Source organism: Hemiscyllium ocellatum, chromosome 14 (genome assembly GCF_020745735.1).
Source record: "Hemiscyllium ocellatum isolate sHemOce1 chromosome 14, sHemOce1.pat.X.cur, whole genome shotgun sequence".
NCBI classification, from domain to species: Eukaryota; Metazoa; Chordata; class Chondrichthyes; order Orectolobiformes; family Hemiscylliidae; genus Hemiscyllium; species Hemiscyllium ocellatum.
Window position 1 is genome coordinate 44,292,254 of NC_083414.1, and position 72,089 is coordinate 44,364,342.

The following is a 72,089-nucleotide window of genomic DNA, read 5'->3' on the forward strand; positions in this document are numbered from 1 at the left end:
CAGCATCCACCCTTTCTAAGCCATGCATTATCTTGTAAGTTTCTATTAGATCTCCTCTCAACCTTCCAAACTCTAATGAATACAATCCCAGGATCCTCAGTTGTTTATTGTATTTTAAGCCTCCCAATCCAGAGATCATCCGTATGAATCTCTGCTGGACATGCTCCAATGCCAGTTTATCCTTCCTGAGGTGTGGAGCCCAGAACTGGACACAGTATTCTAAATGGGGCCTAACTAGAGCCTTACAAAGTCTCAGTAATCCTGAAGTATGAAGCTGTGTGTAAGAACAAAATACTTTCTGTATTAACCATGTATAATTAGCACTGAATCATGCTATTTCTACATTGCCGTAGGCCATATTACTATTAAGAATAAATTAGACCATGTTACATACGATTTAGCAGAATTAACACATTAAATACATAGAAATAAGTGGAGCAAATTCAACCACCACATTGTACGGTGACTCCTTTCACAGTGTTATGTTTCACTCATGCAACACATCGCTTTCACAAAATCATCATAAAAGTGAAGATTTAAAAAAAATGTAAGATTTCACAATTTGATCTGTCTTTTAGACTCAGCCTATTAGAATCATAGAATCTGCACAATGTGGACTTAAGTACCATTCACAATGATGGGGCTATGATGACTTAGGGTCTCTAGGGAGTGAGATCTAACATCTGGTCCTCCTCAAAGTCACTGTGACAATGTCTATCATATCAATGCAGACAGTAACTAGCTGCAATAAGCTGATTATTGTTGAATACAGGAGTGTCTTCTAGCTAAACTAGTAAGTGTTTTTCATCCAACATACTAGGCCAAGCAAGCAGCTTTGACATAGGGTCAATTAGACTCAAAATGTCAGCTCTTTGCTCTCCTTACAGCTGTTGCCAGACCTGCTGAGACTTTCCAGCATTTTCTCTTTTGGTTTCCGACTCCAGCATCCACAGTAATTTGCTTTTATTTAAGCAGTGTGGATGCTTACACTTAAAGAGAATGTTAACAGAAAATCTACCACATAATGAGGAGCAGACTTGATTGAGCTACACATACAACTGTTGCCCTCTATCAGAGGGAGCAAGAAGTAAATTCAGTTTTTTTATTGAATAGCCAATAACTTACACCATAACATATTTCCCAACTGCAGAAACTGCTAGTCTCCACATTTCAATCTCAGGAACTGTTCACTTTCATCTGCCTTCACTGATCCTGGCAACAGTTCCTCCTTTATAATTTTCACCACAGGTAACCCTGAAAGGTACAGCAAGAAGCTGAAATGCAGGTCTGCAGCCCACCTTACAGTATATTTCACCTATTTAAATATTTTGTATGTTGGCAGGTGGATTGGATGAGAGGCAAAAAGAGAATCTATGACAGTGATTTTATGGTGGAGAAGCAGCATAAGCTTCTAGACCATATTTCTGCCAATAAAGTTATAAGTTCATTTTGAGTAGTGGAAAATCTGGTGAAATTCATCCGTTGAGAATATAAGGTTTAAGTTTTTCTGAATATATTTCTTTGAAAAGACTGAGAAAAGAGTCACTGTAACCATGTTACAGGTCATATAAAATGAAGAGAAATAAAAAGTTTTGTAGTCTGTAATTAGGAGAAGTTGTGCTGGAGTCTTATTAATAATGGCAGCAACTTTGAATCATTTAATACATCCACAGTTCTTTATCATATTAATGGTCATGTCTCTGTTGATTCTAGCAAAAGCACCTAGGGAGTTGGGGGTGGGGTGGGCGTATGGAGTGTGGGGAGGGGAATACGAGACACTAAATTGTGACTGAAAACTTTACAATTCTCTAGAAAAACAGGGTAGATAAATGTCAGTCCTCGCCATCAGTCAGAGGATTGAATATACATTTTGTAAGAACAAGACCTTTGCTTTAAAAGACGACTTATTCAGCAAAGGTCATGCATATGGATAATACTCAGACTAAAATGAGTTAATAACATCTTTGAAACAAACTAGCTTATTTAATTACAGATTTGCTGCCACTTTACATGATTCAAATACAAACAATGCAATGGTGCATAACTGGAGCTCTCTTGAGACTGTCAATTCAAAATGTATGGCATGAGCCAATTTTTAAAATTAGCATATTAAACACATCCATCATAAGCCAGCTATATTATTAATTTAAATCTGATGTCCCACTGATGTCTACATATAACTAATTTGTCAGACTTTTGGGTCATGCAGTGAAATGTCTATTCATTTTCTTTGTAAGTGCTTAATTCACCTGTACTTGTATTAGTTTAAGACTATCGTCTCTGTAATTTAATGAATGTCACAAATGTTTCATTATTTTGTCAAAATTTCTTGTATTTGTATTTATTTTAACTGCGGTCATGAAACATTGGTTATTGTGAAGTATTCAGCTGAACACTTAGAGAAATTTTATTTTTACTGATCTTTAAGTAATGAAAGAAAGTCTGTTGCATTTTCATAGAGCCTTTCACAAACTCAGGATGTTCCAAATGTTTTATCCAATTAAGTACTTTTGAAGTAATCACTGTTGTACCTTGATTACAGAAATAGATTATTAGAATGTTAGAATTTCTAACTATTGGTCCATAAATTTGCTTGGATCTGTCTTATTGGGTGCACCCAAAATGTTCTTATATTACATCTCATTTAAATAAGATGAGTGAGTGTGGACAGCTATTGGACAATTTCAGGCAGTTACAGACAGGGAGACTAAGAATTTCAGGTTGCATGTTAAGTGATTCCCAGGGAAGAGAAAGAAAGGCGGGCAACTGGGAGGGAAGAAATTTGAAATGAAGGAAATCAGGAGGGAGAGGAGACAATGGAAGATCAGCAATGCTCTGGAAATCAACAGCAAAACTAGAAGAAACACTCCTGCAACTTTTACTCCTGTGGAGATATCTATTTTGAATAAATACACCTTTTAACAAGAGCTGTCCAATAGTTCCGTTAAGGAGCACTTGTTAGACCACACATAGCCTATGTTTCCTGAAAATCAAATGGCCCATTTTATTTGAAAGTAACCTCTTTGGATATGTTGTGACACACCTCCATGGTCATAACATCCTGACATAGGGTGAACCCAACCTTTCGGGGCAAAGGTATGGATACCTAATCTTTCACAGGGTGCTTCAAACCACTTCATTTTAGATGTAAAGAGTCTATTGCCCATTTCAGAATAAAAAGCTTGAATGTAATTTTGCCTATTTTCATAATAGTGTGCTTCCTACCTATTCTATTAGAGGTTTAGGTTTCACACTTGCATTTGGCCACCAGATGCTGTACCCAATTTTACATAGTTGACCAACAGAAATGACTTTGATGGTCATGCATTGGCAACTAGTTTGAAGGATAAATGTGCTAGTTTAGGTCAAGAGTTCCTTGTGTGGAGGCTAAACCAGGAAGGAATGTTGTGTTTATTAGGGAATTAGTTGTGTTTAGCAACAATTCAGCTATTTTCCTCATCAATTGCTGGTACTACTAGGGGCTTATGCTGTATTTAGTGCAGTCTCCAAAAATGTGAAGTATTTATTCACCACAAAATATGATGCAAATTAACATTGGGGCACTGACAGAGCAATCATGAAATAACAATGACATAGTTCAAAGTTAGGGTACTGTGCACAATGAATGGGGATTTCAAGGTGAAAATATTCCAATTACCTTACAATTCCTGGCCTTTTGCTTGTGGAGATCACAAGGAAAGTTGATAATTATGAAATAATTTTGATGAGTTGATACACTACGTTATTTGGAACAGAAATATTGCAGTCATAGTATGTTGTTGATGGGGAGAATGGATATTGAGTCCAGTGAAAGTGCTCAAGCGATCTGATCTGTCCTAGGTGATGTTAACTATTTTTATAATTATCATGGCAAATGATGATTAGTCCATCAAACTGTTGATGAAAGTTGAAGATTACGAAACAAAAATATTATGGATGCTAGAATATTCAGTGGGTCATGCTACTTCTGCTGAAAGAAAAACAGAGTTAACATTTTGGGTCTGTTGCCATATATCAGAACTGAAGATTGTGGAGCGGCTTTAATTACAGGGCATGAGCTATTCCACATATGATCCAAGTCTCTGCTTGCAGTTACAGAAGGTGGACTCCTACTTGGGTTTCTGTGACGTAGGCTATGGGTGAGATTTGTGACAAAATAATGATGATAGGATTGACCAGACCTATCTTAATGTCAGGAGTATCTTTTATGCATTTTCTGCATGTGAGGTGCTTCTCACTAGGAGACAATAGGGACTGCTGATGCTGGAGAAGTCAGAATTGATAAAGTGTGCCGTTGGAAAAGGTGCAGTAGGCCAGGCAAAATCCAAGAAGCAGGAGAATCGACATTTTGGGCAACCCTTCTTCAGGTCTGGGGAAAAGGAAGGGCATTGAGAGTTAAATCGGGGGAAGGGGAGGGACTAGGGGAAAACTGGGTGATTAGTAGACGAAATTGGGAAGTGATAAGGATAGGTCAGTGGGAAGAGTGGAGATGATAGGCAGGAAGGAAGATGGATAGGTAGGTCAGGTCAAGAAAGTGGATATGAGTTGAAGTGTTGGATCTGGGATGGGGTAGGGGGAGGAAAGATTTCAAAACTGATGATGTGTCATTGTAAGCTCCTGAGGTGGAAGATTGGGTGTTCCTCCTCCAGTTTGCATGTGGCCTTGTGTAGGCGAGAAGGCCCAGATGGACAGTTCCTTAGGGGAGTGGGAAGGAAGGTTGAAGTGGATGGCCATGGAATGTGGAGATGGTTGGTGCTTATGGACTAGAGGTATTCCCTGAACCATTCCATGAGTTTGAGCTTGGTGCCTCTGAAGTAGAGGAGACCACATCGAGAGCACTGCATACAATAGATGAGGTTGGAGGATGTACAAATAAATGTCTGCTGGATTCAAAAGGATCATTGGAGGCCTAGGGCAGAGGTGAGGGGGGGAAGTGTTGGCTTAGGTTTTGCACCTCTTATGGCAGCAAGGGAAGGTACCAGGAGTGGAGAGGAGGTTAGTGAGGCTTGTGGACCTAACAAGGAGTCACAGAGGTGGAAAGTTGCCAGTTAATGAGTTTGTAGCTTGTTAAATGCCATTTTAACATTGCAACTCACCTCATTAATATCCAGCTTACCAAATATGCTAAATAAGCTGGATGTTGAGAATTCTCGACATGCAAGTCAGAGCAACTTCAGCTCACTGCTGTCTTTGACCAGCTTCCATTTTGCTTAGCAACCAGCAGCATCTCGGGGCATGATCAGTGGGCACCACCTGCATGACCTCTTGTTCCATGGACATTGGCATCTAACATTTGCCAACCCCATATAACCATTGTGGCATCTCTTCAATCCACTTGCAGGCTGTTTAGGAAATATAGACTTGCATTGCAGGGCACCCTGGCATTGAAGGGCTGCTGCAAAGACACTTTGCACACAAGTGCTAGTACCCAACTCATGGATTGAATGAGCTTGCACCTCAGCACTGTTTGCTTATTCTCTTACTGCTTGCTCACTTCGCACTTACCTGCATGCTTACCTGGTCATATTCCACAATACCAGTTAGAGAGCTGGTGCTTCAGCTAGAGCCAAATGCTATCAATAATAATATACTGATGTGCTCTTTAGCTCAGATGCATCAGCAAGCTGCTGGTTATGCTCATCTGTAAGGATTTGTTGGGAGGGCGGAGTTACCATCGAGATGCAAATACACTGAATGTGTATTCAGCTGAAAGGCCATGTTGGTAACTGGGTGGAACTCATCCTGAGGCCAGTCAAGCAGTTTCTGCTTTCTATTGAGGGTCTCTGTATTGACAGTCATAGACACAGTCAGTACAGATTTTGTAAAGGGAAACCATGCTTGAGAAATCTACTGGAATCTTTCAAGGATGCAACCAGTACAGTTGTTGAGAGAAGAAGACTTTCAATAGGTTCAAAGTCTGTGAGAACACATAACCTCAACACCAAGGAGAGGGATGCACTAAAATCACTAAGAAACGATAAGAACATAATCATACTACCAGCCAGAAACTAAAGACATACTACTAAAGACAGAATGACGGTCATCCTGGACAAAGCGGACTACATCCAAAAAGCGCAACAGCTACTTGCAGATACCAATACCTACCAAAAGAGGGAGTTTGACCCCACCCCACAGCTCACCAATAGGATAACAACACACTAAGGAACCTACAAAAAAATGGACAGATAACCAGGTTTGACCTACAAAGAACAAAACCTGAAAGCAACAACACCCCCAGATTCTATGGACTACCTAAAGTGCACAAACCAGACATCCCACTCAGACCCATAGGATCACTACCAGGGACACCATCACGCAAACTGGCTAAAGAACTACAGCAGAAACTGAAACACCTGATCAGCAGATCCAGACACTCTATACAATCCACACAGGAATTCTTGGACATCATCAGAAATATACACATAGACAAGGAAGAAACCATGGTCTCATTCGATGTAACAGCACTGTTCACCTCTATCAACAAAACTCTATCCAGAGAAACAATAGCCAACCTGCTGGACATACAGAATAGACAACAGGATATTGAACCTATCAACAAAGATGGCATACTCAAACTACTGGACCTGTGCCTCACAACACACTTCACATTCAACAACCAAATATTTGAACAAATCAACGGCACACCCATGGGCTCACCCATCTCTGGACTCATAGCAGAAGCGGCAAAGCAAAGATTAGAACAAACAGTCTTACTGCAAATTCAACCCAAACTCTGGGTCAGATATGTGGATGACACCTTTGTAATCATTATAAACACAGAAATAGAGAACACACATCGGGTCATCAACGCCACACTCACAGGAATCCGATTCACTAGAGAGGAAGAAAAGGACAACCAACTCCCATTCCTAGACGTGATGGTACAGAGAACACCGAACGGAGAATTCACCACAAAGGTATACAGGAAAGCCACACGTACAGACCAAGTCCTAAACTACGAAAGCAACCACACACAAAAGAAGTTGCATCAAGACACTAAAGGGCCACAACACACTGCAGTATACCAGAACTGCAAAAAGAGGAAGAAGAACACCTTCTTCACCAAAAACGGATACCCGCATAATTTCATCAACAGATGCTTAAGGGAAAGACAACGGAATGAGGACATGCCGCAACCCAAATGACTATCCACATTACCATACATTAAGAGCATTTCTGAACTGACAGCCAGACTATTGCGACCACTAGGACTCATAACAGCACACAAACCAACAGCCACTCTCAGACAACAACTCACCAGAATGAAGGACCCAATACCCAGCATGAGCAAAACCAATGTAGTGTAAAAAGTCCCATGCAAGGACTGCACAAAACACTACATAGGACAAACAGGAAGACAGCTAATGATCTGCATCCATGAACACCAATTAGCCACGAAACGAGACGACCAGCTATCCTTAGTAGCCACACACGCAGATGACAAGCAACATGAATTCGACTGGGACAACACTACTATTATAGGACAAGCCAAACAGAGAACAGCCAGGGAATTCCTAGAGGCATGGCACTCATCCACAGATTCAATCAATAAGCACATTGACCTGGACCCAATATACTGGCCACTGCAGCGGACAGCTGGAACAGACAACCGGAAGCGGCAGATTCAAACCACTACAAATGCCGGAGGAAAGATCACAGAAGCGCTTCACAGGAGGCTCCCAAGCACTGAGGATGTCCCTAGACAGGGGACGAAACGTCTGCAACACAAATTCCCAGCTCGGCAAACAGAACCACAACAGCTTTCAAAAAGGTCTCACGTAAGAGATTAGCATGCAAAATTAAAGCACATAGGATTGGAGGTGGTGTACTGAAACGAATAGAGAATTGTTTGGCAGATTGGAAACAAAGAGTTGAAATAAAAAGGTCCTTTTCCAAGTGGCAGGTACTTACTCATGGGGTATCACAGAGATCAGTGCTTGCACCCAATTATTCATAATATGCATTAATGATTTAGATGAGAGAACTAAATATAATATATCTAAATGTGTAGATGACACAAAGCTGGTAGAGAAGGTGAACTGCAAGTAGGACGCAGGCATGATGAATGAAGGACTGATGTATGAAGAGAAACTGGTTCAGTTAGCATTATATTCACTGGAGTTTGGAAGAACAAGCAGATCTTCATAGAAGCTTATAGAATTCTAACAGGACTATACTGCATAAATGCAAGAAGACTACTCCTGATGTTCATCCCTCCAGGGAGTCCAGAAACAAGGGTCAAAGTTTAAGGATACAGGGTAGGCCACTTAGAACTGATATGAGGAGAAATTCAATCACTCAGAGATTGGTGAGCCTGTGGAATTCTTTGCCACAGAAAGCAATTGAGGCTAAAACATTGAATGTTTCCAAGAAGGAGTTACAAATTGTTCTTAGGGTTAAAAGGGTAAAAGGACATGGGGAAGATGCAGGAATAAAATACTGAATTAGACAATTAGCCCTGAATCATATAGAATGGCTGAGCAGTGTCAAAAGGCTGAATGGCCTACACCTGCTCCTTTTTGCTATGTTCCTAAGTTATTTCAAACTCAATCTAGGAGTTAGTCATGGTCATTCATCCACTTGAGCTGGACATTGTCAGAGAATATATCTGAATACTGACTGGGAGTGGACAACTGTGCTGTACGGTCAGCATTAGTTATCAAGGAATTGCAAAGCACCATGTGGTGGGTCTCTACATGTTGGCTGCCTGGGCACAGTGAAATAAAAAGGGGGATGCAGTTTCTGAGGTGGGAGGCAACAAAACAGAGCCCAGACTACAATGAGCTGTGTCTGTGTCACCTCATCCTCTTATTGCACAATCCTACTTTCTCAGGAGGCAGTCTGGTGAATCATCACTGCACACCCTCTACAGCGTGTGTATCCTTCTTTCGGGATTGAAGACCAAAAACGCACATCCAGTGTTCCAGCTGTCCTTACATCAACACTCTGTACAATTGGATTAGGACACCTTTAGTCTTGTATTTAGAGGAAAATACTGCAGACGCTATAAACCTGAAATAAAAACTGAAAATGCCAGTGAGACTCAACAGGTCAAAGAGAAAATTTAAATAAAAGTTAGTGTCGAGTCGTGTGCATTTCTTTTTCTGGCTTTATTCTTGTACTCAAGCCTTCATCCAAAGAGCTCCGGGCGAGTGAGACTATCTCAACTCCTCTTGCAGAGAGCTGGTGCTTAGATGGACACTCCATAGTCTGTCTCTATGTATGCTGTAACATTTCCAGGATCCCAAATGATGACAGTGGGATCTATAGATCCTTCCACACCTACATATCCTGCAGGAAAAGACAGCTGCGGTGGTGACCCGTCAGGTTTAAAATGCACCCTCAAGTCAGCTGAGGTGCTGGGGCGAGGGGAAGGAGAGAGTGCACTCACGGCTCCAGCTTATCTGACTGACAGCTGCGGGCGCGCGGTGCCGCACGGGCATGAGGCGTGCACACCCGCCGGTCCGCGGACGGGTGGGCGAGCACGTGCGCGCCCCCCGCGCCTGCACGCACCGCTCGCGCTGATTGGCGGTTGCCGTTGCCGGGCGCGCGGGTGCAGCAGGAAGGGGAGGGTGGGGAAGGCCGCTCGCCGTTATTCGCAGGCGGTGGTAGAATGGCTGCAGCAGCGGGTCAGTAAGTTGGGCCTCTCCGCCGGTTCGGTATTCGGAAGCGAGGTGTGTGGATGGGACTGAAGGAAGGGGGGAGGGGGTGGCGGACGGATAGCCAGCCAGCGTCAGTGGTTGGGATCGACCGAGAGCGACTTGTTAAATACCGGCCTGGGAACCTGAGGCTGTGGGAGCGAGTTGGGGGGTGGATGGGGAAACAATGGGCCGCCGGTTAGAGGCTGGGCTGGGCTAGCTCAGGGCTTCAGGGGCTTTGAGAAACTGGGTAGGCCCTGTCCCTGAGGAACCGGCTATTCGCACCTCCTTGGTAACTTCTGCCTTTTTAAAATATTCTCTCTCTCTCTTACTCTTACTCACACTCTCACACACTTTAAGAGAAGTATTTTCCATGTCGTTGCTTTGTTTGATCATTCCCCTTGAGATTTCTGTCAGGGGGAACCTTTCTTGTCAGGGTCGAAACAATTGTTCTACTTTCAAACTCATTCGTTTCATTTCAAGAGAAATTATTTTTCAGTAAAGCTCAATAGTGTTATACTTGTATTCTACTCTTTGCATCAGATAAGTATTAAAGTTTCAGTCGACTTGGTTAGGTGGTGATGGGTAAAGGCTTGAGTACTTCTGGTACGATACCCGGTGCTACTTTAGGAGATAAATTGAGTACTTTAACTGGAATAGTAGCAACGTCCTTGCCTTTCTTGGTTACTAGACTGTATCTCAATATCTTTTAGATGTGAATTTGTGTTTACGGTAGGAGTTACTGTATTTAAATGTAATTTCATACATATTGTGTATGAAATATTAAAGTGTTGTCATTTTCATTTGGAAGAAAGTTGAGGGGTGAGTTGTAGTTCTATAGTAGACCAGATAATCAGTTCACAGGATATCTAGCTGAAAATGTGTTGCTAGTCAAAGCACAGCAGGCCAGGCAGCATCTCAGGAATAGAGAATTCGACGACCTCATTTTTTACTCCCAGGATATCTACTTGATTTCTGGTAATTTGATGTGTGTGTGGAAACAGGCCCTTTGAGCCAACAAGTCCACACCGACCCTCCAAAGAGCAACCCACCCTGACCCATTCCCCTATATTTACCCTTTACTCTTTCACCTAACACTACGGGCAATTTAGCATGGCCAGTTCACCAAACCTGCACATTTTGGACTGTGGGAGGAAACCTGAGCACCCGAACCAGACACTGGGAGAATGTGCAAACTCCACGTGGACAGTTGCCTGAGATGGGAATTGAACCCAGGTCTCTGGTGCTGTGAGGCAGCAGTGCTAACCACTGTGCTGCCCAACCCTGGGGTTGAATTCTAAATGGGTATACTCTACTCAAAGATCAGAGATGGTGACTTATGAGACTAAGCAAGTAAATTTGGTTGCTTGTTTATCATATCTGCACAGTGGTATATTGTCAAGAGGAATTGTCGTGGAAATTTTCACATTGACTCTGGAACCCATGAAGTCACATGGCTTTAGATGAAACATGGGCAGGGAAACTTTCAGATTTCTTTACTTTCTGCACCTTTGATTGGATCTGTAATCCTTCATGTTGAGCATAAGTTGGGAGAAGCACTGAGGGTGGCAAGCAAACTGAATGTCAATTGGATGTAGAATTTTAATGTCCATCACCAAGAGTGACTTGAAAGCACCACCATTCACCTAGCTGACAGTCCTAATGGAGACTGCTGTGTGTGTGGCAAGTGTGAGGGAGTTAGCACGAAGGCAAACATAACCCCATCCATTCTTCTGCATTTGTGTTTGACAGTATTGGCAGGGGTAAGAATAATAATTCCTTGTGGTGACACATTGAGGATGCCTTCCATTGTACAATAAATCGGGTAATTTTCAACATCTAGCAATTCAAAACGAAGCATCCATGAGGCATAGTGGATCATGAGCAAGAGCATAATTGTTTTCAACCACAGTTTGTAACTATGTGCCCTTCATATTCTGCATTAAATTACCACCAAGCCAGTCAAATGATAACGCATCCACACATGACTGTTTGCATGTCAGACAGCAGAGGTAATATGTAACAGACATGGCTAAGAGCTCCTGCAACTAATGGATCAGATGTGAGCTCTGTGTTACTGCCACATCTCAGTGGACCATTAAACAATTGACCAGAAGAAGAGGCTCCACAAATATTCCCATCTGCAGTGATAGGCAAACCCAAAATATCATTACAAAAATCAAGGCAAAAGCATCTGTGTAATATTCAGCCAGAAGTACTGAGTGGATGATCCATCTTGGTCTTCTCAGTTTCCAAGCATTTACCCATTCCTAGCCTTTAGCCAATTTGACTTGCTCCTTGTGGTATCAAGAAATGTTTGAAAATACTGGACAGCAAAGCAATGGGCTCTTAAAATGTTCTGTCACTAGTACTGGGCACTTGTGTTAGAGAACCAGTATGACCCCTAAACCAGCAAATCCATTACAGCTGCAATGCTGGCACTTACCTGCCAATGTGATGTCCACATAAAGCTGGTCAAACCCAGCCTATTCAATTATAACTGTTACAGTCTACACTCGTTCATAAAGATATACAGCATTAGATACAGACTCTTCAGTTCAATCCATACTGACTAGATATCGTATATAAATCTAGTTCCGTTTTCCAGTATTTGGCCCATCAGCAAAGTGATGAGTTGCGGATGTCAACAATTCTATCTAGCAGCACTTGCTCAGCGATAGCCTTACTGCTGTTCAGATTAATTTCTACTGATGATACTCAGCTCCTGACCTCATTGCAACCTTCGTCTAAATACTTACAAAAGAGCTGAACTCCAGAGGTGAGTGTGACTACCCTTGGTGTCAATTTGGTTTTAAGGTGTGTTAACAAAACCAATGTTATTAGAAATTGGGAAATTCTCCACTGGTTGTGATGATTAGACATCAATCATGTTAGTTCCAGGACATTACTGCATGAATTCCTTAAGGTAGATATTTTCTCATCAATCTGTTCAGAGTTGTTATTTCATACTTCTGGATCAGATAGGACTTGAAACCAGCACCTCTGGCCCAGAAGTAGCAACAATACCACTGTCACAAGAGCAATCGTTATTCGCGGCAAAATTAATGCAACCACCAATAATGCTGTCATGTGGCAATTAATAATAACAACTCATCGATGTTCAATGCCTTCTGTAAGGATTACCCTGTTTCGTTACAGACCTGGCTCAAACACTGACTGAGACTACCTCTTGACAACCTGGCAGCCTTTGTACTGTTTCAAAAAAAAATGAGATCTTGGGAAAACTCCAGTGGCTCGAGTCATATTAACGTAAAAGATGGTAGTTGTGGTTGTTGAATCCAGCCATTATCCTAAGCCCAGTGGTCTTATGAGCTTTATCAATAACCTCTGTCAGGTCAGCAGTAGTGATGATTTTTATACTGATTTTATTTACAACTCTGCAATAAATTAAATGTTAAGTAAAAAGCAACAGTTGTGCCACAGAAGTGCAAGCTAATGACCATCTTCAACAAGAGAGTCTTAGGTACTTTCTCTGATATTACCATTCAATGATATTACCAATGATATTATGCCATCTTCAACCTCTTGGGTTTATTATTGACTAGAAACCTAACTGAACTAACCTCCATACTGTGGGTACCAGTAAAGGTTAAATATTGAGTATTCTGCAGTGTGATTCATCTGATTTTCAAAAGCCTTTTCACTGTAGATAAGTCTGGTAGAAAATGTTACACTCACCTGGTGGAGTGGTGCCCTCATGACACTTGAGCACAACACCATCCAGAATAAAGCAGCCCAATTGATTGGCATTTATCCACTAGGTTTAAGCATTTTTCCCCCTCTGATACAAGTGCACAATGGTAGCATTGTGTGCCAACTGCCATACTATATTACAATAATTCATTCTGGTTGCTTCCACAGTCCCTGTGGCCACTTCTACCCAGGCATGTAAGGACAATGGGCACATTGAAAACCATCAGCTGAAAATTGTCCTCCAAGTTGCATATCATTGCAACTTAGAATATATTCCCATTCCTTTACTGTTTGGGTGAAAACCAAGGAACTCCTATGTAGCAGCTAAGTGCATACACTATACAGATATTAGAGGTCCAAGAAAGCTGCTTAGCGTCAGCTTGTAGACAGTTAGAGATGAGCAGTGGCAAAGTTTATCCTTCAAGACGATAGACTCTCTTCTGCATTCCACGGTTTTTGTAAATATGCTAAAAATTTGTTTAGCGCTGTTTTGAAATGTTACATTTCATCTTCTGTCTTCATTCTGAAGCTTTCAACTATTGGATCCCTCTTCATCTATTCTGAGCTGTCCCTTCGAAACATTTGTTAATTCCTCCCTTACATTCTGTAGTAAACAGTCCAGTTTCTTTCAAGTTTTATAACTTGTATGTTTTTCCTACAATTCTGTCTTTGGGATCATCGAGCTTGCTCTGCAGAGTCGCATTCATTATCCGTAATTGTCTAACTATGGGATTCTAAATTTGAAGATCAACTGACTATTTTCTGAAAGATTACCAATTGTTAACTTTATATGCATACCTTGGATTTCTGTTTTACTGGCTTATGTGGCTATTCAAGGTTGTATGGTGAAAGGGGTCCTTCATCTTTCCCCACCTTAATTGACTGCAAATGTCTGAAGCATGTCAAGTGGACATTAGCTTGATAAATGTGGCAATAATAAAATTAATTAAAACTTAAGGATTGTAGTTCATGTGGTTTCAAGGTTGTGTAAGATGGTAGCTCCTGGATACCCTTGTGTTCTGGGTAAATATATCTGAAATAAGTGTTTGGAGTTTGAACTGCTCAGGACCGGAGAAGAGCTTACAGTGGCAGGGAGAAGATCCAGACATCAGGGTCCATGTAGGGTACCTGTGATGGAGTAAGCAGCATCTGGGCAGCTTTGCCCAGAGTTTGTCTACTCTGTTCGCTTTTTTAATTTTTTTTGTCTTTTTTAGTTTTGCTTAGTTTTTAGTTTAACTTCTGTGTTGCGGCAGAAGCTAAGTATCGAGAAAGATGATAGGAAGGCAGCTTCATTCACGTCTGGATTGGTTGCAGTAGCTGATGAGCCTCGAGCCGGACTCTGGTGAAAGGCAGCGAAGGGGCTGGTGAGCCCGCCATGGGACTCTGGCAGCAGCTCTGAGGAGGCAGCTGACAGAGGGTTGACCACGGGACCCAGTAATAGCTGCTACATTGGCAGAGGCATCATCAATGAGGTAGGCCCAACAGTGAAAACTCGTGCTTGAGGAATGGGAACTTTGTTGAGTCTGGCAATGTGGGCAGCAAAGTAGTGGTGGAAGAGTTATGAATTGTCTTTAAGCTTTTGTTTTTATTATTAATCTATTCCGAATGGTGAACTTGGAAGCTGTTCGCTATTTTACTGTATTTTTCTCAGTAAAATGCCCATGATAATAAAGTTATCTCGACCCAATGTCAATCCAACAGACCGATGGACTGACCAACAGAGGTGGAATTAGGAAAACCGCCGACTAGGCATTGATTTGCCAATAGAATCTCAATGGTAATAATCTTTGGACTATTACCTATGTTCTATGCAAATTGACATCATCTTAAAATCGCAAAAATGAATATGTCTCAAAGATTGGTGTGGGAGAAGTAGATTCTGTTTCAAACACCACTCTAGCAGAACCGCGGAAAGTAGTAACTGTACTGTGGGGATGGTCCATACGTGAACCTTGCTGGGACCAGTCTTCGTCCAAACCCCACAACAAAAGAAGTAGAGTGGGTTTTAAATTAAATAGTGGAAAGGGATCAAATATGGAAAGATGTGTTCTATGAAGGAGTAGAAGTATGTAGTAATGTGACCAGTGAAGGTCAGAGAATGGCAGGAAAGGGAATAAAAAAAGCGGAAGTAGACAAGATATCTAGACCAGATGTTGCAAACATAAAGGCTCTGTATTTGTCCATAACATTCATAGCAAAATAACCAAATTTGATATTTTTGAAGTACATCACATGATCTGATAGCTATTATGGAGACATGGCATTGTGTTGAAAGATCCTGGCTGTGGAGGGTACTTAACATTTGGAGAAAAATAAGAAGTTGGGTAAGGTGGAAGGGTGTTGAAAAATGTGATGCTGCAAAAACACAACAGGCCTTCTTCAGGAAGGGCTTATGCCCGAAACGTCGATTCTCCTGCTCCTCGGATGCTGCCTGGCCTGCTGTATTTTTCCAGCATCACGTTCTTCAACTCTGGTCTCCAGCATCTGCAGTCCTCACTTTCTGCTAAGGTGGAAGGGTTGCTCTGTTTATCAATGATGGCACTTTGTGTAGTCGTTGCAGGTGGCCTGCTTTTGTGAGATCAGGATTTGCTTTATGCTTGGGTGGAAATGTAGAATAAAGTCACCAATAGGATGGATTGATCGGCCACCCAACAGTAATTATAGTGTTGGACAAAATATATAAAAATATATATTATGTACTGGTGAATAACTGTTGCCTATAATCATGGGTGATTTAAATCTACAAAAAAACTGGAAAAAGCAGATTGCTGATAGTAGCTTGAATGAGGAGTTCATAGAATCCTTTCATTTGATTCCATGATGAGTAGAACTTTTCTGCCAGAGCTTGTCGGCACCATTAGTTTCATGTTTTTTTTTGTTTCTTTATTGTTTCTTTTCCTTCTCTTCTTGATGTCCTGAACTCGTGCCCTCAGTGCAGCATGACATAGAGTCATGGAGATGTACAGCATGGAAACAGACTCTTCGGTCCAACCCTCCATGCCAACCAGATATCCCAACCCAATCTAGTCCCACCTGCCAGCACCTGGCCCATATACCTCCAAACCCTTCCTATTCATATACCTGTCCAAATGCCTTTTAAATATTTCAACTGTACCAGCCTTCAACCACTTCCTCTGGCAGCTCATTCCATACACATACCATCCACTGTGTAAAAAGGTTGCCCCTTAGTGTCTTTTATATTTTCCCCTGTCACCCTAAACCTATGCTGTGGTTCTGGACTCCCCGCACCCAGGGAAAAGACTTTGTCGATTTACTCCAGGGAAAACAACCTTAGCCTGTTCAGCCTCTCCCTATAGCTCAAATCCTCCAATCCTTGTAAATCTTTTCTGAACCCTTTCAAGTTTCACAACATCTTTCCGATAGGAAGGAGACCAGAATTGCACGCAATATTTCAACAGTGGCCTAACCAATGTCCTGTACAGCCGCAACAGGACTTCCCCACTCCTTTACTCAATACTCTGACCAATGGAAGAAAGCATACCAAACGCTTTCTTCATTATCCTATCTACCTGCGACTCCACTTTCAAGGAGCTATGAACCTGTACTTCAAGGTCTCTTTATTCAGCAACACTCCCTAGGGCCTTACTGTTAAGTGTAAGTCCGACTAAGATTTGCTTTCCCAAAATGCAACATCTTGCATTTGTCTGAATTAATATTCCATCTGCCACTTCTCAGCCCATTGGCCCAGATCCTGTTGTAATCTGAGGTAACTTCCTTCGCTGTCCACTACACCTTCAATTTTGATGTCATCTGCAAACTTACTAACTGTACCTTTTGTGCTCGCATCCAAATCATTTATGTAAATGACAAAAGGTAGAGGACCACGCACCGATCCTTGCGGCACTCCACTGGTCACAGGCCTCCAGTCTGAAAAACAACCCTCTGTCTTCTATCTTTGAGCCAGTTCTGTATCCAAATGGTGAGTTCTCCCTTTATTCCATGAGATCTAACTTTGCTAACCAGTCTCCCATGGGAAACCTTGTCGAACACCTTACTGAAATCCATATACATCGCATCTACTGCTCTGCCCTCATCAATCCTCTTTGTTACTTGTTCAAAAAAACTCAATCAAGTTTGTGAGACATAATTTCCCACGCACAAGCCATGTTGACTATCCCTAATCAGTCCTTGCCTTTCCAAATACATGTATATCGTGTCCCTCAGGATTCCCTCCAACTAGCCCACCACCGATGTCAGGCTCACTGGCCTCTAGTTCCCTGGCTTGTCCTTACCACCCTTCTTAAACAGTGGCAACCTCCAGTCTTCCGGCACTTCACCTGTGACTCTCGGATACAAATATCTCAGCAAGAGGCCTAGCAATCACTTCTCTGGCATCCCACAGTTCTAGGATACACCCGATCAGGTCCTGAAGATTTATCCACCTTTATGTGTTTCAAGACACTCAGCACTTTCTTCTTTTGTAATATGGACATTTTGAAGGTATCACCAACTGTTTCACTACATTTTATATCTTCCATATCCTTTTTCACAGTAAATGCTGATGCAAAATACTCATTAAGTATCTCTCCCATTTACTGTGGCTCCACACACAGGTCACCTTGCTAATCTTTGAGGGGCCCTATTCTCTCCCTATTTACCTTTTTGTCCTTAATGTATTTGTAAAAACCCTTTGTATTCTCCTTAATTCTATTTGCCAAACCTATTTCATGTCCCCTTTTTGCCCTTCTGATTTCCCTCTTAAGTATACTTCTACAGCCTTTATACTGTTCTGAGGATTCACTCAACCTATCTTGTCTGTACCTGACATCTGCTTCCTTCCTTTTCTTTACCAAACCCTCAATTTCTTTAGTCACCCAGCATTCCCTATAGTTACCAGCCTTCCCTTTCACCCTTTCTCTGGATTCTTGTTACCTCATTTCTGAAGGCTTCCCATTTTCTAGCCATCCTTTCACCGGCGAACATCTGCCCATAATCAACTTTTGAAAGTTCATGCCTAATACCGTCCAAATTGGCCTTTCTCCAATTTAGAACTTCAACTTTTAGATCTGGTCTATCCTTTTCCATCACTATTTAAAATCTATTAGAATTATGGTCGCTGGCCCCAAAGTGCTCCCCCACTGACACCTCAGTCACCTGCCCTGTGCAATTTCCCAACAGTCGGTCAAATTTTTCACCTTCTCTAGTAGGTACATCCATCTACTGTATCAGAAAAATTTCTTGTATGCACTTAACAAATTCCTCCCCATCTAAACCCTTAACACTATAACTGTCCCAGTGTATGTTTGGAAATGATGGTCTCCCAGCATCCTGTGACAGTCTTTTGGGTCAGAAGGAGTATTATTCTGAATTTTTAAATTTTGTTATTTTCCTAACTTATTCCTTTGGTTTGTAATGGTGGACTTTTTATTTCTTTATTTTCCTAAGAACTTGTACTGAAGAATCTTTATCCGTAAGATTGCACCACAAGGGGCAAATTGTCAACTTTTCACTGCATTCACTTGAGTACATGTGGCAATAAAACCAATTCAATGCAATTTATGATGGTTTTGTTTATTTTGAGCAATGCATTCTCTTACCAAGAACACAGCAGATTTATCTAGACTAATTGTATTATGTGACAGGATTAATTAATGTCCTCGGAGTTAGAGCACAGAAAAAAGCCTTTTGGCCCATTATATCCACGCCAGTCAAAAATGACCACCTAATTATTCTAAACCCATTTCCCAACGAGGCCCATAGCCTTGTATGCCTTACCATGGCGAGTGAACATGTAAATATTTAAATGTTATGATAAGGCACCTCTAGGTAGCAGCAACCAGGATATGTTTCAGTTTTGCATCCAGTTTGAAAGGGAGAAGCTTGGGCTAGTCAAGAATTTTAAATATATTTAAGGGCATCAGTCTCAATTTGAAATCCGAACTAGCTGATGATAATTGGCGTACTAGACTTGGTGATGGACCAATGGCAATAGTGATGTACATTTAAAGGAATATTTCATAATGCTTAGAATAAGTATATTCTTTGAGATTCTGGAGAAAATTTATATGTTCCTACTATAAACAAAAATGCTAAAGAGAGGACCCAGCACTCATGGTTAACAAAAGTTAGGAAAAGCATCAAATTTAAGAACAAAGCATGATTGCACAAAGTTGAGTGCCTGTGTGAGATGATTGGTCGGAATATGTGGATGACTAAAAGGCAAACCCAAAATTAGAATTTGAGGGAAGCTAGCTAGGAATCTAAAAATGGACAACAAATGTTTGTAAGATATTCCAAAACTAAAATAGTAAGTAAAGTATGCCTTTCCTATAAAGGATATAGTAAACATTCCTGTACTACTTATAAGTCAGTAGGTGGAAGCAGGTCAGGAACTTGATGAAATAATAGTTGTAGGGAAACTACTGCAGTTGTGGACTAATAAAGATCCAGATGGGCAGCATCCTGTGGTCTTAAGAGGTGGCTAATGAACTAGTCATGCATGGGTGTTAATTTTCTAAAATACACTAAATTCAGGCACGTTTTTATCTAAATGAATAACAGACATAACTCCTCTATTCAAGAAAGGAGGAAGGCAAGAAGCAAGGTAGTTTGACTTTTTTTTATGGAAAAGGTGTTGGAATCAATCATGGTGTATAACTGTGCACTTAGAAAACTCGACGTTAGGGAAGAGTCAATTTATTGAAAGAGTAATAAACACTTTCAATGGCGATGTCTATAGATGTATTATATTTGGCTTTCCACAGGCATTCAATCAGGCACTGCAACAGTTTATTGCCAAAAATAAAAGCTTATGGTTTAGAGGGAATGTATTAGCAATATCGGAAGATTGACTAGATAGCCAGCCAGTATGTATAAATGAGTACTTATCTGATTGGCGAGATGTAAAACGTGGAATTCTCAATGTGTCCGCAAATTCGGCCTTTTACAATTTGGATCAATGACTTGAATGAAGGGAGTGAAGGCATGGTAGCTAAATTTGTCGTCAGCATCGAGATAGGAAAATATGTTGTGAAGGTGGCACAGTAATTAGCACTGTAGCGTCAGAATGCCAGGGACCTAGGTTTGATTTCTGCCTTAGGCAACTGCGTGGCGTTTGCATGTTCTCCCTGTTTCTGTGTGGGGTTCCTCTGGCTGCTCCTATTGTTCCCACACACCAAAGATGTGCAGGTTAGGTGGATTGGCCATGCCCTGTAGTGTTCAGGGATGTGCAGGCTGGCTGGTTTAACTATGGTAAATGTGGTGTTATGGGGATAGTATGGGATGCTGGACAAATGTTTGGTGTAGGTTTGATGTGCTGAATAAACTCAATCTGCACTGCAGTGATGCTATGATTCTGATAAGACCAGGATAATGCAGGTGGATTGAGATTGTTTGAGTGAAATCTGATAGATGGCACTTAGTATGTGGAAAATGTGAAGTTGTTCACTTGTGCATGATGAAAAAGACAAAAGTGTTACTTAAATAGTGAATGATTGCAGAGTTCTGAGGTACGGGGTGGGGTAGCTGTTGTGGTGCATGTGTGACAAAAATGTAGTATGCCAGAACAGCATGTAATCACAAAGGCTAATGGGATATTATCCTCTTTATTATGCAAGAATTTTATCTTTAAAAAATCATACTTTGTATAGGGCATTGGTGAGACCACGTCTATGTGGATGACTGCAGTTTTGGTCTCATTTAAGGAAGGATTTGATGCATTGGAGATGTTTCAGAGGCGGCTTACGAGGATATGTTGGAAAGTCTGGTTGTTTCTACTGGAGTTGAGAAGAATGAATGGCATGTATGCATAAGATTCTGAGTGGTCTTATGTTTGACAAGGAAAGAATATTAGTGGGTCAGTCCAGAGTTAGGTTGCACTTTTGCAATTGTGGGGCTCATCCTTTTAGGGGAGAATTATTTTTCTGGAAGAGGTTTGTGTGACTTTGGAACTCTGTCTCAGAGTGGTGTTGGCAGGTTCTTTGAATATTTTTAAGGCGGAGGGGCATAAATTCTTGTCGGGCAGGCATATTGATGGGAATGTGGAATTTGAAACATTGATTCTCCATTTTTTTATTGAATGATTGAGCAAATTCAAAGGTGAACAGCTATATTTCTTAAGTTTGTTTATGAAGTTTATAGCTTGAAATATTGAACACAACAGAAGGATTTCATTTGGCTCTTCAGGTTCATGGCCAAATTGGTGAATTTTATACAAAGGGAAGAATTACCTTTCTCAGCATTTGATTGGATGGATTGACCTCCTAATTGGCATATTTGTCAAGGCCCTCTACTTTAAGCATATGGTAAGCATTTTTGGTCATGCTATGTCCAAGATATTAAAGTGATTAGAATTTACCAAGCTATCTGTGTATTTTCACTCAATGTTGTAATCTAAGGCTTGAGAGGGCACTTATTGGAAGGAGATGCCTTAAAATCAATTGATGGTTAACTCCCATTGTACGCAATGGCTATGAGGATTAACTTGACAGAGTTGTTGGTTTATGCATAAGTACTGTTGTGTCAAGACCAACAGCATTCCAACCTGCTTGTGGTTGGAAAGGATCACACAACAAGACTTAATGTTTTAATAATTAAATATTTTAAAATGCTATTGACCAAATACTTTTCAATGCAACTTTTACCTCATGCATTTGAACAAAGAATGGTACAGGCCAGGAAGAGGTCCTTGGTCCACCAAGCCTGTGCTGACACATGACGCTTTTTCTCTAAATGGAAAACCCTTTTGCCTCCAAGCTGTCCACATCCCCCTCTTACCTGCCTATTCATGTATCTGTCAAGATGTCTCTTAAACATTGCTGTTGTATCTGCTTCTACATTCTCCTTTGACAGCACATTCCAGGCACTTACCACTCTGTGTTTTCAAGAAAAACTTGCCCCTTGCATTTCGTTTGAACTTTTCCCTTTTTATCTTAAACCTATGTCCCATAGTATTTCTATCTTGGGAAAAAATATATCCATTCTAATCTCTATCAGGTGTGTCCTCAGCCTTTGATATTGAAGTGAAATCAAACTGACTTTGTTCAATCTCTTGTAGCTAATACCTTCCAAACCAGACTTTTCTTTGCCACATCCTTCTGGTAGTGTGGCAACCAGGAATGCATGCAGTATTCCAAATGTGGTCTAACTAAAGTTCTATACAACTGCAGCATGAATGTTTGCCTTTATAAGTATCTTATACAGCACTCTTCCGGGAATCATCGCCCTTTTCAGATTCCAGTGGGTTCTCATTTCCCAGTTCTGACATGCAGATACTTTGTGACTGTTTTCAGGTGTTTCCCTTGGTTTTCAGGAATTTCATTAATCCATCACTGAAAGTAAAATCAATTGTGTATGAGAAAACATAATTATCTTGCATCTCCTTCACTGTATAACTGTCTTAAGCCTTTTTTGACTCCGACAATCACACCACCCAGACTTCTTATCAGGCAGATTTCAGATGTTAGCACCTTTCTTTGCCCAAAACTAACCTTATAAACTTCATGCTTAGAACACTGTAATGTGTATTCAGGCTACCTGAACATTTGTTCCTATTTTGTCGCTTTCCCCATTAATCAACTTAGCCAGGCATTCACAGTTTAGGGCAAAACGTGAAGATTGAATACTTGATTATTGGCGGGTGATCAGAGCCTCCAACAGAGTAGCTCAAAAGAAAGTTTTATGTTTTTCCCACCACTCCCCAGCTTCTGCTACAGCTATATTTCCTGTGTTGTTCTGGAAGTATTATTCTCAAATAATGTTTTCTGGGGCTGATAACTCACTGGATTGATCTTTCATTTTTTTTTGTGTTTACATAAAATACAGAGATCTACTGATAATCCAGTCCCTATATTCAGTGGGTATTAGTGAGTCACTGCAACCCAAGTGTAAACTCTAGTAACTAGGTTCATATATTATATATAGCACTTCTCATGCTTTTGGGAGGCCTTGGGAATTTACAGCTGGTGAGTATTACATTCTTGTCTGTTGTATGACTGAGATGTCCTAATCTTAATGCAAGGACCAGCAATGTAATTATCTGTACAATCTACTATCATAATCAATTCAAGTAAACTTCAGTCTTAACGTAGTTGATTTAAACTTTTGCAGAATTTTTATAACAAAAAGAAAAATTCTGTGCGAATTCTCACATTTTGTTTAAAAACCATTCTTTCCAATTGTAACTGCAGTTGTGCTTTGAATTCTAATTTTACAATAGATTGAGATTTTTCTATATATACTCTAATGTTGGTGTATCTAAAGTGGTCAGAAGACAGTACAGGGCTCATTTTACTTGAATATTTTAACTTTTTTTGTTAATTTGCATGGAGTGGAGTTGGTATTTTGAATGCTGTTGGTGAAAATTAAGCCTGCTGTAAACATTGCTTTGTCTTCAGTAAGGTAGTTCAATAAGAGATTAGCATCAAAAACATATTTTAAAAACATCAAAACTTTTGGGATTAGGATTTTGTGAAATCTCTGTATAGAGAAAGCCAAGCCAAGCCAATTTGAATTTTAAAAAGAAAAAGAATTGCAGATGCTGGCAATCTGAAACAAAAACAAACTTGTGTCTGGAAGTATCTGTGGAATGTACAGCTAACAGTTCTAGTCCAGTGATCCTTCTTTAGAACTGAGTGTGGTGAGGAAAGGTCGGTACAAATGTCAAAGGTGGGGTAGGGGAAGGGGATAGGAGTAAATGATAGGTGGAACGGAGCCTAGCAGAGAGAGCTGGAGTTGGGCAGGTGAAGGAATGAGTAATGGTCAGCATTGTAGTATCAGGTGCTAATGGGGCCATTAATAGTTGAGTGAGTTGGTTGTGGTAGCAGTCCATGTGATCACAAGGTCTAATGTGTAGGGGTTGGGGAAGATGTTTGGACCCTAAAATTGTTGAGCTTGATACTTCCCCTAAGGCTACAGGGTCCCAAGTGGAAATGAGATGCTTATTTTCAGTTTTTGTTTTTTGTTCCAATTTGCATGACGGTTTGCAAAGGTTTGAAAAATACTGGAATGGAAAGCTCCCAAGTTGTATTCTAAAATTTGTGTCTGATGGTAATAGAAATGAAATTTGACCTTTATTATTGTAAATCAGTGCCTCTTGTTATGATGTTTGACATCACAGCCAGCATTTGTAGTATGGGATGGTTTAACGATAGTGACTTTTGTCGTTGGACTTTTTGGAAAGTGACTGGTTTCAATGAGGGAGGAAAACGCTTCATTAGGAATTAATTATCCTACTTCTGTACCACCTGCCCCATTTATATTACTCTTGATACAGCCTCTGAGCAATGTGGAATAATTGAAGTGTGAATTACTTTTTGTCTTGTGCTGACAGAATGGGGGGAAAAAAACAATAGAACATGCTTCATAATTATGCAATAAATAAAACTAGTTTGAATTGAAGTGTACTGAATAAAACATTAGGAAATAGTATGAACATAATTTGAATATCCCAATCAGATTATGTCGCAAGGCTCCTCTGTCAGATTTTACATGTACTTAATTAATCTTTTTAATTATACATGTAAAGTACCTAAAAGTAAAAAAATTCGTTCTAACTGGAACCTTTGACTATTTAATCCTGGAAAGCTCAGGTTCCGTCCAAAAATGGAGTCAACCTTTGGATAACAGGCAAAAATGAGAAAGTCATTAGGATAATGAAATTATTTTTAACCAGTTTGGTTGGACTTAGAGTCATAGAGATGTACAGCGTGGAAACAGACCCTTTGGTCCAACCCATCCATGCCGACCAGATATCTCAACCCAATCTAGTCCCACCTGCCAGCACCCGTCCCGTATCCCTCCAAACCCTTCCTATTCATATACCCATCCAAATGCCTCTTAAATGTTGCAATTGTACTAGCCTCCACCACATCTTCTGGCAGCTCATTCCATACACATACCATCCTCTGCGTGAAAACGTTGCCCCTTATGTCTCTTTTATATTTTTCCCCTCTCACCCTAAACCTATGCCCTCTAGTTCTGGACTCGCCGACCCCAGGGAAAAGACTTTGTTGATTGATCCTATCCATGCCCCTTATATAAGGTCACCCTTCAGCTTCTGACGCTCCAGTGAAATTAGCCCCAGCCTGTTCAGCCTCTCCCTGTAGCTCAGATCCTCCAACCCTGGCAATATCCTTATAAATCTTTTCAGAACCCTTTCAAGTTTCACAACATCTTTCTGATAGGAAGGAGACCAGAATTGCACGCAATATTCCAACAGTGGCCTAACCAATGTCCTGTACAGCCGCAACATGACTTCCCAACTCCTTTACTCAAGATTCTGACCAATAAAGGAAAGCATACCAAATGCCACTTTCATTAATCTATCTACCTGGGACTCCACTTTCAAGGAGCTATGAACCTGCACTACAAGGTCTCTTTGCTCGGCAATACTCCCTAGGACCTTACCATTAAGTGTATAAGTCCTGCTAAGATTTCCTTTCCCAAAATTTATCTGAATTAAACTCCATCTGCCACTTCTCAGCCCATTGGCCCATCTGGTCCAGATCCTGTTGTAATCTGAGATAACCCTCTTCGCTGTCTACACCTCCAATTTTGGTGTCATCTGCAAACCTACTAACTGTACCTCTTCCAAATCATTTATGTAAATGACAAAAAGTAGAGGGCCCAGTACCAAACCTTGTGGCACTCCACTGGTCACAGGCCTCCAGTCTGAAAAACAACCCTCCACCGCCACCCTCTGTCTTCTACCTTTTGAGACATTTCTGTATCCAAATGGCTGGTTCTCCCTATATTCCATGGGATCTAACCTTGCTAATCAGTCTCCCATGGGGAACCTTGTCGAACACCTTACTGAAATCCATATAGATCACATCTACTGCTCTGCCCTCATCAATCCTTTGTTACTACTTCAAAAAACTCAATCAAGTTTGTGAGACATGATTTCTCACACACAAAGCCATGTTGACTATCGCGAATCAGTCCTTGCCTTTCCAAATACGTTTACATCCTGTCCCTCAGGATTCCCTCCAACAACTTGCCCACCACAGAGGTCAGGCTCACCGGAATATAGTTCCCTATAGTCTTTACCGCCCTTCTTAAACAGTGGCACCATGTTTGCCAACCTCCAGTCTTTCGGCACCTCACCTGTGACTATCGATGATACAAATATCTCATTTGTATAAGGATTCTCCTTATTTCAATTTGCTAAAGCTATCTCATGTCCCCATTTTGCCCTCCTGATTTCCCTCTTAAGTATACTCCTACAGCCTTTATACTGTTCTGAGGATTCACTCCATCTATCCTGTCTGTACCTGACATATGCTTCCTTCTTTTTCTTAACAAACCCTCAATTTCTTTAGTCATCCAGCATTCCCTATACCTACCAGCCTTTCCTTTCACCCTGACAGGAATATACTTTCTCTAGATTCTTGTTATGTCATTTCTGAAGGCTTCCCATTTTCCAGTCATCCCTTTACCTGTGAACATCTGCCTCCAATCAGCTTTCGAAAGTTCTTGCCGAATCCGTCCAAGTTGGCCTTTCTCCAATTTAGAACTTGAACTTTTAGATCTGGTCTATCCTTTACCATCACTATTTTAAAACGAATAGAATTATGGTCGCTGGCCCCAAAGTGCTCCCCCACTGACACTTCACTCACCTTCCCCCGCCTTATTTCCCAAGAGTAGGTCAAGTTTTGCACCTTCTCTAGTAGGTACATCCACATACTGAATCAGAAAATTGTCTTGTACACACTTAAGAAATTCCTCTCTATCTGAACCTTTAACACTATGGCAGTCACCGTCGATGTTTGGAAAGTTAAAATCCCCTACCATAACTACCCTATTATTCTTGCAGATAGCTGAGATCTCCTTACAAGTTTGTTTCTCAATTTTCCTCTGACTATTGAGGGGGTCTATCATACAATCCCAATAAGGTGATCATCCCTTTCTTATTTCTCAGTTCCACTCAAAAAACTTCCCTGGATGTATTTCTGGGAATATCCTCCCTCAGCACAGCTGTAATGCTATCCCTTATCAAAAATGCCACTCCCCCTCCTCTCTTGCCTCCCTTTCTATATTTCCTGTAGCATTTGCATCCTAGAACATTAAGCTGTCAGTTTTGCCCATCCCTGAGCCATGATATCCCAGTCCCATGTTCCTAACCATGCCCTGAGTTCATCTGCCTTCCCTGTTAGGCCCCTTGCAATGAAATAAATATAGTTTAATTTATTAATCCTACCTTGTCCCTGCCTGCCCTGACTGTTTGACTCACTTCTGTTCTCAGCTATACCCATCACAGATCGATATCTTTCCTCACAATCTACACACCCAGAGACTAACACCGTCTTATTCTTCAACAAACACTGCCCCAGGTTAAATTAATAGCTATGGCTTATATTTTAAGTTTGACCTGGAGACTTATCTCCAAAAACACATAATGAAGAAAGAATCCACTATACTCACTACTGCAGCCTTTCTCTTGGACAGACTTAAAACAACAATTAACTTATCTGATTCTGTGAACTTTGCCCAACAGTTCCTCCAAGATTAGTTGTGCAATTCATTGTTTGTTCGTTTTCCCAGATGCACTCCGATGTCCAGCGATGGACTTGTGACACATCTAGGGCAAGTAGGACTTGAACACAGAGCTTCTGGTCCAGAGAGCTGGTCATTACCCCTTTGCTGCAAGACTCTTAAGAGGTTCTTACACAAGATTAGAACTTGAGGTTTTGGAGTAATTTTCTTTTTTATTCAGCCTTTGTGTACATGTGATAACATACCTCTAAGGCAGATAGGAGTTGAACCCTGACCTTCTAGAACATAGAACAAAACAGCACTTCAGCCCTTGACTTTGCACTGACCTGTGAACTAATATAAGCCCATCCCCCTACACTATCCCATCCTATCCAAGGATTGTTTAAATGCCCCTAATGTGACTGAGTTAACTACATTGGCAGGCAGGGCATCCCACACCCTCACCATTCTCTGAATAAAGAACCTGCCTCTGACTTCGTCTTAAATATATCACCCTTCAACTTATAGCTATACCCCCTCATATAAGCTGACTTCTTCATCCGAGGAAAAATACTTTTACTGCACACCCTATCTCATCCTCTGATCATCTTGTATGTCTCTATCAAATTCCCTCTTAGCCTCCTTCTCTCCAATGAGAACAGACCCAAGTCTCTCAGCCTTTCCTCATAAAACCTTCCCTTCAGACCAGGCAACATTCTGGTAAATCTCCTCTGCATCTTTTTCAATGCTTCAACATCTCTTAACAGCACTATAAACCTGGGTGGCGACTTTCAGGGATCTATGTACATGGATCCCAAGTTCCCTCTGCACAGAGGTAGGGACACTGTCACAGTACTACAATAATCCCAAACAACATTAATAATTTCTCGAAATGGTATAACTGGAGGTATTTGTGTACTTTAGACAGGACCTAATATATATGAATTCTGAAGAATAGATTAGATTAGAGATTAGATTATTTAGTGTGGAAACAGGCCCTTCGACCCAACAAATCCACATTGATCCTCCAAAGAGTAACCCACCCAGACTCATTTCCCTAAATCTGACACTACGGGCAATTTAGCATGGCCAATCCACCTAGCCTGCACATCTTTGGACTGTGGGAGGAAACCGGAGCACCCGGAGGAAACCCACGCAGACACTGGAAGAATGTGTGAATGCCACACAGACAGTTGCCCAAGGCGGGAATTGAACCGAGGTCTCTGGCGTTGTGAGGCAGCAGTGCTAACCACTGTGCCACCGTGCAGTCCATTCGGGTATAGTTCTGCTAATTTCCAAAAAGCTATGTGGGTTCTGTTTGGTGGAGGTGTTGCCATAGTGAGTGTACCAGAAAACAGTTGACCCCCAAGCTTTTGTTTATCTGCAAAGGGCTCAACGCCTGGATATGTTTTCATTTTCTGAGATCAGATTAATATACATAGCCTACCTATGCTTCTAAAAGTTGTATTGCGAGTCTGCCTGATGATCTTTAAATTGGTTATTATTTCAGTTAGCACAGTTGTGGTTATTCAGTAAATGTTGTGCATTCATGGAATTGTTTTGAATGTTGGTCTCCATGTTCTGGGTTTTGAAGGTACAGTCTAATTGAGTACGATCTTGTTGCTGTTAGGTTCTTTTCCTTGAGATTCTTGCACACCTGATTCAACTGCAATATGCCAACTTCTGTGAACAGCTGAAATTTATTAAGCAAGTACAAGCTTTGGAGGATCACTTAACACTCCGCAATGCTTGTGCAGTGTGCTAAGAGGAGCTCTCTGAACAAAGGAACCAGTTCTTCCTTTATACAAAATCTCCCATCACAGTCAGTAATGCTCACAAGACAACCTCCAGTCACTTCCCCACGTCACATGCCACTCAAGAACAGATGATCTCCAGAAACCATGTAATTTAGAACTTCCTTAAGATCTGGTGTGAATCATTTTTTTTAACTGCAGTGAGTAGTCAAAATTTTAGTTGCAATATTCTTATTGATTCTGAATAGGGGATGATAATGTAAATGTACTCTGAGTAATAGGAGATGATTTTAATTTTTTTTTACATTGTACCTGCAAAACAGAGAAACGTACCACCCTACCCCCAGGACATCCAATTATTTTAAGATCAGCAGAGCAAATTAACCCCTTAACATCTCAGTTGCAAGCAACCTGTCGTGGAAATTAAATCTACTTGACTTAAATGCTAGCAAGAGCAAAGAAAAAATTTATTTTCGGACTGTGCAGAGTTGACCTGATACATTGACAAGGCGCTTCATGCAAGGGGCGTCTGACGGCTTTCACATATTCCCTTTATACTATACTTCACTTCTCCTTATCAACATCTCAAGGTCAGGAGCCTGGAACATTTGAGTTCCTTTCCACATGTGGAGTTGTTTTTCTCATTCCTTGACTGTTGATATGATAGTTTACTGTCCTTGTAACTCCTTATTGTCGGTTTAACTTGACATTTTTTCTGTCTGTCTGCAATACTTTGCAAAGTCAGGCCCTTACTACTTTGTTTCAACCATGCTTTTATAGATTTCGCAATAAATGTTAATTTTCCATTACACAGCCAAAAAGACTTGCTGTTTGATATGATCCATCTGCCCTTGTACCACTGGCACTGAAATTCATTTCCCACGTTACTCAGTATGTGGTAGGCTGAATGGCTTTTGGATTGACGGTAGCCTCTGTTAGTGGAGAAAGCTTGCATTACAATTTCATAGCCGTGTGAAACAGTGAACTTCAACTGTTCCTTGAATTATTGAGATACCTTACCTTTCCAGGGTAATCTGAAATAAATGTATTTTTTAGCAACAAGTATAATGTCATTGGACCTATTTATGAGTGTGTTTGATGCATAGCCAGACTGTTGGCATAACCATTACAAAGTCATAGTCATACAGCACAAAAAAACAGACCCTTCAGTCCACCCAGTCTATGCCAAACCTAATCCCAAACTAAATCGTAGGGTTCCATTGATATACCCTTCTTGAAATGAAGACTGCATGGTGAACAAATAATTTGTGTCCCCATTTACACAGTTGCCAATAAATGTAATTTTACAGTTTATGGAGATAGAGAAGTTTTCAGTCCATCATTTAACCTGTGATAGTAGACAGCAGGACTGGCAAAATCCTCATGTTTAGGAAAAAGCACTTGCTAGGTAATTCCGTTTTAGAGGTGAATTTGCAAGTGTGATGGACTCATTTAAGTTATGTAGGAAACTGTGTTGTATAATGTGAGCCAATGCTACCTTGCTAATCTATCCACTGTCTCTTGTGTTGTCTGCCTAGTCATTGATGAGCTAAAATTTCCTCCAGTTAAAATATAATGAAAACAATAACTATTATCTTTATTCTTCAGTGTTGCTTCCCTGGACACTGCTGGAGACTGAACCCAAGTACTTGCAAACTAAGTGACACACTTAGCTTTCAGTTGAGTTTCTTAACCAACTTCTGATTTACTGTCACTCCCTTGGCACAGCTGCTGTTGCGTCCCTCATCTGGTGTTCTGTTAAGTTCAAGCTCCTTCCTTCTGTGCTTTTCTTACCTTATGTAAAGTCAAGCTCACCCAAACCTTTTCCAGATCCTGACCTCATTGCACTCCTGTGACCTATTATGTTATGTTTGCTGAGCAATGACTTGAATGTAAAACTCTCATGTTTATATTTAAATCTATCTCCAAGGCATTGCTCTCGCTCTCGCTGACTAGCGATAATCTGTTTTGATCTCGTGTGCATCCTCCAGAGTTACTTCTGATGGTCATGCCTTCTATTGTGCTGACCTACATCTGAATTTCCTCTGTACTACACACTCATTCTCCTTGAAGACCGTTCTTAAGCTTGCTTCTTTGATCTAGATTCTGGTCTCATATCCGAACAGCCTGATGGCTCCTTTAACTGTCACGTTTCATCTTGCTTTTTTTTTGATCTAACTTGGGATGTTTTCTTTTAGGAATGGTAGTATAAATTAACATTCTTGAATAAAGAAATGATTGGTTCCTACAATATTTTTGTCTAAACGGAAAAAGCTAACTTTTAAAACTGATTTTATTTTAAAAGAATTCAGTTGTATTGTTTGTCTGTTTCCCAATAGTACTCTTCATTATTACATAATTCACATTGTTTGTACAATGCAGTTTGGTTTGTGAGTTAGGTATAGCTTGTGTTTGTTTCTGTTCAGTTTCATGAAATATGTATCGGTGTAATATTCTATACAATCTACACAGTTCTATGTCTCTTTATACTCTATACTATATATTCAGATTTCTACATGCACAGTGTTGTTGTTGCTTCAGCTTTAACTTTTGTAACTGGTATTCAAATTTTCACTTTGAATTAGAAAATTGATGGGAGATTATTAGCCTGTTTTTGGTTTAGTCATTTTTCTTTCTAGCGGTCCTCAGTATGTTTCAATAAAATATCAGTCCATTTTTGGACTATCAGTGCAGGATGCTCCTTTTCATTTGGGTCTTTTTTTAAAAGAAGTGTGATATGCACATGTTTGCCTCCTCCCATTATTACTCTATTTAGGTTTTGCAAAAGAATACCAATTTGTTTGTTCTGTGTGATCAAAGACAGTAAGATCATAGAACATAGGAGAAGAAATTCAGGCATTCGGCCCATCGAGTCAGCTTCACCATTCAATCATGGCTGATACGTTTTTCAACTCCGTTCTCCTGCTTTCTCTCCATAACCTTTTCATCCTGTTGACAATCAAGAACCTATCTATCTTGATCTTAAATGTACTCGATCACCTGGCCTCCACAGCCTTCTGTGACAGTGAAATGCCACAGATTCACCACCCTCTGGCTTAAGAAGTTTCTCTTTATCTCCATTCTAAAGGGTCTTCTCTTTACTCAAAGGTTATGCCCTCAGGTCCAAGTCTCTCCTGCCAATGGAATTTTCCCAAAGTTCATTCTGTCCAGGCCGTTCAGTATTCTGTAAATTTCAATTAGATCCACTCTCATCCTTTGAAACTCAATCGAATACAGACCCAGAGTCCTCAAACATTCTTCATATGTTAATGTTTCCATTCCTGGGATCATTCTCGTGAACCTACTCTGGACCTGCTACAGGGCCAGTACATCCTTCCTCAGGATGAAGCTTTTCAACTCTGGAGAATAATTCCAAAAACTATGGACATTTGAAAAGGTTGAACTTTCCGAAGGCTGTTGACAATGTATTGCACGATGGATTGTGAGCAAGATTAAAGGGACAGTGACAATATTGATACAAAATGTTTAAGGGACAATGCAGAATCTATATTTCATGATCCCTGGAGGTCAATATTAGAATTGGTGCTCCAAATGGTGATTAATGATCTGGGCACTTGTGTTGGCTGCATGTACAATTTAATATCATTGAATGTTTCATGTCTACAGGGGGTTCTGTCATTTCTAAATAAATGAAAAAATTAGATTTTGTATTGCCAATAATTTTGTCAAAGTTGCACTTGTGCATCAATATGCTGTTCAGCTCTTTAACATCCAAAATATTGTGATATGTATTTATAAAAATTATTGGGTAACTGGAAGTGAATTTGAATTCAGACTGAAGATTTGAGAGTATTGGTGAACTGATCCAATGTCAGGTGAGCAGTAATGGTGTGAATGATATAAGCAATGATAGATGTTCTCACCACTTTTGAATGGACAGCTGATGCACAGTGTGAATAAGACTTTACAAGTGCTGATATATTGAGATCAAATTCTATGATAGGTGTGAAAACTGAATTGTTCTTGCGACATTAGAAAAACTGCAGCAAAAACCGAATAACTGAAGTTACAAAAGCACATCGGTTATTTTGAATATTTTCTATGAAAAAGCAAACTAAAATTGTACAGGTTCACATATTTTAATAGCTATTCAAGAGCATAGAATTCGAGAATTGATGAAAAACACATTTTGTTGAAGATTGTTTTAATTTTGCGCTTATCAGGACATTTAACTGAATGCCATTTTAATGGGAAAACCAGAATACTGAGATGAGAGTACAGATTGGTTGGCAAGTGCACTTTGTTTGGTAGAGCTATTGCAATGGGGAATGTCAACCAGTGTAAACTGGTGCAGTTGTTTAGTATTATTGTGACTTGTTCTGATAAGTGCAATAGGCAAAGCTTCAAATATATTTTAAGGGAAATTGGTATGTCATTATTTGTTAGCATGTTTACTTTGAATCATCTGTTTATACTAAAGCATTTTAATTCATGAGATGGTGGTGGGATGGTGATAGGAAAAGGAATTCTAATCTATTTCTAACAAAATAGAAACATGCAGCGCAGTTGCTCAATGGTGAGCACTGCTGCCTCACAGCGCCACAGACCCAGGTTTGATTCCAGCCTTGGGTGACTGTGTGCCATTTGCACATTCTCCAAGTGTCTGCGTGGTTTCCTCCCACAGTCCAAAGATGTGCAGGTTAAGTGAATTGGTCATGCTAAATTACCTGTAGCATTCAGGGATGTGCAGGCATTAGTTAAATGTAGACTAATGGGTTAGGGGAATGGGTCACTCTTCAGAGAGTTTTGTTGACTTGTACCAAATGGTCTGTTTCCACACTGTAGGGATTCTATGAAAATCTAAGTAAAATCATTTTGCTCTGTGAGTATCACGACTGCAAACAACTCTCGTCAGCGCTTGGGCTTGTTTCTTACCTTCCTTATTTTCACTCTTAACTTCATTCCCATTCCCCTTTATCCTGCATTTTAGCACAATGCTGTGTGGCATTGTGTAACAAGGTGGATTGCTATTCACTTTTAAAATAAAGTTCTCAACAAGTAATATGAGAAATAATTGTTACTCAGCAGATGCTTTTTAAATGTGATTTTGGAGATGCTGGTGTTGGACTAAGGTGTACAAAGTTAAAGATCACACAGCACCAGGTTATAGTCCAACAGGTTTGTTCGGAGCCTTGTTCCTCCTTCGGGTGGTTGATAAAGGAACAGCGCTCTGAAAGCTAGTGCTTCCAAATAAACCTGTTGGACTATAACCTGGTGTTGTGTGATCTTTAACTTGTTAAATGTTTTTTAAGAAGCTTGTTTTCCTAGCAGCAGCAAGAGCATTTAATTCAAAGATAGCCAAGATAAGATTGCTGTTGGCAGTCAGCGTTGCATCAAAAATCAAAATATCTGATGTTGAAACAGACAGGTGGTGCTGCTATCTCAATCTATCCTTCCACGTTGCTGCAATGTGAATATTTTCTTGTTCTACTCTGTTAATTTGTCTTTCTAACTCTCTTTGAAGTTATTTTAGGTAAGGGCAATTGATCTGTTTTGGGGCTAGTGAACTTCGACTTTACTTTTTCCTTTTTAGCACTCTGACCTAAGAGCAGAAGAACCACAAATTTACATGTCTACTTCTGATCCATTCTGCTGCATGTTCTTGATCTTTTCTTCAGTGTCTTTTCATGCAGCATAGTCAATAACTGACAAATCTTTTAATCATTGTTCAATTCTAAGATGGAATGTTTTAATATTTAAGTGAAAAGAAAATTACTCCTAATATCTCAAATGAAATTGTTAGGTAGAGATAGCCGTATCCACTTAATTTACCCTCCGTCAATGCCTCTGTCTCCCCTTGCCCTGGCGATAAGTGTTTGTGGAAAGTGGATGAAGACTAGTGCAAATTTAGAATGCTCGAACCCAGAATCAAGTAACCTAAGAAGATGGATTTAGAAACATCCTGTTTAAGAGCAAGGACGTAAACAGCTGGCAGTTTGTCCTCCAATGACGACAATGGTAAATTAGGATCGCTGTAGAATCTAGAGTCCAGAGTCTAGTGAAATAAATATCTGTTGAATATTTCATATTTTGTTTATTTTTGGTGCCACTTTGTTCCAGAAAAAGACTTTAAGTACACAAGCCCGACTTACACCAGCATAGTGCTGCGGAAATGTTGATTGCCAGAGATGTTGCTCTGGGGGGCAGGGGGTGGATAGACATGGATATGTGGATTGTTGTAACACCTCTCTGCTTATCAGGACATTTAACTGAATGCCATTTTAAAGGGAAAACCAGAAATTTTTCTGCTTTCCAGTTAGTGGATCAAAGATATGCTGAGATTAAGTCAGTAATAAAACATCTTTTCCATTTAACTTCAGTGTTTGTAATATTTTAGATTGCTACTTAAGTGATCTGAGTTGTAAATAACTAATTTTGAACGTATTAGTTTAGATGGCTTAACTTATTTTTTGGGCTTTGCTAGTTGTTTCATATGTCCAGTTCCAAATACAAGTCCCATTAGCAAGACAACACTGACAATGTGAAGATCAACTTTAAATTCACAATATCTGGAGTTATTGCCAATGATTTACCTGGAAAGCCTGGAGAAAAATTACTTCTACTTCAAACCAAGCAGATTCTGGGGGGTAAGGGGTGAGAATGATTACTAGTTCAGATTGACTTAGCAGAACTATATTCTGACTGACGGACCTTGAAGTTAATTCTTCACTTATTGGGCATACCATGATAAAGAGTCATTGGGCATATAACATTGTCTACTTTTTTCTCCTAAGATGCTTCCAGACCTCCTGAGTTTCTCCAGCAATTTGTCTTTGTTTCAGCTCTCCAGCATCCCCAGTTCTTTGGTTTATCATGATTTTGGAATGAAATTATACTTGCTAAATATTTTTTGTTTTGAGGTTTAGAGTGACATATGCATTAGTGTGAATATATCTACGTGACTGTCAGGTTTTTTGTGTTAAACAGTGAATAATAGTGTCCTTTTTTCCACAGAATTGAATAAGTTTTTACTGGGACACAATGGAGTTTCAAGTCCGAGTCAGAATATCGGGATGGACCCTGCACATGCATGTAGCATTCTGCAGCAGCTTAAATGTATGTACGATGAGCAGCAGCTGACTGACATTGTGGTGGAGGTAGATCACGGAAAAACGTTTTCCTGTCACCGAAATGTACTCGCTGCAATTAGTCCTTACTTTAGGTATGCTTTTGCTGTTTTGGTAGCTAGTCACATTTAATATTACACACCAACATATGGCATCTCAAAGTAGTGGGAATGGACAAAATAGATGTCAACTGAAACAACAATTTTGTCTTCAAAACTCATTTCTGAAGGATGTGAATGACATACTTTCAAATGAAAAATCTCTTTTTTTTTTGCTTTAAAGAAATCCTCAGCTGGTGTCTAAGATGGCTTTGTTATAAAGAATTGGACTCAAAGTAATTTCAGTTTACAATTATTTTACTCAGTCAGCCACTGCAAAATAAGATAAATAGTTTTTATAATTTGTTTTCCATAAAATTTTATTTCCTGTATAAAAAGTAGTAAATTAAGTAACGCTGTTTTATTAGAATCAATTCTAAAAAGCTAATTCTTCAGTCCTTTTTGGATTTCAGCAGTTAATCATAAATTTAATTTTTGAGTTTGCTCCATGTTAAGATGTAGATTCACAAAGGTTTTGAATAAAGTAGTTAATGTCGAAGAATTCAGGAACTTGGATTTTTAGGTTGTATCAATTGTTGGTATTCTTCTAAATTTAGATGGCTAGTAATTCAAACTATTGCATGCTTTCAGTGCATAATTTGGGTTGATATCCCAGTGGAATACTGAGGGAGCTCTCTATCAGAAGATTTTTGACATCCCAATTGTTTGAACTACCAGAACTTTCAGCATTTGAACTTATTCAAATAACTGAGGTTTCCCAGTTCCCTGACCAACATCCCTTAACTGATGTATCCAAAACAAATTGATCAGTAATTCATCCATTACTGTTTTTGGATCTTCGCAGTGTAGCAACGCTTATTTGCCCATAACAAGCAAAGTAATTAACTGTGCAAAATGTGCTTTTTTGATGCACGACTAAATGGATGAAAATTGCTTATTCCAGAATAGATTCAATTCATTAAGCTATTTTTAATTTCATAGGTCTATGTTCACAAGTGGCCTTACAGAGAGCACACAGAAAAAAGTGCGAATTGTGGGAGTGGAAGATGATGCGATGCGGCTTGTGTTGGACTATGCATATACATCTCGAGTATCCCTGACAGAGGTTAATGTACAGGCTCTCTTCACAGCTGCAAGTATCTTCCAGATCCCATTGTTGCAGGACCAATGTGCCCAGTATATGATCAGCCGACTGGATCCACAGAACTCCATTGGGGTTTTTATGTTTGCTGATGCTTATGGACACCAAGAATTGAAGGAGAAAGCTCAAGATTATATTAGAAAGAAAATTTTGTGTGTTGCCAAAGAGCAGGAGTTCCTCCATTTGACTAAAGACCAGCTCACAAGCATTCTAAACAGTGATGACCTAAATGTGGAAAAGGAAGAGTGTGTTTATGAAAGCATAATTCAGTGGCTTGAGCATAACAGAGACAAAAGGGAGCCACATCTTGCAGACATTTTTGCCAAATGTGTACGTGTACCTCTGATGGAAAAGACTTTTTTACAGAAAATTCCTTGCACTTTTGCACAGGCTATGGCTAGAAACTCCTCAGAACATGGAAACAGTGACGGGGCTGATAGCTGTAGACCAAGACTTGGTATGACTGCTTCACAGATGATTATCTGCTTTGAGGCTGCCAATAAACACTCAGGAAAGAAACAAACTGTGCCTTGTTTAGATACTGTCACAGGAGAAGTCTTCAAATTATGCAAGCCTCCTAATGATTTAAGGGAGGTGGGAATCTTGGTGTCACCTGACAATGATATTTATATTGCAGGAGGTTACAGACCAAGTAACAGTGATGTATCTATAGATCATAAAGCAGAGAGTGATTTCTGGATGCATGACCATGCAGCAAACAGGTGGTTACCCAGAGCTCCATTACTGAGGGCACGAATTGGGTGCAAACTAGTTTATTGTTGTAGCAAAATTTATGCAATTGGAGGTCGGGTGTATGAAGGTGATGGACGGAATGCTCTAAAATCAGTGGAGTGCTATGATGCCAGAGACAATTGCTGGATAGCTGTCTGTCCAATGCCTGTTGCAATGGAGTTTCATGCTGCTGTGGAGTATCAGGATAATATCTATGTACTGCAAGGTAAGTGTGTATGGATGCCCAATGTAGCCATTGTTGTATTGCATTAATTTTCATCAGTTGGTATGTAGAGTTTTGACAGTTATTACACATCTTAAACTAAAAGCACTGTAAATAAAATTGGAGCTGAATTTAAGTGTAGCAGGGAATTTGGTGGTTAACCTACAAGGGCTTGCACTAAGGATTCAGTGTCATGCATTCAAGTCCAACTAAAGCTGTTATGGAAATTTAAATTCAATAATTTAAGTCTGAAATAAAAAGTTGATCTCAGTAATGTTAAATTCAAAATTAATTGTCAAAAATTCTATCTGATTCACTAATGTCTTTTCTCCCAGCTGATAATACTGGATGGGTACAGGTTGTAGCATTAAAACGTGGCTTGATAGACCCTAAGGTTTACTTTGCAATTTGTTTACCATGGTGGTCAGTCACTGAAAATTTTACATAAGGCTGACATTATACTTAGAATGTAAATTGATGGCAGGAAAGAAAAGGAGCAGGACACCCAAACTATATAAAATATGATAATTTGAAATCTTATTCTAAACAACAAAAAGACAGATTCACCTTTTATTTCCCAGCCATGTACTTTATAGAAACAACTCTGGAGGAGTATTATTCCCATCTTTAAAATTTCTCAATAAACTAACAAAGTGCATGCCTTTACCTTTTTGGTGACTTTCTGCACCTTCACCAGATGTGATTCTGTCTCCCCAAGAAATACAGGCATTCTGGCTGGGGCTGTTTTACTTGGATCATTGGAGGCTGAGGGGTGGCCTTTATAGAGGTTTATAAAATCAATAGCAGCATGGATAGGGTAAAGAGCAAGTTCTTTCTCCTGGGTTGGGGGGGGGTCCAAAACTAGAGAGCATAGGTTTAAGGTGAGAGGGGAAAGTTTTAAAAGGGACCCTAAGGGGCAACATGTTCACGCAGAGAGTGGTGCGTGTATGGAATGAAATGCCAGAGGAAGTGGTGGAGGCTGGTACAACTACAATATTTAAAAGTCATCGGGATGCATATATACATAGGGTTTAGAGGGGTATGGGCCAAATACTGGCAAATGGACGACATTAGTTTATGATATTTGGTTGGCATGGACGAGTTGAACCAAAGGGTCTGTTTCCTTGTTGTAATCTCTATGCCTCTGTGACTGTACTGAACTCTTAAGATAATCTGAGGCGTAAGTTTTCTGGCCCTGTCTACTTGTACTCCTGAAAGAGCTGAAGTCTAATTTCTAGCTTTGTCCTGAAGGCTGCTGAAATATAAACTGTCCTTCTGGTAAGATCGTTTTCTTTTGAACTCAACTTGTCTCTGTCTCCTGGTCATTTGTCTTCCTATATGTCATAAATGCTCAAATCATCAATATGCAGCAGTTATCTCTCCATGAGCTTGTTGAGACATGTAGCTTAAGTCACATGATTTATTGAAAAGGCTGCCCTTAGCTCAATGTTCCAAATAACTTTGACCCTTTTAAAAAGCAAATCAGACTCTTACACCATTGAAATGAAAGATGTATTTACATTAGCTTGAGAATCCGAATTCTCAAATAATAAAATATTACAAACTTCCTTCACACCTAAACTGCCCAAAAAAAAACTTTCAGACAATTCGATTTTCTAGATAAACAGTGCATGGATTTTCACAACAATCCTATTCTACACAAGTCCACGGTGACTCAGTGGTTAGCACTGCTGCCTCATAGCACCAGGGTCCCAGGTTCAATTCCAGCCTGAGGCGACTGTCTGTGTGGAGTTTGCACGTTCTCCCCATGTCTGCGTGGGTTTCCTCCGGGTGCTCCGGATTCCTCGCACAGTCCAAAGATGTGCAGGTTAGGTAAATTGGCCATGCTAAATTGCCCAGTGTCAGGTGTATTAGTCCGAGGGAACTGGGTCTGGGTGGGTTACTCTTTGGAGGGTCGGTGTGGACTGGTTGGGCCAAAGGGCCTGTTTCCACACTGTAGGAAATCTAATCTAATCTAAGTCCATTTTAATCATCATATTAGGACTTTTGTAGTAAAATGACACCCACGATGATGTTACTCTCATCAACAGTCGGTTTAAACATCATTCTCTGATACTGCTGGAACTGGTGGGGTGATCAGTACAGCTTCAAGTTGCCTGAGGCACCCTGACATTCTTTTATCCATTTGATTTATATCTGACAATATAAATTGTCAGAAAAGCGCCACAGTGCTGAAATTCAGAATAAACTTGTGACTAAATATACTGTTGCCAGTATGTTACAGAATTTCATATTTTGTCCTAAGCACTGGAAAGTATGAGACCCCCCAGTTTTTATTTCTCTAACTGCTGCTTGGCCTTGTCTCTGTGTGTCAGATTACTTTAGCAATTCATTTTTAGTAAAATTTATGATCAAATTCACTGTTTTGTAACCAATGAAACAGTTTGTTCAACTGTTGTAAATCTTTCCAGGTTTGGTTTAACACAATCAAATTTACTAGCTACGTAATCTTTTGTTGGCCTTATTGGATAATTTTTAGAGTTTTTTTTGTATATTTTACATTCCAAGTCACATGATTTTTACATTGATAAAATCCATCCAGTGTTTCAAAAGCTGATACTTAGAGTCATAGAGATGTACAGCATGAAAACAGATATCCCAACCCAATCTAGTTCCACCTGCCAGCATCCGGCCTATATCCCTCCAACCCCTTCCTATTCATATACCCCTCCAAATGCCTCTTAAATATTGCATTTGTACCAGCCTCCACATCCTCTGGCAGCTCATTCCATACACGTACCACCCTCTGCATGAAAAAGTTGCCCCTTAGGTCTCTTTTATATCTTTCCCCCCTCACCCTAAACCTATGCCCTCTAGTTCTGGACTCGCCGACGCCAGGAAAACACTTTGTCGATTGATCCTATCTATGCCCCTCATAGTTTTGAAAACCTCTATAAGGTCACCCCTGAGCCTCCGACACTCCAGGGAAAACAGCCCCAGCCTGTTGAGCATCTCCCTGTAGCCCAGATCCTTCAATCCCGGTAACATCCTTGTAAGGCTTTTCAGAACCCTTTCAAGTTTCGCAACATCTTTCCGATAGAAAGGAGACCAGAATTGCACGCAACATTCCAACAGTGGCCTAACCAATGTCCTGTACAGTCGCAACATGACCTCCCAACTCCTTTACTCTGACCAATAAAGGAAAGCAAACCAAATGCCGCCTTCACTATCCTATCTACCTGCAACTCTACTTTCAAGGAGCTAAGAACCTGCACTCCAAGGTCTCTTTGTTCAGCAACACTCCCTAGGACCTTACCATTAAGTGTATAAGTCCTGCTAAGATTTGCTTTCCCAAAATGCAGCACCTCGCATTTTATCTGAATTAAACTCCATCTGCCACTTCTCAGCCCACTGGCCCATCTGGTCAAGATCCTGTTGTAATCTGAGGTAACCCTCTTCGCTGTCCACTGCATCTCCAATTTTGGTGTCATCTGTCAACTTACTAACGGTACCTCTTTTGCTCGCATCCAAATCATTTATGTAAATGACAAAACGTTGAGGACCCAGCACCGATCCTTGTGGCACTCCACTGGTCACGGGCCTCCAGTCTGAAAAACAACCCTCCACCACCACCCTGTCTTCTACCTTGGAGCCAGTTCTGTATCCAAATGGCAAGTTCTCCCTGTATTCCATGAGATCTCACCTTGCTAATCAGTCTCCCATGGGGAACCTTGTTGAATGCCTTACTGAAGTCCATATAGATCACATCTATTGCTCTGCCCTCATCAATCTTCTTTGTTACTTCTTCAAAAAACTCCATCAAGTTTGTGAGACATGATTAGCCACGCACAAAGACATGTTGACTATCCTGAAGCAGTCTGTGGCTTTCCAAATACATGTATATCCTGTCCCTCAGGATTCCCTCCAACAACATGCCCACCACCAAGGTCAGACTCACTGGTCTATAGTTCCCTGGCTTGTCTTTATCGCTCTTCTTAAACAGTGGCACCATGTTAGCCAACCTCCAGTCTTCCAGCACCTCACCTGTGACTATCGATGATACAAATATCTCAGCAACAGTCCCAGCAATCACTCCTCTAGCTTCCCACAGTGTTCTCGGGTACACCTGATCAGGTCCTGGGATTTATCCACCTTTAACCGTTTCAAGGCATCCAGCACTTCCTCCTCTGTAATCTGGACATTTTGCAAGATTCTTTAGTCAGTTGAATTTGCCAATATCCTTTTAACGCATCAATCTTTGTAAACAAATGTGCTTGTTCAACCCCCTCAATCCAGTCCTCCAATTGAGGAATCAGCTGTTAATCAGTCTTTGTTACCACGTTAACTTTGTGATAATCAATGTAGTCATTTTGACCCATCTGGCTTCAGCACCATCATAATAGGTGAGCTCCAGCTATTAAAACTGTTGTTTTCCATCATAAATGTGCTGTCTCGTCTCATTTGAGCTGACTTCTTTGCTTTGTATGTAATTTATCCCCTACGTCAACATAATATCTAATCAGATGTTTTCCTGCCCTTTTTACACAAATGCATTCTACTCAGCTTTTTATAAACACTTTCCTAGCATTCTCGGAGATAAAATGTTTTGCTATCTAACTTTTTCAGCATCACTATTTTGTAATCATATCACTGGAGAGTCTGATTTATTATCCAATTGCTCTGATATTTCTGTTTGACTCCCTATTTGGTTTACCACTAAATGCATTTCTAACCTGATAATCCTTCTTATCGTTATACTGATTTAACATATCCCTTTAACATATGACACTTCCTTTTTTTTTAATACACTCCAGAGTAATCGGTGTATAATTCACATCATTGAGTTTTCACATTGAGTGTGTTTTTGATTTGGTCCAGTGAACCATGCTTTTAATACGTCACAGAAAACAGGTTACAGTATTAACACCTTATCTCCTACAATAAAATTCTGGATGTTAGTCTTTTTATTAACTCTTATTTTTCATTGAGGATTTTTAAAATACTTTATTAAAAATCACACAACTTTGTCCACCCCAGTCCAACACGGGCACCTCCACATAATAAATACTTTATGGACAACTCTCACACTTTGATTAATTTTTCTTGAAAGCCTGAAACACAGGTTGTTAGTTTAATCTCTGGAATTTTTGATTTTTAAATTTCCCATTTTTAATTTAAATGGTCCTCTCACCTGGTGTTCATATTTCAGTTCAAAAAGACTGAATCCTCTGGATTCACTAAAGGCATCCCTCATGGAAAACAATAATAAAGGAATTCCTTCATACCAGTGCTGCATTCCTGGCAATAAGGTCTAGTCTTGGTGTTTAAAGTTTGTTGGTATCTTTCTAATGCTCTTTCAAATTGTGGGTGTCAAAGGGAGGACAAAAACTTTTATTGAGTTCTCATGATGCAAAATACTTGTGACGATCTTTATCCATATTTTGGGGTTAAATCTTGGAAGAAATTGGAGCTAACTATTCCATAAAAGAACTTTGTAATTTTCTCCAAAGGCACCACCTCAAAAAATCTTGTTCCACGTATCTGAAATTGTTAAGATATTTATTCTCACTCCAAGTTTCAGAGTACTGCAAGTTAAAGGAATAGTGAAGTCTTGCTTCAGTGCATAAGAGCTTGATTAGACCTCAACTGGAGTACGGTGTACAGTTTTAGTCTCCTACCTCAGGAAATATATTATTGCCATAGAGGGAGTGCCTCAAAGATTCACCAGCCTTGTTATGGAATGGCAGGACTGTTATGTGAAGAGGGATTGGGCAAACTGAGACTCTTCCTCTTTGGAGTATTGCAAAATGACTGAATAGCTAATTAAAATTTAGAAAATAATGAAAAGGATCAACAGGGTAGATGCAGGTGTGATATTTCTCGTAATGATGGAATCTTAATCCAGGAGATGATTTAAAAATAAGGAGAATGCAACTTAATCGTGTGAGCAGAATTTATTTTTCTCAGAGGATTGTAAACTTTTAGAATTCTTTACTAGAGGGGGCTATAGAGACTCAGTCTTTGAGTATGTTTAGGATAGTGAGTGACATTCTTGATTACATGTGATATACAGGCTTATGGGATTGAAGTTAGTGAAAGGTATTGGAGTTCTGATCAGTCATGAGCATATTGAATGTCAAGGGCAGGATTGACAGGCTGAATGGCCTACCTTGCTCCTTTTTTCAGCACAATCTATTAAGACCTTGGTTATGGTTCTTTTGAAGGCTGTATCAGATTTCAAAGTGCAGGCATAATTGATGGTTGGGATTTCTGCATTGTTGACATATGGCACGTCTGGCAAAATATGACCAAGTCATTAAATGCTAGCTGATAAAAATATTTTAGTTTTTCCCTGTGTTTATCTAATATCTAAGTGACCTACCATTGGAATTTTGTGAACCATTCATTAAAAGTTTATGATACTCAGATGGAATTGCCCCTGATGGACAACACCCAATCCTCATCACCTGGTATTTTGGGTGGTCTCCATTTTCTCATTTACACTTTGTCTTTTAAATAATAACTTGCGTATTGGTTCTGATTCACTTTGAACAGACTATTTGATATAGCTTTTTCAATTCCAGCTCTGTCTGATCTTGTATTTCTATTAAAGAAGCTAGGCAAAGTATGTCAACCTCATTGTCTTTGTCTTTTAGTTTAATTTAAGTTTTTATAAATAACATCAGAGAACTTGATTTCTAAGTCAGTCCCCTTTTTTTGTAGCCACTGTCTCTTTGTGCGTAATCCTATGAATGTGAGATTTAGTCATAAGAATCAGGAACCAATCCAGTATACTTGTCCTGTAGATTATCAGTTTCTTCTACTTGTTTATCAAATAACATTGCTAAGGCCAATATTTTTGAACCAGCCCAGGTCATTCCCAAAATCCAATCAATTCCTTTTATAGTGATTTATTGCACTAATCCAACTGAAAATTGTCTTTAATAAGTCACTCTTTATTCCATCTCTACATAATGTGATATTTTTCTATTGTCTACGTAACAGGACCAGTTTTTAACTTCACTGTGCACTTCCAATTAAAATTTTCTCCTTCATTAGCCTCATTAGCAAGACAAATTGTATGAACTCCATTTATTGGTTATGAACTATTTATTGTTCTGCCTTTTTCGAATTTCAGGAAGACGATGGCCTAGTGGTGGTGTTCTGGGGACTGGTGTTCAGATCCCACCACAGTAGATGGTGGAAGTTGAAATCAATGAAAATCTAGGAATCGGGGTCCAATAATAACCATTAATCCGTTGTCAATTGTCAGAAAAACCCATCTGATTCAATAATATGCCTTCAGGATGGAAGCTGCCATCCTTACTTGGTCTGGTTTGCATGTGACTCCACACCCACAACAATGTAGTTTAACTCTTCATTTAGATTAGATTACTTACATTAGATTAGGTTACTTACAGTGTGGAAACAGGCCCTTCGGCCCAACAAGTCCACACTGACCCACCGAAGCGCAACCCACCCATACCCCTACATTTACCCCTTACCTAACACTACGGGCAATTTAGCATGGTCAATTCACCTGACCCGCACATCTTTTGATTGTGGGAGGAAACCGGAGCACCCGGAAGAAACCCACGCAGACATGGGGAGAACATGCAAACTCCACACAGTCAGTCGCCTGAGTTGGGAATTGAACCCAGGTCTCAGCCGCTGTGAGACAGCAGTGCTAACCACTGTGCCACCGTGTCGCCCAGGGTGGGCAGTAAATGCTTGTCTAGCCAGTGATGTTCTCATTCTGTGAATAAATTTTTAAAATTACTCTCCCTTTTTGAAATTAAATAATCAAAATCTCCAGTTGTCTGCTTGTCTTCGGCAGTAATTAAAAGAAATTTTTGACTGTCTTGATTCATCTCTTTCCTACTGGTAGGTTCCAAGAAAACATGCTCCACTTGTACTGCTGCTGCAGGTTGAGTATAGTTTTTATTTTGCTTTTGCATTCTTTGCCAAGCAAAGGAGTCTTATTCCTTTTAATGTATTAAGACTCCCATTTAATTCCCAGCAATTAGCTTTAGTATATCCAGTCTTATTACAGTTGCAGCATATTACTTATTTAATCACTTTTTAGATTCTGATCTTCCTCTTTCTGTTTGTTCAATAAAACTAATGCCTTTTCATGCCAGATTATTTTCTATTCTTCAATTTCTTTCATGATATGCACCTGATCATTTTCCTGTCTGTGTGAGATATCATAGATATTTGCTAGAACTGCTGCTACTTTAGAATTTCATACGTGACAGTCCTCAGAATAAGTCTTGAGAATTGCCAGAATACTTTTTTGGAGTTCTGTCACTGTCATGGTTTGCCTCACATTTTCAACGTTTTCTCAACTTCAGTGATTAAAACCACTGATCCCATAACGTTTTTCTCCTTGCAAATTTTTAAAAATGTCCAATTATCTGTCTGTCATCTAGTCCTAAATTTTAACTGATATGCTTTGGGATCATGAATGCTTTTTTTTGTTTAAATGTTTATTAAAAACAGTTTCATATTTTTCAGGTTGCTCTTCCTGACAAACTTGATTGTGTATTCATGGTTATTCCTATCATGAAACTCTCATTTAAGACCCAAATATCTTTTAACTACTTTACCTTCCCAGCTAACCTTTTTAAATAAGACAAAATATCTTTCAGGTTCATCCTCTGTAAATTTAAGCATTAAGTGTAGGTATCTAATCTAATCAAATCCCTCAAGGGAAAATTGCCAGTGTGACACCCCCCCAACCCCTGTTCAATAAAGGAAGGAGACAGCTAGCAGGAAACTAAAGGCTGCTTAGTCTAGCATCCGCCATTGAGGAAAATGCTCGAGTCTGTTGTTTATAAAAAAAAATAGCAGAATAGTTCAAAAAAGGTTAAACTACATTGACTCTGATTATTTTTGTAAGAGGGATCCTAAGTTTGAGGATATAACAAAGCCAAGTTAATAAAGGGAAGTTAGGAGATGTAGACTTTATTCCGTACATTTTTTTTATATGACAGTGGCTTCTAGACGTCAACACATCAGCATGCTGTTTGTTTAATAAAACTGTTGAGCAGCTTTGATGTTATGCAACTTACAGGAAATGTGGGATTGTAGTGTAAAAATAAATTAGATAAAATTAAATAAATTTAAAGCAGATAAAAATAGAAATGACTGAAAAAATTCAGCAGGTTTGGCAGCATTTGTGGAGAAAAATCAGTTAACATTTTGAGTTAAGTCACCCTTCTTCAGAACTGATGGCAAGAAAAATGACAGCTAGAAAAATGTCAGTTTACTGGCATTTGCAGTGGGCCACCAGTCCTAGGGCCTCAATCATTTAACATTAATGACTTGGAAGAGAGTGAACAATGTAACGTATGCAGACTTGCTGATGAGACAAAAATAGACAAGAGCATGTTGTGATGACTGCATATGGATAGATTGAGTATGTAAAAAAAATTAGCTGGAGTTTAAAGTAGTAAGTGTGAGGTCATGAACTTTGATAGGAAGGATCAAAAGCAGACTATTATTTGAATAGTGAGAGACTCCAAAAAGTGCAGTGCAGAGTGACCTGGGTGTTGTACATGAAATGGCAGTCCGGCGTGCAGATGCACCAAGAAAGAATGAAGGGAAATGGAATTTTAGCCTTCGTTGCCTGGGAGGTTGGAATTTAAAAATGAGAGACTTGCTAAAACTTACAAGCTGTTGTTGAGGCTACAATTATTTGTGTTCCCTTTATTTAAAAAGGGATACTTTGACATTGGTAGCAGTCCAAAAGTGATTCACTAGACAATTCCTTGGATGAAGGGGGTGTCTATCAAGAATGACAAAAACCGATTAGCCCTTATTCATTAGAGTTTAGATGAATGAAGAGTAATCTTATTCGCATGCACAGTATTCTGAGGGGGCGACAAGGTCAGTGTTGAGAAACAAACAGACAAAGTTGGATAAATTGTGTAATTTTTTTTCTGTTCTGTAGAATCTTCATTCCAGATAAGTAGTTAATTTCATTTCTCTCTGCACAGATGCTGTCAGACATGTTTAGTTTCTTCAGCATTTTGTGTATTTGTTTCAGATTTCCAGCATCTACAGTATTTTGCTTGTATTAGATTGTTTAGAAGATGTTTCCATTAGTTGGAGAACTAAATGATATCATTACAGATTAAATAGACACTCATTTAAAACTGAGATGCAGAAGAATTCCTTCTGAGAGTAGTGAATGTCTAGAGTTCTCTACCTCCAGATTTTGGAGGCGAGATTGCTGAATGTATTTAAAGAGGAAGTAGATTTTTTGAAGTAGCGAGAACTTGAAGACTATGAGAAACTGATGAGGTCTGGGCAGACCAGCCATGGTCTTATAAAATGGCAGGACAGGCTTGAGGGGCTGAATGGCCTAATACTCTTCTATGTTCTCTTTGGAAGCTGAATCATCCTCTGAACTACTGCTTCGTTCCCCTGATTTTCCAATTCCAGCTTTTGTATTTTCAGTTTTCGTTTTCCTTTCTTTGTGTTCGATTTTGATTGCCCTTTTGGTTTTCATTTTCATTCCATGACTCTTTTTTTCTTCCAATTAAAGTTTTTGCATTTACTAAGTCATGTTTTGTTTCCATTTCTAACTAAATGTTAGCTTATTCTAGCAGTGACACATCATTTTAGGTTTCACTTGTTTTATTTCTGAATGCTGGGTAACCTGATTGAGGTCTACAATATCATGAGAGGAATGGACAGGGTGGATAGCAAGAAGCCTTTTCCCAGAGTGGGGGAATTCAATTACTATGGGTTAAGAGCTCAAAGTGAGAGGGGAAAAGTTTAAGGGAGATAGGCATGGAAAGTTATTTACGGAGAGGGTGGTGGGTGCCTGGAACACAGTGGTAGTAAAGGTGGGCATGATAGCATCATTTAAGATGTATCTAGACAGATAAGCGAACGGGCAGGGAGCAGAGGCGTTCAGACCCTTAAAAAATGGGTGACAGGTTGAGATAGAGGATCTAGATTGGTGCATGCTTGGAGGGCTGAAGGGCCTATTCGTGTGCTGTAATTTTCTTTGTTCTCTGTAATCAGAACAAATCCTGTTTTTATTCCCAGAAGTTACACGCGCATGTTTTCTTTAAAGGTTGATTTGATCTGTTTTGCACAAGCCTCACTTTCTTATGTTCCCATCTGATGGTAATGCTGCCAATGACAGATTTCAGAGTAAAATCTGAGTCAATAGACCATAAGTTTTATTTTTGCAATTTGGCTACCTAGTAGTCAGTCACTGAACACAGGCTACTAATGCACTTATAACAAAATAGTATAACTTTATTAAACAAAGTAAACAAAATACCCAACAATACATGATTGGCAATTTGGGATGATGTTACAAACAGCTGAAAAGAATCAGTTCTTGTTCCCAGCAATATCCTTTACAAATATTCAACTTGGGTGAAGTGTCACTTCCTCTGTCTTCACGTTAAAATTTCTGACTGAGCTGAGCTGGTTGTGATTCCTTTTGATGACTTTCTGTACATTCACCAGATGTAATTCTTACCATCCTTCCGCAAGATGTACAGGCAGCCTAACATGCTGCTTTTTCCTCACTGAGCCCTAAGAGGCGATGTAGAATTTTTCACACCCTCTTAATTAGACGACTGCAAAACAGTCTTAAGGCTGATGAAAATTAAACTGCCCTTCTCGTAAAGATCTTTTTCTTCTGAACTCAAACTGCCTGTGGACCCTAGCCACCTGTCTTGCTGTAGGTTGTCAGTACTAAAGTCAACAGTAGCCAGCAATTATTGCACCAGGAAGCTTGTTTAGCCATTTAGCTTAATTCACATGATTTCTTGGAACACTATCTTTAGCTTGCTGTCCCAAATAACATTCTGACCCTTAAAAGAGAAAAGCACCCTCACAGCACTGAAAATCAAAATACCAGTTTACTTCTGCTTTAGAATTCGAGTTCCCATATGATGATGATACATCTTTCATTTGTTGTGGGCCTGATGTCACAGCGCAATGTGGTCAGATTTGAAATAACCTAGCAAACCACTGCTGTCCTAGGCAGGCTTTTAAATGCTGGCCTTGCATTTGATGTTTACGGAGTAGAGTGGTGCAGGAAAGGCACAGCAGTTCAGGCAGCATCCGAAGAGCAGGAAAACCAACGTTTCAGGCAAAAGCCCTTCTGGAATACAGGCAGTGCCTGAAGGGTGGAGAGATAAATTAGAGGAGGGTGGGGGTGGGAAGAAAATAGCGCAGAGTACAATAGGTGAGTGGGGGTGGGGGTGAAGGTGATAGGTCAGGGAGGGTGGCGTGGATAGCTGGAAAAGAAGATAGGCCGGTAGGACAGTTCATGGGGACGGTGCTGAGCTGGAAGTTTGGAACTGGGGTGAGGTGGGGGAAGGGGAAATGAGGAAACTGGTGAAGTCCACATTGATGCCCTGGGGTTGAAGTATTCCGAGGCGGAAGATGAGACGTTCTTTTTTGAGGCATCAGGTGGTGAGGGAGCAGCAGTGAAGGAGGCCCAGGACCACCGTATCCTCGGCTGAGTGGGAGGGGGAGTTGAAATGTTGGGCCACAGGGCGGTGTGGTTGATTGGTGCAGGTGTCCCAGAGATGTTCCCTAAAGCGCTCTGCTAGGAGGCGTCCGGTTTCCCCAATGTAGAGGAGACCGCATCGGGAGCAATGGATATAATAAATGATATTGGTGGATGTGCAGGTAAAATTTTGATGGATGTGGAAGGCTCATTTAGGGCCTTGAATGGAGGTGCGGGAGGTGGTATGGGCGCAGGTTTTGCAATTCCTGCAGTGGCAGGGGAAGGTGCCAGGACAGGAGGATGGATTGTTGGGGGGCATGGACTTGACCAGGTAGTCATGGAGGGAACGGTCTTGGCGGAAGGCGGAAAAGGGTGGGAAGAGAAATATATCCCTGGTGGCGGAAATGTCGGCGGATGATTTGGTTTATGCGAAGGTTGGTAGGGTGGAAGGTGACCACCGGGGGATTCTGTCCTTGTTACGGTTGGAGGGGTGGGGTCTGAGGGCAGATGTTCGGTATGTGAACGAGATGCTTTGGAGGGCATCTTAAACGACATGGGATGGGAAATTGCGGTCTCTAAAGGAGGCCGCCATCTGGTGTGTTCTGTGATGGAACTGGTCCTCCTGGGAGCAGATACAGTGGAAGCCGAGGAATTGGGAATATAGGGGTGGCATCTTTGCAGGAGGTAGGTGGGAAGAGGTTTAATCCAGGTAGCTTTGGGAGTTGGTGGGTTTGTAAAGAAAAATGTCGGTGTCAAGTCGGTCATCATTAGTGGAGATGGAGATGTCCAGGAAGGGGAGGGAGTTTTCAGATATGGTCCAGGTAAATTTAAGGTCAGGGTGGAATGTGTTGGTGAAGTTGATGAATTGCTCAACCTCCTCGCGGGAGCACAAGGTGGCACCGATGCAGTCATCAATGTAGCAGAGGAAGAGGTGGGGAGTGGTGCCGGTGTAACGACAGAAGATGGACTGTTCTACGTAGCCAACAAAGAGACAGGCATAGCTGGGGCCCATATGGGTGCCCATGTCTACCCCTTTGGTCTGGAGGAAATGGGAGGATTCGAAGGAGAAATTGTTCAGGGTGAGGACCAGTTCGGCCAAACGAATGAGAGTGTCGGTGGAAGGGTACTGTTGGGGACGTCGGGAGAGGAAGAAACGGAGGGCTTGGAGGCCCTGGTCATGGCGGATGGAGGTGTAGAGGGATTGGATATCCATGGTGACCATGAGGCATTGGGGACAGGGGAAACGGAAATCTTGGAGGAGGTGGTGGGCACAGGCGGGGTCTCGAACGTATGTGGGGAGTTCGTGAACTAGTGGGGGGGGATAGGACAGTGTCGAGGTAGGTAGAGATGGGTTCAGTGGGGCAGGAGCATGCTGAGACAATGGGTCGGCCAGGGTAGTCAGGCTTGTGGATTTTGGGAAGGAGGTAGAACCGGGCAGTGCTGGGTTCCCAGACTGAGTTTGGAAGCCGTGGTTGGAAGATCTCCTGAGGCGATGAGGTTCTGAATTGTCTGGGAAATGATGGTTTGATGATGGGGGGTGGGGTCATGGTGGTGGTGGGGGGGGGGGGGGGGGGCGTTGGAGGAGGTGTCCTTGAGTTGGCGTCTGGCTTCAGCAGTGTAGAGGTCAGTGTGCCAGGGATATATTTCCCTCCCCATGCCTTTCCGCCTTCCGCCACTAGGGACATAATTCCCTCCCCACCCTTTCCGCCTTCCACAAAGACTATTCCCTCCATGACTTGCAGGAATTGCAAAATCTGCGCCCACACCACCTCCTTCGCCTCCATCCAAGGCCCTAAAGGAGCTTTCCACATCTATCAAAGTTTTACCTGCACATCCACCAATATCATTTATTGTATCCATTGCTCCCAATGCTGTCTCCTGTACATTGCTAGGAGGTGTCCAGTCTCCCCAGAGCGCTTTAGGGAACACCTCTGGGACACCTGCACCAATCAACCACACCGCTCTGTGGCTCAGCATTTCAACTCCCCCTCCCACTCAGCCGAGGGCATGGAGGTCCTGGGCCTCCTTCACCGCCGCTCCCTCACCACCAGACGCCTGGAGGAAGAACGTCTCATCTTCTGCCTCGGAACACTTCAACCCCAGGGCATCAATGTGGACTTCACCAGTTTCCTCATTTTCCCCTTCCCCCACCTCACCCCAGTTCCAAACTTCCAGCTCAGCATCATCCCCATGACCTGTCTACCGGCCTATCTTCTTTTCCACCTATCCACTCCACCCTCCTCTCTGACCTATCACCTTCATCCCACCCCCATCCACCCATTGTACTCTTTGCTACTTTCTCCCCACCCCCACCCTCCTCTCAATTATCTCTTCACCCTTCAGGCACTCAACCTGTATTCCCGATGAAGGGCTTTTGCCTGAAACGTCGCTTTTCCTGCTCCTCGGACGCTGCCTGAACTGCTGTGCTTTTCCAGCACCACTCTACTCCAGAATCTGGTTTCCAGCATCTGCAGTCATTGTTTTTACCTAATTGATGTTTACGGCTCAAGCATGAATAAAATCAATCTCTTGCAATTCAGTCATTCTGTTTTGAGGAAATATCACTTCAGTGATTCATTTAAATTTGCTGTTTTGCCATGTTTAGCGACAGCTGATGACAGAAGTACTACTTTTAAACTTTGAGCTCATTTCAATGTCAATTTGACAGTGAGTTTGCTGAGTTCATGTAAATGCCCTGAAGCAATACCATTTAATGTTTAAGCAGTTGCTGGTAAGTCAGGTTGTTTGTTGACATGATGTACAGGTGAATTTTCTTTTTTGTTTTTAATTACAATATCAATAATTTAAGTATTTGTTATATTTGTATTTGCATGCTTTGCTAACATTCAGCTCTGATCTCATTCAGACTGATCTTAATTAAGGTGTGATAGTTATCAGGCTTTGATTCTAATTGTAACAGAACTAAGAAGTTCTAATTTCGATGCTCAGACTGAAAAGGATCGCAGTTGATAAAATATAATCCTTTCCCTGCAATTGATTGATTATCAAGGCCTTTGGCTATTAATGCTGTGAAGATCTTATTCTAGTGTGGGATACAGAATTCTCATTCCTGACTCTCAGCTTCTACCAGTCATGAGCAACTATCACTGTTAGTTGTTAAGTGCAAATTGGATTAACTCTGGCTCGTTGGTAGAAAGAGATTGATAACATTTTACAAAGTGATTTAATATATACTTAGCCTGTGCACCAATATTGATTCATAATAGTTCACTATTCTCAGTAGTTGGTAGTAATCTCTGTAACAAGAACTGTCTTCATTTATTTATTTTTCCCCACATTTGCTTTCTATTTCTTACTCCCCTCATCTCTTACAACAAAGAAAATCATTTTTTTAAGTTTCAGATGCATGCTACTGTGTATTAGAGAAATATTAGAACTGTTTGTAATACGTAACATGTTCAGTGATGATGGCGTGTGGCTAACAAATATCTTTAACCAGAGTGTACTTGTCTGCTAATACAGCTTTTTAAAATTTGCATCGACAATGTTCTGTCTTATTTTAAATTCTGTTATCCCTCAGTTACCTTGATGCAGATCATGATTCTCTGACTGAAAACTGGAAAAGTGACTCATTTCCTGCTGCTGTCAGGCTCTTGAATGAGTTGCTCCCTACTACCACACCCCTTGCAGGGAATATTGTCTAGTTTTTCTTCAAGAATTAAGAATAACTGAAGGGATGAATTTCATTAAAAGGTTTAGAAGGAACAGTAAATCAAAATGATCTTGATCCTTGTATTCTAAGAATGTGATTTGTAATGTTTCACTATACATAATCCTGTTATGCTTGTGATGTCAGGTAAAGTTGGCTCCTCCAGTCAAATTGCATGATGCACTTGCATCTATATTGGGTTGAAGTGATTCATTATATTGTTGCTTGTGTATCTTCTGCTGTGCAATCAACCTGCTTTCAAATAATACACAATTTATTTTGGAAACTTCGAAAATTTTAATTGATTAGTCACTTTCTTGTTTTGGTCATCTCGGTCCCTTTATAATGAATATTTTGGCAGAAGACCACATTCAGTACTGGATTAGTTCTTTCATTTTATGGCATATTTGACTGATAGTTAATACCCTTCCCCATGCCTTAAGGCTGGCATGCATTTTTCTGATTTCAGTTTTAAACCACCTTTATATGGTACTTGTTAATGAAAACATTGCATGTAATTAAGCTCTCCCTGGAAAGGCCTGCACTAATTTCCTTTCCTAACTGCTATGAGAAGTTACTGGTGAGCCATTTAAACTAAACCTTTTCTTGGAATTTGTCTTTCATATGGGTGTTCCCAGAATTGAGTAAACTGAAAATTGAAAATAAAAATTTGACCACATGACAATGGTGGAGTGTTTGGACATATCCATGTGCTACTATTTCTGATATATTGTTGTACATTGCATCCTATTTATTTTGCATTTAACATTGAGAAAGTAACTACTTGTTACTTTGCTTCAAGCTACAGAATACCATTTTCATGGATTCCTAAACCATTTTTATCAGAATTGTTCAAAAAATCATTCTAGGGCAGCTTCTGAAGAAAGTCAATAGTTAAATATTAAAATCTCTAACTAGAATAGTTTTATATCCTCATCACTGTATGCATAAGATATAGAATGCCAAAAAAATTCTCAATTCAATCTTCAGGTTGGCAATGTAAATTTTAACTGTGGGTCTTGACTGTCTGGTTGGGACTTAGCCAGTCCTCAGTGGTTTTGTAGTTAATTGAATTTTCTTTGGTAAATTACATTGCATTGCAATGTTTCTTTAAAATATTTCTTTAACTGCTAAGTCTGAATCACAGACAACATTTTGCAAGTGTTGATTGAGCTAACATGATATAGTACTAAAAAATATGTTGCTAATATATTATCATCCAGTGCTAGTATGCATACCACAGTAAATTATGCTAACAATGTTCTGGCAGAGGTGTTCCATCATTACTTTATCATTTATCGAGATTACTACACCGTGAAATAGAATGTTTCCATAAGTTCTAGCCACATATGTGTGGTTTTAATGGACTTTTATGCCTTATGTTTTTCTGCAATTTGACTTGACTCAATGGGAGGCTGGCCATTCATTTTTGATGAATATCTGTATTAATTATCATTGAGTCCAAACACACTGCAGTTGCTGTAATTCTGAAAGTGCTGCTTGTCCTGGAAACACACAAATTCATGGACAGATCCCTGTTTTTTTTCCAGAGCGAACGTGTTTGCGCACTGTACCTGTTTCAACTCAATAAATGAACAGCAAATGACTTTCAAATGGCTCCTCAGCAATGCTGTGATCAATTTTGTACTAAGCCTATTTATTAAATGTCCATCATAATTTATGCATTCTCGGTGGAAACTATTTACCACTTGCTAACTAATCAGCACTGTTCCTTAATGCCATATCAGTGGTGTTTTTTTTCCTTGAGTTGGTACTCTTGCAAATTGTCCTGATGAGTGCACCTTGAAAAAAATTTAACAATACCTTCTTCCAGCCGCCTTCACTACCAAGCAATTATGTTGTATTTAAAAACTGATAACTGGGTTAGTAAAAAGGTGTGATCAAGAACTTAAATGAAATGTAAAATGTTACAGGTAAAAAGCCTAGTCATTTGTTTATTTGCAGATGGGTTTTCATGTTTTTAGTGAGCCCGAATTCATTATGATGTGGCTGGTTGGTGATCTGATGCGTATAATTGACTTGGTCAGTGAACTGATATCTTATAGCATCCAGTTTAGTTAATTGGATAATAAAACCACACCTTCAAACATTTTTTGTTGAGCAATGCCTGAATTGTCTTTCTTTTGTTTAGGTGAGTTTTTTCTGTGCTACAATCCTCTTAAAGACTACTGGGGCTGTTTGACACCGATGAGTGTGCCTAGATCCCAGGGGCTATCAGCTGTCTGCAAAGGTTCCATCTACTATGTAGCTGGAATTTGTAAAGCACATCAAAGAATGCTTACAGTGGAGAGTTATGACATCCAACTTAATAAATGGGTGCAAAAGAAGGACCTTCCTCTGGATCAATCGACAAACCCCTACATTAAACTTTTCTTGCTGCTTGACAAATTGCATCTTTTTGTGCGAGCAACGCAAGTGGTAGTAGAGGAACATGTTTTCCGTACTAGTCGAAAGAATTCTTTATACCAATATGATGAAGAATCTGATGAGTGGAAGAAAGTATACGAGTCACCAGACAAGCTATGGGACCTTGGCCGCCATTTTGAATGTGTTGTTGCCAAACTCTATCCACAGTGTCTTCAAAAAGTGTTTTGATTTTCTTGCAATTTGCATGGACTATTGGTGTGACATGGGCTAACAGTATTTTGTGTAATCAAAATGGCTGTTTTAAAAGCACTAAGGAAAACGGATAGGTGCTTTTGAAAGTAGCAGTGTTTGAACTTGTTCAGAAGTTTAGTTTTATAATCAAGTTTTACTAACTTTTCACTGGTGCTGGGGAATATAAAAGTGCAATTACTTACATGAATTATAGCTTATTTTTATTTTTAGCTCACTCATTCAGTGGCATTTCTTGAATCAGATTGCAGTTGTCCATTGCCTGGCAATCTTAAAACTATGCAGACTAGCAGGCAAAATTCAGCTTGGCAGTAAGAAATTGTTTTGCCCAATGTTATGGAAAAACTAAAGCCTTTAATGATACATACGGGTATAAATTTGTTCAAAGTTAATAGCATCTGTATTTTTTAAGTGTCTGTATTTGAGAATTGACCATTTTACATTTAATGACCTGATTCAAATGTGAAGATATTTTAATGGCTAGATCTTGATGGGGAAACAAGTGAATTGAATGATTTCTACATCACCTAGAGTAACCAACTGAAGTGTCGTACCAGGATCAAGCCTTGAAATTAAAACATACTGCATAGAATAATAGTTATGTAAAACTGTTTCACTTAGCCCCTCCATTAAATCCCATAATTGCTTTAAATTACACAGCTTTGAAAGTTAGAAAATGTGCAATTAACGAGGGCAAGCCTTTAAACCGTTTAGGAAGCTGATGCAACTATTTAGAGGTACATGTACCTACTGTTGTAACAGAGTATATTGTTTTAGTGTGGAACAGAATGGGGAAAAGACTATCTTATACAAAAATGGCTTCTGGTAGTATTGGGACTGTTCCGCACTACTGCAGAGAAACTAGAATCTTACCAGTTGACTTAACTTTGTCAGGCAGCATTCCATGCATTTCATTTGAACTAGAATTGCAGTGAAGTGCTTGGTATTTTGTAAATTCTGTATGAAGTGGATAAGATGTGAATTTTTTCCCTGTTGGATATACTTCTAACTACTGCAGAAGCTGAAAGCTATGATTGCCCTCCTTCTATGGAGCAATGTCATTTATTATGCATTTTACATGAAGTAAATCTTGTTTTCATTTCCAGTGTGTATACTGCAGTTTTTTTTGAAATTGCAGCACAATCCACCTATGATGTGAATTGGCACAGATATAAAGCATTCCTGTGTTGGACTGAGTTCATATTAGCAGTACTTCTAACATTGGTGTGAACTTATCAAGGTAAAAATGTTGATTGCTCTATTTTGATTGTCATCTGCATTTCTGTTAATGAAGGTATGCATTTTTAATTAAAAATTTTTAAATTGTACTTAATTAAAATTCATACTTACATTTGTCGAGTACATTCGGTGAATTAATCTGTTCATATATCAAAGCTCTAACATTTTCAATTTGTTCACAGCTGATTTCATAAAGGTACATTTCTTTTCATGATTTTAAAATCACTAAACATAACCTTCTTGCATTGTAAAGTCTGAAGCATGACCTATTTAAACTCAATGCACACTTAGCAGATATTTTCAGTGCTACTCAATGCTGAAAAGTTCTTTAAAATTAAACTGATTTTTTAAAAAAACAATCTAATGCAGCAAATAGTTTATTTGCACTAGATAGTAAAAATGATCTTCCCAGTATTTAGCAGGCAAACCTCGCGTAGAAAAAAATTCCGCTTGTGGTCTTGATTCCATTTTTGCCTGTCAGCGTGTGTTAACTTTCATGAAAAGAATTAGGATTGACTCTTTCATTTTTCTTTCATTACCTCTTGGACAATTTGCGGTAAAGTACATTGATTTGAACTTTACTCATCTCCAACCAGTTGATTTGATTGTGTTTGAAGTCTTGTAAATTGTCCTGTTGTACCTTCATCTAATTTTGAATGGGCTATACACCTTGGATAAAGTTTTAGTGAAGACCCAATTGTGGAATTTACAGTATCAAAGTTGTGCAAGTATCTTTGCATTCCATTCAAGTGAAGACTAATTTAGAATTTAGATATCCTTGATGCATTTCAAAAAGTATATTTAAAAAATAGAATGATGATCTGAGAGCCATATAAATTAATCTAAGTTGAGCTAGTCAATCAAACTGAGTGAGAATAATTGAATCATCATGTTGATGGATACCTATTCGTTCCATCCTACATAATCCCCTGACCCTTGTGCAAAAATAGTTTCATAACTTTACATTTTATTCTTTCAATCAGTTCAGCAGTGGGCAGCACTGGCTGAGTGTGATGTTTGCCACCTTTCTAAGTTTATTAAAAATGCAGTTCGGTTTTAATTCTTTACTAGGTATTCTCAGTGAGTTATTTATGAAAGATGTATGAGTATGATTATTTTAGGCTTTGAGTGGTGCAGATGTTTTAGTTAGTATTAGAAAACTAGACTCTAGTTCAGATTGATGGGAGCTTCCTTTGGTAGTAAAGAAATTACTACGAGCCTAGGTTTTGGTCAGAATACAGAACCACCCACAAAGTAGATGGTGTACTACTATCACCTGTTTGCTCTTCTAAATACCAGATCAGACCATAGTGTGGGCTAAAGGCTTCATATGAGTGCCGAAGATCGATGGCGATGTTTGTTTGATACTAGAATTTCACATCCATTTGGAGCCTTTGCCTTTACTCTAATGCTCAATTATTTTTTTTAAAAAATAGGCATTCAATTATTTGCTGATTATTAGCATGCAAACTCTCACCAGACTGGGGGGAAAAAAGTTATCCACATAGTAAAATTTCATCTTTAGGGAGCTGGTACCTAAACTTGGATTTTACCATTTTTCATTTTGGCCCCATTCCATCCTTGCCTGGGAATTTTGTTTCTTATGACTTTACTATTTCTGGTATTTACAGTTTTGACTTCCAGGGCTCCATACTGCCATGGGTATAACACAGTATCTTGTGCAACAAAATAAACATAACCAAATTTCAGAAGCCTTTTGATGTTAAATGTACCAACACACAACGTTCAGGTGAGCATCCACTATAGGTACCAGTTACAATAGCTATTGTTTTGAAGATCTGAAGCATTTAGTACCTCAAGTGAACTGGTAGATAATAGGTTAGATTTTGTTTTTGTTTTTGAACTATCACAAAATTCTTTACTGTAATGCATGATCAGTTCCACGTACATCAGCTGTCTTAATTCCAAGATAGTGCAACATAAATGATTTAAACATCTTCATTCTAGATGCAGTGCATTTTTCCTATTTAAGAATTTTATATACAGGTAGTTCCAAAATATTGTTTTCTTGCATCCTCTCGCAGCTTGAAAAGTTAAATTCTTTTCCAAGAAGGAGTTCTGCCCACAAACTTGGCTTGCATTTTAACCATCTCTTAATAGCAATGGAGGAAATCTGAAATAAACATTTACTATCTGCATGGAAAAAATTAATATGGCAGCTATATTTTGCAAAATTAAAATGGCAAAACTTGGGTTTTGTTTAATGCATAATTGAGTGTGCATTAAATTAGGTTAAACAAAATAATGAAGGTTCAGTTAAATGTTTATTGCCAGTAAGATTTTAGGTATGACATTGTTTTATAGAAATTAGTGATACAACTTAATCATTGTTTTTCCTGAACACTCTGGTTCCATAAAAATAGTGCACCGCAAGGAAATCCCCTAATTCTCTTTTCACTTTCTTTTTCAGTATGAAGAAATTATGCTCCTTTTTTTTATTTTTAACCACTTACCACTTTGTTACTGCAAACTTTTTGAAGCACCTTTCCACATGTAGTGTTGCATTAAGTAGTGTAAGAAGCTACAGAAAAGTGTGTTGCTTAATTTTCAGAAATCCTGTAATTTTCTTAATTAGTTAACATTGCTGCTGGTTAGGACAATCTTTTATTTATAAGAGGATATATTGACCTTTTGGGGGAGAATGCTGAATTGACATGATAAACTAAATATATGAAATTGAGTTGGTTTAGCAAATGAGTCCTCATTGCACCATAATATTCAACTTGAATTGTATGAATACAAAAGCTGGTTTCTGATTTGTGAAATTAAATTTGTCTGCATTTTTAAAAAAAAAGAATTTGTAGAATTTAGATCTATTTGCACTGTAGATTTGCTGAATTATTTGTTCTTTGCTTCAGCTGTCAATGCTCATTCCATTGTGTGCAAAGACTTAGCTATAGTTAACATTTGATGTGACTTGAAATGTATGTTCAGGTTTAAATGTAATCACTTGAATTTTTTGAGAATTGTAAAAAGACATCTAGCTGTACTTGCACATGATTTAAGTTGAATGCTTCAGAATTGGTGCTCAGATGGGATAAGCTGGTTTACTTGATATGTGATGTAGTTTAAAGTATTGTGACTTGTAACAAACTGAAAGTATATTCTTGAAATAAATTGATTAAATGTGAACGATTGAGGTTATTCTACTTTGTAGGCAGTAATTGTTTTGAATATTTCTTTCCTGTTTCACACTTTTTTTGCATGCTCCACAAAGTAAGACCAACAAATGTAATCCAGATCATCAGCATCACTTTAGGAGTACTCTAATTTCTTTATGAAATATTCAAAGTTCACTTCTCCTGGACATCAATCTGCCAGTGTTTATTGCAGAAACAGTTATTCTGATATCTGTTAATTTCAAACTATAGACATTTATCATGGTGTCAGCTATGCAGTGTAGCATGCTCATGTCATTTCTCTGGTGAAGTCATCCATTTAATTTGCTGGTGAATAAAGGATCAACTGAAATCACACTGCACTTTATCATTTGAGCTAAATGTGGCAACATTGGTTGCAGAATGCTTCCAAAACTGTAATTAGATTACAGTGCCATCAGGGGATGTGCCTTTGGCTCTTCTGTTTTTTTGATATGAATAACTTGTTCAGTGCTACCAGAAATTGAAATGTTGGTATCAAATGTTCTGCTATAAACTTTAGTGAAGGACAAATTTTCTTGGTATAGTTTGCCACTTCTGAACCATATATCTGGCCATGCGTTTACAGATTGATTACAATTCTGCTGATGGCTCATTGTTTTGTGGATGCCCAGTTTCTACTTGCTAAATCTGTTCAAAATCTTTCCCATTCAGCACTGTGGGAATCCTCAATGTGAATATGGGGCTTTGTCTTTTAAGGATGGTACTCCCCCTCAACAATACTTCACAAACATTAACTAGCCACTAAATGCCACGACCTGCTATCCCTAGTATCTATATATACAGATGGCAAGGACTACAAATTTGACTGGGACAACACAACAATAATGGGTCAAGACAAACAGAGGACAGCCAGAGAATTTCTATGAGCATGGCACTCATCCACGGACTCCTTCAATAGCCCATTGGCCCAGATCCATTATACCAGCGACTGCAATGAACAACCAGAACTGGCAACTGGAAGCAGTAGGAACACAACCATGTAAGTTCCAACTGACATAGTAGGAGGCTCCACAGCACTGAGGATGGCACCTAGAATGGGGATGAAATGTCTGCAATCCAAATTCCTAGCTCGACAAACATATCCACAACTTAAACTGGCACCCGAGCTACAAATCTTTACACAAACCTTAACTTTACTGTCGCAAGTGCATGTTTCTACAATAGGTGGATCAGTAAAGGTAAGATCAAGGAGGCTTTTCTCTTGCAGGTTCCCTCACCACTAGCTGCAGATCCCATCTGGCTGCTTTGTCCTTTAGGACGCAGACAGATGGGTTTGTAATGGTGCAATTAATTGACACTGAAGTCACCAACCCAGAATCTTTGTCACCCTCTGTTTTTCTTCCAAATGGTGGTCACATATATGCCATTCCAAGTTAGGGCAACTAATTTCCTTCTTTCTAAAGGACATTTGTGGATCAAATAGTTTTTACAATGCTCAACTGAGTGATTATCATTTGACTAACTTTTTAATTCCAATGTTTTATTAAATTCATCATTTATCATGTTAGGATTTAAACCTGTATCCCCAGAGAATTGAGAGTCCAGTGTTATGGGCCAGGGCAGACCCACCCCTCAAAAAGTTTCAAGAAAGTAGCCGGGACCTTAACCTTCTGAGTTGTTTTAAGCAGGTGTGAAGTGGATATTACTGCAGTGATGCAGCTGGCCCAACGTTTCCCATAAACACCCCCGTGGCAAAAAGGGAAAATCAGATACAGGTTCTTGCAGGAGATTCAGCATGGAACGTTCTTCCACATGCAGCTGTTTCTTTGGATTCCCCAGCTTAAACCAAACCAAACCAGAGAAAAGCTGAGTTGGGAGAATTTGCCATTCCCTTTTCATTGTACAAGTGTGTTTTTTTTTTAAACGTGAAAGCCTTTTGCCTGAAGTACTATCTGTTGGCTATAATCAAATTGACCCTCAAACCCATCCAAGCCAGATACTTCGGAATTTGTGTTTATGACCCCTCTCAATTGAAAAACCAGGGACAGGGTAACTTTAAGGGAGCAGCATCATACCTCCCTCCTTCAAACAAAAAATGAACCATCATTAACCAAAGAAGGCTTTTTTTAAAAACCCCTTAATATTACACCTAGCACACTCAACACCTACATGCATTGACTATAAACTTGCATTCTGTTTCAGTTTGTTTACTCCTGACACCGAATGCTTCTGTTTCTCATCCAAGTTTCGACAGTATGTCGGCAATCTCGTTTTTTCGTCCTGCCACATACACAATTTCCAAATTGGTTGTAATAAGAAGTCTGGAATTTTTGTCCTTAAATTTCTTCACAAACTTCAATGGGTTATGATCAGTGTATATGATTGTCTCAGATAAATGGTAACACGTTGAAATGTTGGAACGCGAACACCAAGCTCAAAGTCTCCTTCTTAACTGTTGAATATTTCTGCTGATGAATGTTCAACTTCCTAGAGAAATACCCAATAGGTCTTTCTATTTTCTTGTTGTCTTCCTGTAAGAGCACAGCACCAAAACTCTCATCACTTGTATCGATAGCCATCATGAGTGGCTGTGTGTGATTAGGTGTGGTTAATACTGGGGCAGTGATTATCAAAGCTTCCAGGCTGTCAAATGCCTTCTGACAGTCTGCTGTCGACTGAAACTTGCCTATCTTTAGCATTTCAGTGAGTGTAGCAGCCACACTTCTAAAATTTGGAGCGAATTTTCGATAAAACACACTCAATCCCAGGATTCGTAGTACTGCTCTTTTTGTCAATGGTATGGAAAACTCCCCAGTTACCTTTCATTTTCACATTTTGTGAGGTCATTTGTCCATGTTCAGATACATGGCCCAGGAAGGTGATTTAGACTTTGGCAATTCACTTTTAAGCCAGATTTATCATCAAGCTTGCCTCCTGAAGTCAGTTGAACAAATGTTGCAAATGTTCCTTCCATGTGTGACTGAAAATCACCAGGTCATCTATATATAATGACACAATTGGGTAATCTGGAAATGAACTTTATTGTTAGTCCCTGAAATGTGGTTGGCACAGTTTTCATACGAAATGGCAGGACTTAAAATTATACAGTCCATTCAGCGTTACGAAAGCTGAAATTGTCTTCGCTTGTTTGGACAAGGGTACTGTTGGGGAGAATCTGCTATCGGGGTACCAACATTGGGGCTAGGGAGGGGAGCACCATTATTAAAGCAGACACTGTCAGATACCAGCTAAAACACAGCCATGTAAAGTAAACCCAGCCACTGCAGGACTGTCTGCCTGGGGCCACATTCCTGCGGGACTAGAACATGTCCGTCAGTTTCAGATCATCCTGTTACACTCTCATTGTTAATAAAGGAAACCGGTAACTATCGGATAGTGTAAATCGCACCGATACTACACTTGATTGATAAAGTACTTGCTAATGCCTCCACTGACGTCAAACTCATTCGGGTCCTATGTTAAATGATATCTGTATATTCAACTATGGAGAACTATTGTGAATGCCCAGACAGCCAGACGCATGGCAATGAGGAAACCCTTCCAAACAATAAACTTTTAATTTACAAGATCGGAAACTGCCGAACCCAGGATGTCTACCCATTGTTCAGCACAGCAGGAGTTGGGCAGGTATCTCGGGGCAGCCAATAGAGACACTAATCCATTCACAGACAGGTGAACCGACCAATGAAAGAGCCAAACAAGGGGAACCTGACCGGGAACTCGAGGAAGCGCGAAGTATAACTGCACCAGATCCGAAGGAAAAGACAGAACGCCTTCTCCAACGAATTTGCTTGCTTTTGAATTCGTTGTATAGTTTGCCAGTTTGATTCTGTAATAAACGGTGTTTTTGCTCCAAACTCTAGCCGGTTTGATCTCTCCTTCCAACGAACACGTGGAGACGAGACCATTCGGTTTCCGTCTCAACAGATGGTGAGCCTGACCGTGGGAAGGGAAAGAGACGACCGCAAGTTGGCCACGTTGGCGGACCGGAGGGCAGACAAACTTTCGGCCGAACTTTTAAAAGGTGAGGAAGCGCCTGTTAACGCAAAGACTTCCAGTAGGTAAAATTTTTTTAGTTAGTCAGTCTTTGTCTGCTCCCTGATCCTCACCAACACAAACAGTACTTTTAAATCAGTTTGGCAGCAACGTTGCAGAGTCCATACTGGTAAGCTATTTTCTCACTTCTTCACTAATACCTGCCTGTTTTCGCGGTACTGAAGTGACTAATTGATCCATGGCTAGCCTTACGTTAATGCGCAGTTTTTTGAGTTGAGTTTTACGCGTGGATTTCGGATCCTGGACGCAGCTTTCTGAGTTAAGGTAAAAGCGTGGCTTATGGAGCCTGGACGCTTTCTGAAATTAATTAATACAGCGCTGACCGCACTTGACTGATTGGATCCTTTCTTTTTTAATAAGCACTTTAGCTCTGACAACTATCGATAGACACACTCGCTGCTAGCATCCTAAGGGGACAGAGGGCGGATCTCATCTCCTGGATAGGGTTTACCTGCACAGGTGTTTGCCTTAGACCGGTTGTTAAGAGCAGAAATCTGCCACGCGAAGGTCAGGCTTTTGAAAAACGCACTGGTTTTAAAGCGGTACCCACCAGGTGAGATCCGTCATGGGGGACTTGAACTTTGGACCACCAAAAATGACCCAATTTCGACCATTACGCCCCGGAGTGCCCTGGTGGCACCTCACGGTTGGCACAGACGTAACTTGCCATGTCCAATTATTACTGGACAGTGTAGCAGTGCACAAGACAGCACTGGATCAAGTGTTTAACCAAGCGCCTGCCCAAAAAGACCTGATATTGACGAGACTAAAAGAGACCTTCACAGATACGGCGCTAATGACCAAAATTTTAAACAGTCTCCTACTCTCGCCGCAATGTTCAGTGCGGCAAACGATAGGCCTAGGGAAACCCCCTACTGATTGGGCACCACCGACCGCCGATAAATCCCTGGGGTGGAAGACGAAACTGTTAGTAACATTGAACCCACAGTGGCAAGGGGGCCACTGTACCTCCACCACGACCCCAGTCATCTCGGACGCCCCTGCCCGAGATTTGCACCACCTCACTGCTGCTGTTTCCATTCCAGCTGATGCACACACCACCGAGTACACCCCACTCCCGAACACCCCGGCACCTCAACCCCTTATTGGAAAGGTGCTAGACGGGATTCGTGCACAGCTCAGAGAAAACAACACCACCAAAGAGGCTCAGTGGACACTCCGCTACATCGACAACAACCTCAATTTGTGGCGGCGCAAGGGCTGCTTCCCTGCTGCTCACCAGCCCTTTTTCACACCAGTACATTCTGAAAACTTCCAAACCAGTCTCCACACCTACTTACATGGGAAAAGAGATGGGAAGAAGAAAGTTCTTTTCAATCTGTCAAAGCCTTCTGCTAAGGCAGCTGATGAATCTGTCTCCCTACGGGAGCTCTTAGTAAGGTCTCTGACCCACTTGCCAGCCCCGCCCGCAGAGATGCCCAGTCAGAGCGAACACGACCCCCTCCCGGAGTATGAACCCGAGTGGGTTCCCAACCAGACCCCACTTTACCCCCTTCCCCCTACCCTTCACACGCCTACTATCCTACACCCTGCCCCAGCTGAACTGCTCAAGCCCAGTCCGCCACCCCCTTCTCTGGATGTGCTGGGCACCCTCAGGCTAAAGGTCGGGGACGGTGTACATGAATATCTGGTGAGGACCACGGACCTCTGGGAGACTGGCACAAGGGAAAGGCCCAATGGCTCCCCCTTGCCAATACCACGTTTTCAACGGGGGGGGTGGAATAGAAGAACTTCCTGCCCCAGTACAGAGCAAATTGAATGACCTTGTGGGGGTACACTCAGTGCCGGAGGACCAGTGCAAAAAACAGATACACCACTATCTATCCAGGTACCAAGCATCAGAAAAGGCGGAAGCCAAGAGACAGGCTTCCAAACTGCCTATGCAACTTATAGAGCGACTCGAAAAGGTTCTTCTACTGCTGGAGATGAAGGGCGCAGCGCAGGGGCTTATGCCTCCGGCTCCACAGCCGTGTAGTTCCCCTTCGCCCTACGCCCAGGCGCTATTGCCCTCGCCCTCCCTTAGCAGGGCGGGCAGTCCTCAGTACCACATGCCTGCCCGCAGTAGATCGACCGGACCGCCCGCTGGGATACGGAAGGGGGGAAGGACAGATCCATTACCCGGGCGTTGTTGGAAGTGTCGCGAAATTGGACATAATTCTTATAGATGCGATATGGAGACAGATGACTCATGCTAGATTTGTAAAGGGACAGGACATAAAGCCCGCCACTGCGGCAGGGAAAGGGTGCAACAAGCGGGGTCCACACTCCCAGCTGGCTCACCCTCTTATAGACACCCTGAGTATAGACGTGGCAAACCCCGACAACGTGGGGAAACAACCAAGGGATTATGGAAAAGGGCCCCAGGACGCGGGATAGACAGGAATGGGTGGATGGGTCTTGCCTAAGAATGGAGAACCACAAGGATTACTTGACGGGCCCATGACAAATGGGGATAGCATGGTGAGCTGCGCAACTACTAAGAGCAGTTTTACTGGGGATCGACTGTGTAAGTTTTCCTCCTTGCACCTCACGGTCCGTGCCTCGTTCAATTGGGACTTCCCTACAATCTCACATTGATTTGTTTTAGGATTGGTAACTTCTGTCCACCCACAACTACAAAACTGCTTCACTATCAGCCTTTTAATCAATCTTTTGTCCTTTCACAACAACAACACACAGGAGATTATACATCTTGCTTCCAATTACATCCTTCCCAACAGGTTGTAATCTTTACTTTTTACTGAACACCAAGCAGCGGCATGTTTTTGTAAGGCCGACTTTATTCGGGATTATAGAAACCGGTATTCAGCTACGGTTTCACACAAATTGTCAGTTTCTGCGAGGATGTAATGCCCCGAAACATGTCACTAAAACTGGGGACAAGGGACTGCGACAGGCTGAGACGAGAGTACGGACACACCGACAGTATGCGTGGGTTGGCATGTATGTGGATGAAAACCAGTGTGGGGCCGGCCCAGTGAGAGAGGGAGTGAGTGAGTGAGTGCAGTGATTTTAACAGACGTGGCGAACGGAGGTGTCGCAGCAAATGTTTCATCCCAGGTCTCAGTGTACAGTGAACCGGCGCCGACAGCCTGACTGACGGAGACGGCCCGTGGGAAGCCGCCCGGCAGCCGAAAACAGTTTTACAGGTGTCGGAGTGCGTGAGTGTTGTTCTCTACACTTAGCGGTTTGGGATTGATCACTTAACGGTCTGGGATTGTTCTCCATAGTCTCGTCTTGATTTCTAGGATTAAAAACCGCTTGTCCCCCACTATCACTTTTAATTACTCTTATACTTGGAAAGGAATACCTGGATGTAAGGAGGGGGCGCAGGGAGGGATGGTGGAGCTTTTTATTTTAATAACACTACGGTTGTGGAATCCTAAGACGGTAAATCCCGGGGTGTCCCGTGCTCACCCTAGTTTTGGCGGGTCACCTTAGTTCTTGGCGGGCTTTCTTGCTTTTGGCGCGAAGGCTCAGGTTGGGCGGGGCCAGCTGACTTTTGGCGCGAATGCTCAGTTGGGGCGGTGCCCGTTTGCTTTTGGCGCGAATGCTCACTCTTGGCAGGATTGCACAGTCTAGAAGGGGCTGCTCGCCTGCGGACGTTCCGCCACCCCATTACCTCAACTACCGCGCCACCACTACACCGATGGGTCTCTCAAGCGTCATTGCCCTACTCCTTGGCATTACTCGATGAACAGGTCCTCTTCAGTTACTGGGATGTCGATATGAATCATGCCTCTAACCACATCTTCTCTGACAGGTTGTACCTTTTACTTTTAACTATAACGTCCCGACCAACAACATGCGCACTGCCGTATCGCCATACTGTGCGTTTTCATTTACAATGTTTTGTAGGTCCAGTGTTTGGCCGTCCCACTGCCCAAATATCCCTCAACCCACTTATTTTTGTCTCTCTCTCTTTTTCCCCCGCTGGTCACAGGCCTCAGGCCTCCAACTAGGACGTGCTACTTAGCCCACAGCAGGGTGCTTGGCCCATCTCTCTTCCTCGCGGCCGCTCACTCATCTTTTTGTCCGCCGACATGGTTGTTTAGGCCATCCCTTTTCCCCTCGTGTTCACAAAGTGCCAAGAATGAGGGGGGGGGCCCACCTACTCCTTCCGTCTATGCCCTCCAAATTTTTCTGCCCCTTCTCACGAACCCATTTTTATCTTTTCTCCCAAGTCCACAGACTTTTTCTTTCGCTAAAGCATTATGGACGCTCATTTTAAAGCAATTTCCTCCTGCTACTTGCCCCCCCCCCCCCTCAAGTTTGCGGCTAGGGAGGGTTGAGCTACTGCTGCCACCGACACTGCCATTTCCAGTCCCTAAAGCGGGTATTGGCAACCATGCGGGGTGAAGATGCCAGCCACTCTACCTGTCTGAGGCTACACTCTCCAATGCTTTGAACATGCAACCTGTAACTGCCAGTCAGTACCAAACCTTCCCATTGAAATCTCGTACAGACTCCTCTTGCCGATTGTACTGCCCTATCCTACAACCCCGCTCCCCATTCCCCACGCCATAGTCACGCCCCTTCATCGTTTTCTCCCAAACCCACACACTTTATGTTCACCGCCGGATCTGAGGTCGTCTTAGTTCTGTCTTTCATTCAGCTTGCATGAATTCAACTGGGTCTTGCTGAATAGAAGATCCGCGGATCCTTACGCTCCATCTCTTTTAAGGTTTTCAGCTCCCTGAGGTTTTCTACCAGGACACAGTAACTCATCTTCTGGCCTCATCTCTCCGTTAGGGCATTTCACTCACTACGCTTCCACTGCCGTGCTCTGCGCCCCATCTTCTTTCCAAAGTCTTATGCTCCCTGAGGTTTCCTACCAGGGTTCGGCACGTCATCTCCAAAAACTAAATGGCTTCTTTCCCCAATCTCATGATCCCTGAGGTTTGCTACCAGGACTTTCCCCACTCTCATGCTCCCTGAGGTTTGCTACCAGGATTCGTCACGTCATCTCCAAATAATAAATGGTGCCACCGCCACTGCAAACTTAAAGGTTCCCAACCCCTCTGTTGCACTGTGGGCGCTCACGCCTGCCTTTCATTTTTCTCTGTTACACTCCTGGCCAACGCTCTCTTTTGTCCTCCACCGCACCTACAGTATCGGCAGCACTTTGCCGTCGCCTTTTGCTTGAAGGCATTATGCATACAATCGCCTCCCACAGGGATCAATACTCAGCTCCTGCCCAAATCCTTCAGTCTCTTCAACTGCGAGTACTCCTCTCCAACTCATCTGTTCGTATCTTTTGCAAGGCGCTGGTTCGCGCTGAGAACAGCAGGGTCACCAGGTTCCTTTATGATTCTTTTCCCGGAGTATCTTTTAAAGGCTGTTACTTCCCTCAAACTGATCAAATCCTCAAGTGTCAAATGGAGGAAAGTGCTAAACAGACAATTTCTGTCCAGACCTGTCTGACCATCCTTTTATGATACTCTCCCTCTCCCTCTCCTTTACACAGGGATGAAGTCCGATATGCCCGCAGCACCTGCGCATTCTCTTTTGTCTATGCCACACGGCCCTTCACACACACAGATTCTTGCATACACAAGGATTATACTTGCACCTCTCGTCCTGTATCTCGTTTGGGGACAAGTCCCCTCAGGCAAACAGTCCAATTTCGTCCCACTGCAATCTCCTAATTGCCCAGAGTTTTACATTGTCCCCCTCTCCATAATCATCATCATCATCATCATATCTTATACTGAGCTGGCTGGAAACACATAGGCCACCGCACGCACCACTTCTCTCATTGCTCCAGGTCAGCAAAACCTAATCCCTCAATGGCTTTCTTTCGAATTCGTCTGATCCTGTTGTACTCATGACTAACTTTTCATCTTCATGTACGCTAAATGAAGCCTGGTTGTCCAAAGAGCCCCCACTTATTTATTTTGCCCGTTTAAATTGGGGATATGTGAATTGATCCTTCCATAACAGCGGGGGGGTGAGATGTACTGTGTGCCTTAGCAATTGAGACACTGCTGTTCTCGCAAGCAGCCTTTGCGGACTGTCCAGTATTCCTGACTGGCTTCAGCCACCCTCGGAGGCCACTGACCATGCTACTGAGCTGCCCACGCCTGTCCTTGG

The 72,089-nt window shown here is 40.8% G+C and overlaps 1 protein-coding gene across 4 annotated transcripts; it reads left to right on the forward strand.

The window, feature by feature from the left end:
* Positions 1–9,579: 9,579 nt before the first annotated feature.
* kbtbd8 (kelch repeat and BTB (POZ) domain containing 8) lies at positions 9,580–58,892 on the forward strand. Of its 4 annotated transcripts, none has more exons than XM_060835203.1 (5): positions 9,580–9,629; positions 21,498–21,616; positions 36,515–36,722; positions 37,668–38,785; positions 57,053–58,892. In XM_060835203.1, exons 3-5 carry the CDS (start codon positions 36,574–36,576, stop codon positions 57,514–57,516), a joined length of 1,731 nt encoding a protein of 576 aa, XP_060691186.1. In that variant the 5' UTR covers positions 9,580–9,629; positions 21,498–21,616; positions 36,515–36,573; the 3' UTR covers positions 57,517–58,892. The 4 variants fall into 4 exon arrangements, with proteins under 4 accessions (XP_060691186.1, XP_060691187.1, XP_060691184.1 ...); XM_060835204.1 differs by having other exon boundaries at positions 36,515–36,616; XM_060835201.1 differs by lacking the exon at positions 21,498–21,616 and having other exon boundaries at positions 9,586–9,629.
* The last annotated feature ends 13,197 nt before the right edge of the window (positions 58,893–72,089 follow it).

Coding starts and splice junctions, on each gene's coding strand:
- kbtbd8 (XM_060835201.1), top strand. Junction 36,723..37,667: donor GCAATTAGTCCTTACTTTAG/GTATGCTTTTGC, acceptor TTAATTTCATAG/GTCTATGTTCACAAGTGGCC. Junction 38,786..57,052: donor TAATATCTATGTACTGCAAG/GTAAGTGTGTAT, acceptor TCTTTTGTTTAG/GTGAGTTTTTTCTGTGCTAC.